This window comes from Hesperophylax consimilis, chromosome 26, assembly GCF_061612785.1.
Source record: "Hesperophylax consimilis isolate HC1 chromosome 26, BYU_Hcon_1.0, whole genome shotgun sequence".
Lineage (NCBI taxonomy): Eukaryota > Metazoa > Arthropoda > Insecta > Trichoptera > Limnephilidae > Hesperophylax > Hesperophylax consimilis.
In genome coordinates, this window is record NC_142861.1 from 6,766,134 (window position 1) to 6,827,081 (window position 60,948).

The 60,948-nt window shown below is 33.8% G+C and overlaps 1 protein-coding gene across 4 annotated transcripts; it reads right to left on the reverse strand.

Annotated features, from left to right (window-relative positions):
- Positions 1–29,293: 29,293 nt before the first annotated feature.
- Positions 29,294–57,673, reverse strand: LOC149411023 (uncharacterized). 4 transcript variants are annotated; one of them, XM_089647225.1, is made up of 13 exons: positions 57,539–57,673; positions 55,923–56,037; positions 55,167–55,420; positions 53,633–53,749; positions 52,680–52,936; positions 50,143–50,361; positions 49,099–49,184; positions 48,437–48,511; positions 44,719–44,895; positions 44,147–44,334; positions 38,645–38,737; positions 31,307–31,445; positions 29,294–29,718 (listed from the first exon to the last, which is right to left on the reverse strand). In XM_089647225.1, exons 2-11 carry the CDS (start codon positions 56,009–56,011, stop codon positions 38,673–38,675), a joined length of 1,527 nt encoding a protein of 508 aa, XP_089503351.1. In that variant the 5' UTR covers positions 56,012–56,037; positions 57,539–57,673; the 3' UTR covers positions 29,294–29,718; positions 31,307–31,445; positions 38,645–38,672. The 4 variants fall into 4 exon arrangements, with proteins under 4 accessions (XP_089503351.1, XP_089503350.1, XP_089503348.1 ...); XM_089647224.1 differs by having other exon boundaries at positions 44,147–44,331; positions 53,633–53,761; XM_089647222.1 differs by having other exon boundaries at positions 53,633–53,761.
- Between the last annotated feature and the right edge of the window lie 3,275 nt (positions 57,674–60,948).

The following is a 60,948-nucleotide window of genomic DNA, read 5'->3' on the forward strand; positions in this document are numbered from 1 at the left end:
GTGGAGAAGTGTTCTCATCCTTCAAGTTTTTTAGAGTTTTTAGGAAACCGTGGTGATAATTTTATCGCTTAAAATATCATTGAATTTGGCCAGCCAACGCCCTTGACAAGGTTTTGTTCATATTCATCGATTATGTTACATTACTATAAGTAATAACTTACAACTGATGATATCGGAGTACTGATCTTCGACGTCCCATATAAATAATAATTCGAAGTAGTGGTACTTACTACTGAAAGAGTCTCGTACGAAATTCTCCTGTCAGATAAGTGAAGTGATTACCGTTAATGATTTACCTAATTACCTAGAATAAAGTGTAATGAACTGATCCTTGTTATGGCACCTCCGTTGTCTGAAGTTAAGGTAATAAATAGACTGTAAAGGCTTAAACCTTGTCCTAAAAATAGGTTTGAATATTAACAATGTCTTTATTCCGGAATGTGTAAGGTGAGAGCAATCCCACACATCATCTCATAAAAACACCTTTACCAAAAAACATTACAAAATATCCTGTACCTGCTCCTAAAGTTGGCCAAATCTATGGAGTGAGTTTTTTCGAGTTGGTTCATGAAAGAATGTATTTTAATGTAAAATGTATGTAATTTTGTACTTTGTATTTGAGAATGTATTACATTTATGAAGATTTTATATTGTTTTCCCTAATCACACAAAAAAATTTCAACAAAGACAATTTTTTTTAAATATTTGAAAAAACTGTGAATTCCCCACTATTGCTAACACAGACCACTAGACAGACACTAATTATATAAAAGTATTAAGCCATTGTATATTTATTTTGTATTAGTTTTCGATTTTCTCTTACAAGCCGTCTATTTTTTTTTTCTTAAACTTAAATGACAATTTTTAACAAATCTTTATCACTTTCTGGACATCAAGTAATTTGTTCCAAAAACATATATTTTTCATCAATATTTCCAATATGAACATTTTTTTTAAAGCTCGTAAATGAACTTTCAAGATAACCTTACCATCTCCAATCATCCATTAAATCTAACAAAAAAATAATAATAGGTATAGAAAATTAAAAATAAAATAAAAATTTTGGCACCTAAAAGTTAAAAATAATGGTAAACAAAATGGCGCTAAAATTGTACAGTGGTTTTTTGCAAATCTTATCAGGAATAACCAAATGTAATAAAAGGTTGCAACCTTACAAAAATTAACGTTATGTTTTGTTTTTCTTCTGTATGTTTTTCCTCTACACATTTTTCTCGTATAATGTTATGTTTTTCATCATAAATTTCGCTTTATAATTTATCTCTTGTATATTTTGAACGTTTGTGAAAATTACTTTAAAAATTAAATTATTAAAAAAATTTGGCCAAATTTTAAATTCACACAAATTAACGTGTACAATTTGACCTTAGAATGGGTTATCCCAGTCAGTGGCGTAGCTAGGTAACCAAGGGCCCTGGGGCAAATTAAAAAATGGGGACCCACTGCTATGTAAACTGATTAGGTTTTATCAAATAAAAATATGAAATATACAAACACTTTAAAAATGCTAAGCTACTTAAGCTTTTTTCTATGCACTGCAGACTGCAGGGCAGGTAATAAAAATATTAAACAGTAACAACATAAATTACAATTAATACTTGGTGTAGGTTTGGCTAATAAAACGAAATAGAGAAGATTCAAGGGTTTATTATATAAAGGTCGGGCCTACCAACTGACTTAATAACAATTATATTTTCATTTTTTTCCTAGCTTTAGTTTTCGCAAAAGTATCAATGACTTCGTTTAAATCCAGGCTTGATGCGGTTTTGTTTTCAATTGCTATTAGCGATAAATGTCGGAGTCGAGTTTGGCCCATCTTATTTCTTAAATAATTTTTTATTATTTTTAATTTGCTAAATGACCTTTCAGCTGCTGCAGAAGTGTCAGGAATTGTAAAGAATAATAACATTGCTATAAATACTTCCGTTAGGTCGTATTCTAGCACTCTATATTTGCTCATTATTTCCTTACATAATTGGTGAACAGTCCATGCTTGAGTTAGTTGAGGTAAAACTAGATGGTAAATATTAATAAATTGAAGTGAAAAACTAGGGCCTATTATATCTGTATATTTGCCTATATATTATTTTTGGAATTCGTCACACTTTTGTAATAAAGTTGCTTCATCAACATGTAATAAAAATGTTGGTGTTAGAAAATCGAATATATGACAGACTGCACTCATACCATTAAAACGTGTATCTAATTGAGATATTACTGTGTCTAGTACATTATTGAAAATCTCAATTTTAAATGTTTTTTCTCGGTTTGGAAATCGGTGATCAGCAGCTAATTCATCAAAATGTTTTAAAACTTTTCTTTGCCTTTTTTTTAAAAAATGGTTATCGATACCATATTTTCTTGCAGTTTCACTGGCTTTGCACTTGAATAATTCGAAATCATTTCTATAAATTTGCAACTTTGCTTTGGTCTCTGCTAAAACTTTACTCGTCTCACCCAAATTGATGTCGCATTTTTGTAAAGTTTTGGATGCATAATTGATGTCGTTCAATACACTGTGCATGAATTCGCAAAGCAACACGAACTCACTACGCTCATCTTTATTAGGACTCTTTAGAACTATTTCTGATAATGCTTTGATAATATCAAAATAACGAAGTTTTATTGCAGATATCGTATTGACCCTACTGAGCAGGGGGGTATAACTCCGAGAAAAAAGTGGGTCAAAAAAAAAGACACGGTAATCTCTATGGCTGACTTGTGACGTATATTTTCCACAAACCAGTGCGCACTTCATGCATGTTTATAGGCCGCTGTCATTAGCCGATTTAAGGCTAGCCAATGGGGTTGGCTCCGAATGAGAATTATATTGTCTATGGTTACGCCTTTTTATAGTTTCTATCCTAGTCGATGGTGAGTATGTCGTGTAGTGACGTATATTTTTCAGTTACAGACTTTTATCTATGACAAACTTTAGGACCCATGGGCTCAGTACGAAAAACCCGAAGATATTGATCTAGTGAGTGGTTCATTTATGCTACTGAGTACTGGACCATCTAGTCGGATTTAGTTTTTTGTGGTGTCCGATTCGCCAGTGAATTTTGACAGTAGATCCCAACGCATTCCCAACGTTTGATGCTGTTTCCTGAATTTAGGGGAATTCCCTGGGCATAACTTTTGAATTTCTCTCAACTGAGTTGTCATGATTAAAGTGGGGTTGCAAGTTGCAACCTGTCATATTTATTTTGAAAATGGGAGAAATTTCCAAAAGTTCAGTTCGATCGAGATTTCTGGTAAGGATTCGAGGGCCCCCTGAGCTTGAGGGCCCCGGGGCACTGCCCCACGTAGCCCCTAGGTAGCTACGCCGCTGATCCCAGTATGGTCACATTCTTTTCAAAAAATACATTAAAATAAAAAAGAGTAAAAAAACAGTACCATCATAATTATAAGTGAACTCAACTCAACTCAACCTACTTACTTAAATACTTTTAATGATACTTTATAGTTATGCAGAAAAATATATATTTTTAACGCTTGCATTTGATGAACAAAATATCTAAAACAAGATTAAAACCAAATATTGTTAAATATTTCTCATACCTTCTACTTACAAATTCAAAAAAACTGTTCTCTAACTCTATTGAAAATGTAATAAACGTTAATTTAAAAAAAATGCAATAGAGAAGAATAAACAAGAACTAGATACTAGATTGTTTTTTTTTTTACTTGAAAGTAGGAACCGGCTTATTAGCTTCCTTTGAAAATTTCTTTCCTGAACGGCGCTAGAAAATTATTCTATGGTAATAATAAAGGTCTTCAAGCACCCGTGTTCAGGTGTTCGATTCTGCGCTTGCAGAAAATATTTATTTTGGAAAATCGTTGGACCACAGGTTACGTTAACGTCTTCATTCTTCTACGAGGGGGCGAAAGGATAGTAAAATAGAGTGATACAATGGCTAAAAGTAGGATTTGTAAGTAGGGCTTACGGATTTTCTGCCAAAGGTAGGAAAAAAGAGACATTAGTTTTAATTAGCTACACAATTGGGATGTTTATATAGATTTACCTCCTACATTATCTAAGCAGTAAATGTGTGTTGTAAAAACGCATCATTACTGTGAGAAAATCCAATTTAGATGATAAGTAGAAATTACTTTGTTTTAACCACCACGTTTATTTAAACTGTAGAAGAAAATAATTTTATTTGAAAACTTTGAGAGAATGATTCATGATTTTTCCAAGATTTTTTTAAAATTATTTTAATCCACTATAATTTCAAATATGATTTAAGATACTATTACAAGATTTTACTATTATTTCGTCTATTTTAATCTCATGTCAAATGTTTGTATTTTATTAGCCCCATCGACATTATTTTCCACGCAAAGCACTGCCATCTATACGATCTTTGTGAAAACTTTACTCGGAATTGGGAAAAATTGTGAGAATGGAAAGGTGTAAATCTCGGCTAATTTTCACTTCAGAAGTAAATAAATTTATGTTTACTTTCAAATACGATGTAAAAGCTTCTAACTAAAATAAATGTGCATGAACTATAAGAAATAATAACTTATTATTATACATAATAAGGACACACATGATAAAGTAGATTTATGTTGTACTTAATAGTATTTTTTTCCTCACTACTTCAACGTGTTCGCTCCTCTCTCTCCTCAAAAAAGGCCCTCCGCACAGTATCCCCAAAGATGGCACGGGCCCTGAGGGGAATTATTTTCTTTGGGACCTCTATGTATATAAAAAGTTCGTATTATCTACTAAATATTTTTTAATTTTTTTTGTTAAATATTAGATTCGTTTCCTCTTCAAAGCGCCCTTGAGGTGGTTTTGCACAAAAACGGCGCCATACAAATCACCCAAATATTAATATTAAATGTTTCGACTCTTGGGCCCGGACAGGCCAATCAAATTGATTGACTTCTCTTTAGTTTCAATAAATATAATATCCATGTATTACTGTATATAAACCTTCCACGAGAAATTCTCTGATTGATAGTGAAAACCCTATCAAACTCAGTTTCATAGTTTAGAAGAACTAAGCGCACAAACAGACAGACGCGGATGGTGACTTTGTTTTATACTATTTAGAGATGAAAATGTTTTATTAATTTCACCATAAGTTGCCTCCGGTAGACGGATACGCCCATATCGCAATTATATAGGTTTATATCTTCAGTGCCTGTACTAAACATACTAACCCATAACTATTTCAAACCTTTTAGAAAGTAGAAATCCCCCGGTTCGGCCGATTGGCCGATTGGCCGATTCGCCGATTCGTCTGCTCGCTTCGTTACGCCACGTTAACATTTCAATGGTTACGTTCTCGTACGGCTCATTCCGATCACGTACAACCAGTTGCATAGCGCTGGCCACACATTCGGCTTACTACGTTTGTATTCCGCATCGGCAAATATCTAATAACTATGGTGTAAGCTTTTCGGGATTCTTGCAACAGAATGTTACGGGGAAGATTGTTCCATTTGCTGGTCAAGACTATTCATACACTGGACGAGTCTATTAAAAACAAAATCATCTAAGGCCCTTTTTCGACGGGGATTTATGTTGGGTACTCACGTCGCAAACAACTTACTGAAATAATGAGATGTTATGGCAAGTTTCTCTTTAACTCTTTAAGTTTTTAAGTTCCGAAAATAATTAATTTTTGAAGATAGTAGGTAATAGATAATATCAATACATTTGTTATGCCAAAACGTTATTTATATGAAATTCTCTCGATAGAGAAAAATCGCAGTCACCTCCGAAAATGATTAAAAACACGTTTTTTACTGTTATTTCATATGTTATAGGCACTCACGGTGTATCTTTAAAAGCAATTAAAGCATTTGTCGTGGAATTTTCGCTCTATTTCAGAGGAGTCGTGTTTTATTAAATATTTTCACCATTTTCGCTCAATTATTATCATATTTTAATATTAGCGCGTTCCCTCTAACATTCGTATTTACATATCTCCCTTTCAAACCATATTTTAACGCTTACTACTGGGCCTTAATAATACTTTCACAACCTTATTCATAAGCATAAGTTGTTAGACTAAGTTGATCCACCTCATCAAATAACTTGGCTATTATGGAATACATCTGTATGAATTGGCAACAGTGGCACAATAATTATCAATGTTGCCAGTTTGCCAGAAAAACCATTTGATATACTGTTCATAAAATTTTGCAAACTTTGTATGGAAATCGGGTGCATAATTTATGTTGATCTACCCAAATTGGCATACTTATGTTGATCTCATATATATATAGATCTATTCCCGTAGTATGTTGATCCAGGTAAGAAGTTGTTAGACAAAGTTGATCTATGTCCCTATATCTGGTTTTGTGATATTGAACTCAAAGTATTAGTCTCTAGAGTCGAATATCGTATGAAATTACTGTGAGATGGTACCGTTTCAAATAAAAATGACGTGTTCATTCGACTGTTTGTTGCTTGAATTGTTTATAAGAAATGTATGCGTATTTAGATTGAAACGAAACTTTCGCAAAAATCAAATCCATAAAAAAATCATAACTTAGCAGGGGTACACGGGTTCATAGGGTGAGGTTAGTCTAGGTCCTGGCGGCGGATGCGTTTGCTCACCTACTACGTGGCGGGCCGGATCGAAAGAGACTGGTTGAGGGATACCTTTTGGCCATAAAAATCTAAAATGGCGGCAAAGGGAATAATGTTATATGGTATATTTTGAACTTCTTACCACCTCTCCTGATTACGTTACGTGACTTAGTAGGGGTGGCCGGGTTCTTGGTTATAATGGGTAATTATTTAAAATGGGTAATCAATGGATGATTGAACGCGGTTGAAGCTACCAAAAAACTGTCCAAAGAAGCGAAACTCCACAATGGAGTGCTGGTACCTACCCTAATATATGGATGTGAGGCATGGAACTGGCAGAAGAAGGCTGAAAGTAGACTGAATACTGTAGAAATGAGATCCCTGAGGCATATGTGCGTAAAACATTGTATTACGCAATGTGCGTATGATGTGTCTATTCTACAGGTATTTTATTGGAGCCTGTTATAAGGAGCTAGCAGCATTGATCCCCGGTGCACCGTGCACGTGCGTGATACTCGACGGAGACGAGCGGAACACACGTTCACAGTAAAGTTGATGTTGTCTTTATGAGAACGGGCCGTTTTTCCAACTCGTTTTTGCGTAAGTCGGCTCGTGTGTGGAACGAGCTATCGGCATCTGTTTTTTCCTCCATATAATCCGGGCCTCTTTCAGACCCGCATTAATAAATTCATTCCTTCAGCCCCTACCTTAACTCGCCTTATAACGCTGCCCAACTGGGTGCCGACATAGTTTATCTGTATTTAAAGTGTAAAGACAGGGGCGCTCTTGTGATAGGTGTCACATAAAAAAATCATCCTTGCGAATTTGAATATAAAGACATACAAAATGAGCTTTGCCGGCAACATGGTGGTCCGCTTGACAACAGTTCTCCAATCCTAAATATTTAATTAACTTTGATAAACCAATTCTCCACTGTACACAAGCAGGCAAATCACGCTGGCTGACCTTTACAAGATGGCGGATCGACTCTTCAAATCACTACGGGCGCTGCTATACGGGAGGTAGGGTGATTGGCGATCTAGTGCACTATGGGTGTTATATATCATTGACTCCAACACTCTGAGGCGCACGTAACTGTATTCGTGTGCAGGTCCCCAAGCACTTACAGCGTTATTCTCTAGTAACGGCCACAGCTTAAGCCGGAAAGGTCGTGTGACTCCCGGCCGGTATGTCCAGTAATTTCTATTACGTATTTTTTTTATTTAATCAAACGATTACTTTTAAAGTTATTGGTGAAATTTTCTGTGTTTTATAATTTGACCTCTTCCACAAGTGAGTAAAGGTTTTTTGTATGTTTCACCAATAAAAAAGAAAACATTATATTTAAGAAATAATTTGAACTTAAAAAGTGCACGGTGGTTAAGTTTCAGAAAAAAATTGGACATAGTAAAAAAATATGAAAACAATTTATTTTGTAGATTTTTTAAAATTCTTAAGTTTCTTTATTTTAATACAATCGTGTAGATTGTTAAATTATTTATTGTAGATAGAATTGTAGAATTATCTCCCCAAGTTACTGCACTTACTTTCGCTAAAATGATATTCAAAATTAAGGGAAAATTTAACCAATTTATAATAAATCTGTTTGCTAATATATACGTACGTTTCAGTCAAATATGGGAAAAAAGAAGACAAAATGAGTTTAACCCCGAACAAAATGACGGCGCCAAGGAAAATGCTTAACGGAATGGAGACGGTACTACATAAATAAACACTTAAAAGTAAATTTTCTACATAACATAATTGTAAAATGTCAGCTTAATTAATTTTATTTATCTATAAATATGTAGGTACATACATATATACGCACTCGATAAACTTCCAGCGATTCCTGAGCTTATTCAATTTAGAGTATAAGAAGTAAATTCATTTTGGTATCCGATGTCATATTTTTTCCACTTCAAAAGAAAAACGAAGCATTGGACGGTGAAGGTTTTTTGATATCAAAATACTGATATAAAATTTTACCCATTAAATCCCACCTATGTATTGTAAATTCCTCTCGTCCTACAATGAGTTATGTAACTCATCGGGATTGCTCTAGCAAGAAATAAAAAATAATTAAATCTAAAATCTGAGATGTAAACAAACTGTAATGTACTAACTATTTTCTATTTAAAAGTTTTATTAGTAAAAATATTATATTTTTCTATTTTTGTACTTTTTCGTATGTGAAACTTATAATTTTGATATTAAACTACCTACCAATGTAAAATTTTACCTATTAACTCCCACCTATGTATTGTAAGTTCCTCCCGTCCTACAGTGAGTTTTCAAACTCATCGGGATTTTTCTATCAAGAAAAAAAATAATAACCAAAAAAGGATTTGTGATTTATGATTATTTGGGATGCCTTACATATACTGCAGATGATTATATACTGAATGTAGATACCACGATTTTCAAAACACCATGCAAATTATGCAATTCGTTAACTAATGCCAACAATAATGAAAATTATTATTATCATTTTAAATTTATATTTATAAAACTTGTCCGTGTGAAATCAAACCATGTCACACTGTGCGAAATTTAGACCGGCGCGGGGCCTAAACGAAATGTTTTGGGCTATAGCCGCACCCACTAGAAACGCCCATAACTGATATTATTTTGACGTCTTATTTCGCCTTAAAAAGGTGTATGCACTTTCTCATGGCATACAGGTTTAACTCGCATATCGAAAAATTCCATCTAGGGCGAAATTCCAATGCCAGCAGAGCATGAACCGTTTGTCGGCAATAAAAAATTCGTGTCACAGATGCACGAGCGGTTTTCCAGGGGTTAAAATGATTTACCTTTACATATATTGTTGTATTTTTTATTTATATGGTGAATTATGTCAAAAGCCTTAAGTTGGTACATTTTATTACACTGCATAAATAAATGACTAAAATAACTATTTTATTCATCCCATGTTAGATCTATCAAATCATCCAGATAATAAAATATCCTCTGTAGAGGAAGGTAGAGGCTGTTTGGATTGGGGAGATATAGGCAATGGTTGGTTTGTTTACCAAAATATTTAGTTATTTAGTTTCAGGTTCCTATTGGATTATTTGGGGTGGTGATGATTCGGTGTGGAATATTTCACGAAGTTGTTAAATGCTTTATGTCAAAGGTAGTGGTGGTCGATGTTAAACGGCAGATATAACAGACATAAAACAGCAGACAAAATATCGAATACTGGGTATACGGTATAAATTTGAGATGAAAGTGACGTTTACGATGTTCATAAAATTTACCTGTTTTTTACAACTTTTAAAGACAATAATAGTTGGTAAATAAAGGGCACTGTTATAACAAGTCAATCACTTTTATCATTTAATCATTTTTTTATAAAATTATTTATTTTTTATCATGTTTTCTTATTAAAAGTAAAGTCACAAGAATATAATCCAAAATTGGTTTTATTTTAGCTGTACCACACATATACAAACTGATAAAGTGTAATTTGTCGATTTCTAGAAAATCAATAAATAAATAAGTAACACTGAAGAAAAAGGATATAATAATAAATCTGAACGAAACATGAAACAGCACAAAACACATAAAAATAAAAAGCTAACTGTCTGAACTGCTCCCAGGATCTCTATCTTACCGGGACAACGTCCTTAACCAATCGACAATTGGGACTTAAATATTATGCATATTTTATTTTTATTTTTCTGTGTCTTGTGTGTTACATTGATGGGTATTACCTTCAAAAGTTTTTAAAGAAAAGTTGTTCCAATAAAAAAAAAATAACAAATTTAATTCAAAATGAAAGCAAAAATTTTCAACCATTAACAGTTGAATCATATTCAACCAAGACTGATTCCGGGAATCACCCTCACTAACTTATATCTAATCATTGGTCACAGTTTAAATTCAATTCCGAACAAAAGCCTTCCTTAACGTAACAACGTTAACGTGCTAAGCGCCGGCATCCTGGCGTTAATTCTATATTCGTTTAACGTATTATAAAAGTTATGTAAAAAATTCGCGTGCATTTCTTTTTCGAGGATATGTTTTTGGGGTATTATGCCGTTTTGCGATACCTCCTTTTTTAGCCAACGTTTCGGACAGAATTACATGTGGCACATTTAACATTTGTTAACCTAACCGAATCAGAGGGCTTTTGTTAGGTTAGGTTAGAGTAGGTAAGGATATGTTAGGTTAGGTCACATGTGTTATATTAGGTCAGGTTATGTTAGGCTAAGTTCGATTAGGTACCAAATGAATAATTTTAACAAATTATTGCCAACAACTTGATTTTGAAATAATCTAGGATAATTTAAAAATACGTGTTGTCTTTATATAAAAGCAATTCAAATAACTTTGGTTGGGTTAGTATAGCTTAGGTTAGAGTAAATAAGGGTAGGTAAGGTTAGGACACATTAGTTTAGGTAAGTTAAGGTTATTTTAAGTTAGGTTAGGTTCAATTTTATATTATATAGCACATTGTTTACTGTTGTTTCATAAAATTTGAACAATTCATCAAAATAATAAATAATTAATTTAATTTTTAAAAAGAAAGACAAAAATTCTCGGGTATTTTAAAATCTCCTACTACCAACACAGTTAGCGGAAAATGTTGCTTGTTTTGTGATGAAGGACTTAGCCAGCCGAAGAATTACTAGGAAGAACATACTAGGCCTGGGTGGGACTCAAACGCGATATCAACTCAGCCACCGACCGGTCGAATTTCAACGTTCATTTGCGAATTCTGTGAATGTACTATTCATGTTCTGTTATTATATCACTATAGGCATATTAACAGAACTGAAATAATAACAGAACTTGAAAATTAACTTTCTGAACAATTCTTACCTGATTCAGAATCAAATTGATTTACCATAAATTACTCAACTTCGTTGTTCTGTGGAAATGGGAGTTAGGAATTATAATTGATTTTCATAATAATTATTACATTAAGTAGTGTTTAAGAGCGATGATATTGTTAAAATAGCAATTTACGGGTGGTTGGGTGGGTTGCTACAAGGGTAGAAGGGTGTAGGAGGTTGTAGGGTAAAAGCGTAAATGCAATTCAGTCCACCCGTGCTTGGTTTGATTTATGATCAGCCAGGGATAACTCAGCGTTAACTCAATACCAATTCATCCCCACATCAATCTACAAGCGCCACGTGTGGATATGCAAGAATGTAACACGTGAACTACCTTTCGCATCATTACTGGCCAACCAAAATATATTTTATATTACAAAATCAAGAGCACGTGCATAGCGCAATGTAGGAGTGTAGGTATTTATGCATATGTACAATGTACATGATTGATGTCACTGATTAATAGAATTTTCTTGAACTTACGCACATTTTTTAATGTATTTTTTGTTCTCCGATAGTGGTTCAAATTGGTTTGAAATAGTTTGGAACACCCACCCTCAGTCCCCTCTTACCCCGCAACAGTTTTACGATACAGTACACTACTACAGAATCAAGAATATACATTTATTTTAAATTATTCTACTTTATATGGCTTCTTAAAGAACGAAGTTAGAATTTGAAAAATGTAAAATATTGAATTGAAATCCCCAATGTTGAATTTTTAGAAATTAGATATAAGATCTAATCTTTATCATTATGTGTATATATGTACCTACCTAGTACTTTTAAATTAGAATGCTACCCAAGCAGCAGTTAATCTTATGTTTAATTGGATATTTTATTTTATTCTCTTTCTTCTCTTTGTTATTCATATTTATACAAAATATGTTAGTAGGCTTAGACACCAGTTAAAAGTACATATACCTATTATTTCATTATTATTTTTATTCTATACTTATCAAACAACTTATCAAAATGTTAATACTCATCCTAATTTGACTGTCCTAAAACAGGAATCCTCCTAGTTGGGCAGTCAAAACATTTCTTAAATAATTTATATAAATTTATTTATTTATTTATTTTCACATATACGGCACAACATGTGCCATTCACATACTAAATTACAGAGAATAGTACAGCAACATAAGGAATGCAACAATATAAATGTAAGTATAACGGTATAATCAGTAAATAGTAGTAAGGTTAAAAGTATGAAAAAAAGAGACATAAATAAAATATAAGTAGCAATCTGTAGTATAGTATTAAGTCAAAGTAAGATATTATGTAATAATCTACAATATATAATCTTTTACTAAATAAAAAAAGGATAATGTACAATGACAGTGATGTTCCTCTTATTTTGAACAAGTGCGTTGAAGTGTGCAAAATTTCATCAATAAGTACGAATTCTGCTTTAAGGGATGGGAAAAGTAGATTGGGGTCGTTTTCATAAATCTCATGTACATAGTTAACTTTTTTGGTTTTGAAGGTGAAGTGTGCAAAATTTCATCAATCTCGGAAAAAAACAAAGCCAAGCCGCCCGCCACGGACACTCTTTTATATTACAAATAATAAAGATACGAGTAAAAATTTGCTGTATGCACGCAATGCATCTATGATATCAAGAATTTTTTTCGTGTCAACTCAGGCTGCAGTACTTAAAATAAGGAATACGAATCACTCAGTAGAAAGAACAATAAGTTTGTATTATTTTACGTGATAATTTATCGCAGTGTTTCTCAGCAAGGGTAGGCAGAAATAATGAGCCGCCACACAACCTGTTTCGACACAATCTTTGCTCCATTCTCATTTATAGACCTCACCATACATACTCGTATCTTATTCAAACTATTGGCATGATTCGAATAAAGAATTTGATTCACTTATTCATATATACTCGTACCTTATTCAAACTGTTGGCATAATTTGAATAAAGAATTTGACTAAATTCTTATCATAATATATTATACTCTTTTCTTATTCAAACTCTTGGCACGATTCGAATAAAGATTTGATTCACTTCTTGTCATATATAGGTACTCGTAGCCTATTCAAACTGTTATGTTGGCTTGATTCGAATGAAGAATTTCACTCACTTGATGGTTCCATGTGTTTCTCTGGTATCTCCGTCATTTTCCACAATAATGTTTAAAATTAGCGCCAAAAAAGTGTGTTTCCTAAATATAATTTCTTCGCCTGATAGAACAAATACCAACGAGTATCTAGGCATCCTAACATACTGTACCTTTGGCACGTTCCGGCAAAATAATGAAAACACGGTGACTGGCGATTCCAGCGCCAAATCTCACACGGTGTTAGCAAATGATTGAAAATACACAAGGGGATAAAAATATTAATGTTTTTTATGTCCGTTTTGCGCTGAAATTTGCAAGGGAACACGGCTTGCCCCAAATACAGTTGCTGTTATTTCAAAAAATCAATAAAAATAAATCATTAGCTCCACATAGGATCTTTGGGGGTGCTGTGTGGGAGGTATCTGCAGGTAAAGGAAAGCGAGGAAGTTCTGGAAAAGAAAAAGTATCCGCAATAGGTGAGCAAACGCTTGTGTGAAGGACCGTTTGCGAATATTAAGAAGAGCACACAAGCCAAAAATCTGTATTTTCTTAATATACGTACCTTATATTTCCACGAATTTATGTAAAAGGCATAAAAATTGCTTACCAAACAGAGTCTAGAAACGCTCGATTTCAAAGTTGAAAGTGGTTTTTATTTATTTTGTGAATAATTTCATAAGAAAGAAAAAAAGTTAATCGTGGGAAACTAAGATTGTTTTATTTAGTCATCGAGGGAAACTATCACAGATAAACTTAGCCATAATATTGAATTTTTTAAGTTTCTTATATGCATTTTTTAGTAGTTTACGCTTATATATTTTTATTAAGTATTTTGACGATCTCCGCGGTTGAGGTATAATACTCTTGACTGGGATGCTGAAGGTCGCGGGTTCAAATAAAGTTTTTTTTTTTTTTTTATTAATTTTTGTTATTTCACAAAGTTCTCATTTAAAATAATGTATAGTATTTTTTGTTGTTTGTTTTTGGGGTGTTATGCCGTGTTGCGCTAACTCCTTCTTTAGCCGACGTTTCGGACAGCGTTGCAATGTCCATCATCAGGGCAGATCCGGTAGATCCGAAGATGTATGAAGATCCGAAGATCCTACCGGATCTGCCCGGATGATGGACACTGCAACGCTGTCCGAAACGTCGGCTAAAGAAGGAGTTAGCGCAACACGGCATAACACCCCAAAAACAAACAACAAAAATGCTTTTGGCCGTGAAAATCTAAAAACTAACCAATGTATAGTATATTCAGAATTGAATAGTTGCTTGGAATGGCTTTGGCCTTGTTTGGTGATCTGAATAGCCAGGTACTTCCCCACCATCCTCCACCCCATCTCATTCACCTACCCACTACCTTCAGCCTCACAACATACCCCAATTGGGGATTCCATAATCTCACTGGCTCCAGATGGTTGGGAGCAGTTAGGACTCTTGTGTGGTCACACATAAAACTATTTTATTTTAATTGTACTCTAGGGAAACGATAGGAAAATTTTCAATTTATCCGAGCCATATTTTTGGTATTCATAATTTAAACCGATTCGTAATAAAGATTAATCAAAAATGGTGACTTAACATTAAACATCGCCTAAATAATATTTGATTGCGTTTTAAAATTATTTAAATCAGGCATATAGTTGGACAAATCCACTATACTGCTTGATGAGAGAAACATAAAATTGCATAAAAAAATCTATTTGTTATTTACTTTTTAGTGACCCTGTAGAAGCCGGACTCTGGAATATTTGAGATAACGCAGCATCCAGTATCCCGTGGCATTTTCCTGGGTGACATGGCGTTTTCCTCTACTATTATTTATTGCCTGTTATTTATTTAATAATATCGACTTAAATTGAAGAAACAAGTGTGAGAAGCGTATTTATAACCAACCATAGTCTATTTAAGTACCTAAATTGAAGACGCTACTACTAATATAAAATTATCATGGACCAAGCATTACCTTGACAGGGCATATTAACCTTAAAATTAATACCGAGACAAAAAATATTGGTAAGAAAACTTTTTGATTAAAAGGAAATGGCATTATCTCGTAATCGAAAGATCGGAAGAAGTATTGCTTTTTACCTTTTGTTGATGTACACGGAGAAAATTTATCTTCCAGCAAGTTCATCCCAACGCTTAAAAGATTAGCTTTGTGAAGATCATTTTTCAAACACGAATTTGAGGCAGTTAGCAATTTTTTCGTGGACTTTAACCAGGTATTTGAATATTAAAAAAATATACATATACCTTACAGATTTTTTTTTTTTTTTTTTTTTATTTTTTTTTATTTATCAATTTTTTTATATAAGATAATGTGTCCTTACTGGGGTACCCCGTTCTAAGGTCACATTGTACATGGTTATATGTTTGAAATAGTATAAGTACATATGTTAAAATACTACATAGAAAATTAAAAAACAATATTTAGAGAAAAAATAAAACATAATACGAGCTTTAGTCTTTGTTGGGTTGCAAAATTATATCTATATTCTTCCTCCCTTTATCCATAATCCATTTCTTAATGTTTCTTTTGAAGTCAGTTATTTTTTTAATGTTTTTTATTTCAAAAGGGAGGACATTAAATAATTTTATAGAATAATACTGGATATTTCTTTGTCCAAAAGTTAGTTAGTTAGCTTCAAGGTATCGATTAAAGTAACAATTAATAAAAATGTTGTATTATTTCCAGCAAAACAACTACGAGTATGTCAAATTACGACAACACTTTTGCCACAACATGAAAAATCTTTGCTAGTTAGAAGCTTGTGCAACAAGTATTTAACAAGTTCAATAGCCGATAACCAAGATTCTATGTTAGCATTGTTCGATGGCATACTGAGAAACAAGCTGTATGCGAGTATGCGAGCGATGTTTGGGCACAGTACCAGCAGAAGTACATTGATATGATAGAGCAAATCCAGAAGAAATTCCTCAGGTATGTCTATATGCGGACGCATGGAACCTATCCTAGGTTCATGCACCATATCGACTTACTTGAGGAAACTAATTTTGTGAGTCTGGAAACTAGGCGGAAACCAACCCTAGCTATTATGTCTTTAAAAATTTGGAACAATTATATCGATAGCCCATTCCTCTTGAGATGATATGATTTATATGTACCAGACCACTACAGCCAAAGTCGATACCATGACCTATTCACAGTAACAAAAGGCAAAACCGACGTCCTGGCAAAGCATAGCATGACGAGGGGAGTGGTGCTGTTAAACTAACTTGCGAAGAATTTGGATGTAAGTGACTGTTCTCTAAAAGACTTAAAACAATTTTTGAACTATTTTTTAATTGCTGATATGACTATGTAAAATTGTACTGATTGGAATAAATATGATTTATGATTTTCACGGACAAAAGTATTTTTGTTATTTGTTTTTGGGGTGTTATGCCGTGTTGCGCTAACTCCTTATTTAGCCAACGTTTCGGACAGCATTGCAGTGTCCATCATCAAGGCAGATGTGTCACATCCATGGAGCGCAACACGGCATAACACCCCAAAAACAAATAACAAAAATGGTTGGAATAAATGTTCTGTTGTACAATAGTAAAAAAAATTATAATAAATAGATAAATAAATAAAAACTTTTGTTGTAAAGTTTACCTTTATATCATGCGGCGCCTTTCGGGCTTGCTATTGGCCGATAAAATTAACAAATTACACCATGGGATTTTAGCTTTAACTTTGTGTTCTGTTTTATATTGTGAGGATCTTTAACTTTTGTATCTAGGCTTTCGAAGCGAGGCAACGGAATTCGGTAGGGAGTTGTTTTATGTAATTACTTTTAGGTTGTGCTGATTTAGGTTAAAATTAGGTATGTGAGGGCTAATCTTTTGTTATACAATACATTCCGATATACACTTATATATGTACCTAAGGAGGGTAGTTAGTATATTTTTTCATCCCCGTATATTAATACCGATTATAATAATTTTGTTTCTGCCATAAATTAGGCTAGTTATTTCGTCATTACAGCATTGTAGTATTGCCTTTTGACTGGCTGCACCGAGAGATAAACCAGTAGAAGTGACTTCAATTCTTCTTTACTTTCGTATTCCATATGGACTTTAAAAGTTATTCACTGGAAACTATAGACATTTTCTTAACTACCCGTACAGAATTTACAGATAAATCATTATTTTTATTTACATCTATTGTTTGTTTTATAATTTGTATAAATGTATATTTTACTGTTGTTTTTTAGTGTAGTTTATAATCTTATTGTAAAAGCCTAACAGAGGGTTAGTCAATAAATAAAAAATAAAATTTCAGTGCGAAGGTTGTCACTTGTTTTTCAAATATTCGTAGAATACATGTCTACCATGTTACTTATAAACGCGGTGTAAATATTCCGCAACGCGTAAGGTCGGAATAGTGAAAAATCTATCAAAATAAAAGTCAATGTGTGCTCTATAGACTGAAAAACTACTGAAGGGATTTCGCTCAAATTCTATATGTTTGTTCTTATTAGTGCCCGGACTGTTTAGAAAGTAGTTACCCATTCGTTTAAATTCTATGCGTTTGTTCTTATTAGTGCCCGGATTGTTTAGAAAGTAGTCACCTGCCGTTCCAACTTAGAGATGTGATCCCGGGAAGGGATGTCACAGCTGTTATGACCGATAAAAGGTCATGATTTTCTCTAGAATAGTTAAGTTACCTAACTTCGGTTACCTCTGACAGGACTGAATCAAGCGACGCTTTGTAAATCGTCCGCTTCAAGATCAGCTAATCCAGAGAGAGAGAGAGAAAATACTCACTGAAACCCTTTTGGTAGAACAAAGGGTTAAGGGACCTATATTATATTCCTTTGTGAGGAATTATACAAGCGTAACCTGTTCCTCAGTGAACTCATAAAGGGGTTGTTAAAGTCTGTTACACAGTCTTACTATTGTTGAACTGCTATAAATACTGTCTTACTATTGTTGAACTGCTATAAATACTGTCTTACTATTGTTGAACTGCTATAAATACTGTCTTACTATTGTTGAATTGCTATAAATACTGTCCTACTATTGTTGAACTGCTATAAATACTGTCTTACTATTGTTAAACTGCTATAAATACTGTCCTTCTATTGTTAAACTACTATAAATACTGTATTTCTATTGTTGAACTGCTATAAATACTGTCTTTCTGTTGTTGAACTGCTATAAATACTGTCTTACTATTATTGAACTGCTATAAATACTGTATTTCTATTGTTGAACTGCTATAAATACTGTCTTTCTATTGTTGAACTGCTATAAATACTGTTTTCCTATTGTTGAACTGCTAAAAATACGTGTCATACTTGCAAATTGACTGTACCCAAAATAAAGACTAATTGTGTTCACCGTTAAAATTCTGTATTTATTTAATAATCCCGTAACTGTTTCGTATTGTAAATTAGGCTTAAGATAGCTAGGGGTTTAGTGTTCAGTGGAGACTGGCATGCTGTCGGATGGTTTTCGCTGGTGTTTAAGTTGTCCCTGGAACCGTGCCCAGGGGACTGGGCTGTCTCAAGTTACTGAATTATAGCCGCTAATATCGTGTCGTGTAATGTTTACTGTTCGGTGTGTAACTTGAACCCAATTCCGCTGGATGATACAGCGGAGAACGACGCCTCTATTGTACCCACTAGTCTACTGCGCCGCTCAAATGACGCGATTACGCTTTGTGAGGAATTTTGTATACGCTTTGATGTTGTGTCTAAGGGTTAGGCTGAATATCAAGGATTATTATAGATGCGTACAGAATGTTATAAAATTTTTATGATTTTCATAAACAAAACCATGTTTTTTTTAATAATCAAATTGTAATATTTAATTATTGAGGATAATAACGAAAATTTGAAACGTAAAATCAGAAAAAGATTTGGACGCATCTAGGACTTGAACCCAAGACCTTCGCCTTATTGCTGCTCTACCAACTGAGCTAATCCGACCTTATTTCTTTCGGTAATATTTTAACTGTACCACACTTCGAATAAGAACTACCAACATTATCACATTCTGAACGCATATTTTTACTGACTGCTTTATATATGGTCGCAAGATTCATCTCGAACTAAATGCAATCTAGATAGTGTATTAGACAAATATATCCTATTTTTATTTTAATGTGCGACATCTATTGACTTTTCTCTAAGTCTAGGATGGATATTCTTTTTTTAACAACTTAAAGAGTAAAACCTCAAATTGCAATATATAATTATTGAAGATAATATTCGATTCTTCTAGCTTCAGAGTTGTGGAAAGTGTAATCAAATGTAATCACTGTAGTAACTCCACTGTACAATAAAACTGGCGCCAAAATATCTACGGGTCGATTGAAGTTCCATCAATCCCAATTCAATTTCAAATTTCAATCTCGTTAATATATTGAGAATTTACATTGATGGTTTCCGGGACGCTTAAGATTCAGGAAGGAGCTAATGAAATCATTGTCTGAATGAAAAAACAAACTTAAACCAGTCGCCGTTAAGCTCGAGGAATATATGAACGTTTACGTTTTGCACCATCCCAATTCTTTACATCCGTCAATACTTTCCTCGTCAATAATGATGAGAGGATGAATCCCCCTTACAACCAATAACACAAGAGAAAAGATCTCATCTAATACATGAGCTAATGGATGTTGCTGATATTTTCAATTTAAATTTTAACACATTTAAAGCCAAATTAGTTCAGCACTTTAAATCATGTGTGTGATTATTTGAACTTATTAATTAAGGTGAATGTGATTATTTGAACTTATTAATTAACGTGAATGTGATTATTTGAACTTTTTAACTAATGGGAATGTGATTATTTGAACTTATTAATTAATGTGATTGTGATTATTTGAACTTTTTAATTAATGGGAATGTGATTATTTGACCTTTTTTAAGTAATGTGAATGTGATTATTTGAACTTTTTAACTAATGTGATTGTGATTATTTGAACTTGTTAATTAATGTGAATGTGATTATTTGAACTTTTTCATTAATGTGAATGTGATTATTTGAATTTATTAATTAATGTGAATGTGATTATTTTTAATTAATGTGAATGTGATTATTTGAACTTTTTAATTAATGTGAACGAGTAATCATAATTTATGCATGATAATAACTTTACAAGCACGTTTATTGTATTTTATGCTTTATTTTTAAAAATATTTTTATTTATGTTATACTGTTGCTTTCAATATAGTTTATAATCGTAATGTGAAAGTGCAATAGGGCGTTAATAAAAAAATAAATTAAATCTTCAAGGATACCCATGCATAAAGAGGCAGGACCGTATTTAGAATCCGAAGACCTCGAGGCTGAATCTGTGATGTGGGCCCTACCGGGGGGTCAAATGAAATAAAATCTTATACAGCCAAACCATATTTTCGTATCCGGGGGGCGGGGCTGGCTAGAGAACTTCAGAATTTATTCAGAAGTAAGTTTTTTATCGTCTAGTTACTATTATTGTTATCAAATCGCAAACTTGGCAGCTCATAACTAGGCACCCAAATCCGTCACAAATTAACAACTGGACAGCTTATTCAATGCAGATGTAGATTTTTTCTCAACCTGCTAATTTTCATATGTTTATTTTAGACGAGACAATACCCTAAAATACAGCCAGAATCTTAACGACGTAAGTGAAGCAGCTTTACACAAAAATATGCGATGCGCAGCCCTGGTGTATTGGACAGACCTGCGGTTAAATTTGCCCTATAAAATCTCGCAAAATAAAGTGCGAATCTTAAAAAAAAAATTTAAGGCGATGCCATACGTAGTAATGCAAAATCATGTGTTTTTGATTTGAAAATTTGGTCGCCTAGAAATGTTTCAGATGCTTTAATTAAATACTGCGAGTAGAATACATTTTGGCCTTTGAAATAATGGAGTATTTTTTAGAAGAGTCTTTGTATAAGCCCAGAAAAAAATAATGTATAAGGCCCGTGAAAACTGCTTTAAAGTTCAAAATCTCCTACTTACGAACTAATTTTCGGTTATAATTTTACTGTATAATGTGGCAAATTAAGTAATTTATAAAATGATCGAAAAAAAATTAAATATCTATCCACAAAATAAAATAAAAGGCACTTTTTGGCCATGTTTTTTTCTTTTTATCAAAACAGGCGGATGGTGTTACGCGGGAATTTAAACCTTATCGCCATCTACGTAAGGGTTGTTATTGATAGCGGCTTAATTTAAAATATTACACGACGTAGTGCATCGCCATAATAAATATTTTTATATTTATTTGACAAATATTTTTACAAGTCGTGTAAAAACAATTTTCCGACTTTTCGTGTTGTTTATTTTAATTATTTCTGATGAACGAACCCCCAGATTCCTACCCATCCCTTGTACCGTTTTCCTTCCCAGAATTTTCCATCCTTCCTTTTCTAAAAAAACCTCCACACAGCATCCTCAAAGATGACACAGACCCTGAGGGGAATGATTTTTTTCGGTGCCTCCTGTGTGGATCAAATGTTAAAAAAAATGTAGTATACTTGCGGCACATTCCAAAAAGAAAGATGCTCTCAGTATCGCCCTTGTGTATGATCACCGTTCAGAATTAAAACATTGCTTGAAATGGCTTTGGCTGTGTTTGATGACCAGATCTGAATGGACTCCACCAACCTTTATCCTCCCCATCTTCTTTCAATCCCCACTACCTTCAGCCTCACAATATACCCCAATTGGGGATGCCTTAGTCTCCCTGGCTTGGGACGATTGGGAGTATTTAGAACTCTTGTGCAATTTCACATTTAAAAAAAAATCGTGTCATAGAATTGAAATTGCCTTTAGACCGCCATAAAATATTAACCATGATTGATTATTCACTTAAAACTGTTTCAACGAAAAAAAAAAGTGTTTTGTATCCTCTATTTCAAATATCAATTTAGAACTACAATTCTAACATTCTTTATAAATTGCGTAGGCGTCACAAAATTGCAAAAGAAAAAAGTGGTCAGGTTTTCCTTGTCAGACGAAAGGGGCCTTTGCGGCGTGTTAAGAAATGGGGCGAAAGCTATTCGGTTGGGTAGGCTGTCTTGATTGTCCCTAGGGGTCTATTTCCTTTCCATCTGGCCAATAAATTAAACGGCCGAGGGTAGCTACATCACTTTTAGGTAGACTTTTTATAAAGTCCCCACACACGCCGGACATAAAACTATTCACTCGTAAAGACTTCGACTGCGACCCTTAATAAAGTGTACACTTTACATTTATAAAATGATTTAGATTTAAATTTTTAAGAAATTGGAATGTTCATAGCTAGTAAACAACATCATTTTGACTTTTAAAGTGTTCTCACTAGCGTAGACCCTTGAAAAATCACGGAACATGATAAATGTACGATTTTTGAAGCTGAAAGAATTTATAAAATATCTGTCTTTTGCGTTTCAAAACCAAATATTGCCATTTTTATCTACGATATAAATATTTATTTTTTGTTGGAAATTTATGTTTCGAATTATCACTCGTCTGAAGCCAGTGAGACTATGACATCCTCAATTGAGGTATGGTGTGAAGCTGAAGGTACAGGTGAGGGAAAGGAGATGGAGAAGAGGAATCATTACAAGCAACGTTTCAATTCTGAATGTTTGTCTTACGACAGGGCGACACTGAGAGTATCTTCATGAATGACACTAATTAATCACATAAAATTTACTTGCGCACGCCGGGATTAGAACCCGCGACCTTCGGATTGCTATTCGAGACCCTTATCCTCCCGACCTAGGATACCATTACATCGAATTATAATTAATGTAATCAAAAATGAATAAAAATCTGACGTTAGGTAGGTAGGTACTGCTAGGTATCGACTTTATTGGTTGTCATCACATAATCATCAGTTCCAATTTTGAAAATTTCGAAGCAAATTTGAGTTCATTACATATTCACATCACAAAAAATCTAAATTAGTGTGTTTAGTTGCTGAAATTGATAATAGAAACAATGGGAGACCGGTTAGTGGCCGAGTGGACATATTCGTCTGGTTTTCACACAGGCCTTGTACATCATTGCACAAGCAACATCTTCATAGTAGTCATATGCTAGTAGATATTTTTCAGAGATATTTTCAGGTTCTTCGTAACACGTGAATGCTTGTCCCTCTTTTATTTAGAGAAAAAAAATTATCATATCACCCCTTTTACATACCTATATCATACCTTTTTCCTTCCCAGAACTTCCTTTCCTACCTTTCCCTAAAAATACCCTTCACACAGCATCCCCAAAGACGACATAGGGCTTGAGCAGTCTATGTCATCTTTGATTGACCTGCAATCAATACTGGTCTACACAACCATCTTAGATCATACGACGTACATCTTGAATACTTCAAAACTAATACACTTAGGACGGGTTATTTCACAGAACAATTCGTTTATTTCAATGTTGATTTACAAGTTTAGTGAAAGTTCTATTCAAGTTCAGTTATTATTTCAGTTTTAAGAAACAACTGGCCAGTAATAATATAATAACAAAACTTGAATAGAATCCTCATAGAACTTGAAAATCAACTTTGATGTATAGTTCAAATTTTGCGAAACAACCCGTCCATAAAAGGGTATTGACTGATCTGATACTACATGTCCAGTACATATATTATGTCTTAGCAATACTGAAATAACTGTTCCCAATTCCCATTGTAAGATGTCATAGCATATTTCACCTGAATATATTTAAAAATAATATCACCTATTTTAGCCCTCTGACCCAAATGTGTCGACTATATAATAAGATAGAGTGTGCTGAAGTAGACATTTTCAGAATTTAAGCTAATAGTCCGTGCAGTTTGGTCGTAGCTTATTCATTTACACTTGTATTATCTATTCAATTAACTCTTTTAACGCCTCAAATAAAAAAATAACAAAACCAAAGGTTCTTTTTAATCAACTGCTATTTCATTCAAAGAATTCTGCAAAGCAAAACGAACTTTTTTTTATTTTTGAGACAAAACTTTGGCAAAGCAACTTTTCTTCCCAAAGGGTTACTAATGGGCAATAGAAGGACAACGTCACGTACAACAGATTGTCCTCCAAAAATAAACTAAAGGATTCAAAGCGTGTTTTTTTCTTTACACAATGAATTCCCCAATATCCCTCGCAGTAGGGATTGCAAATCCGGCACCATTTTGGAAAATCCGGAATTTTGGATTTATGAAACGCAAAATCCGGATATAAGGGTTATGATTTTTTTATGATAACAAATACATATAGATTCCATTTATTTGATTAAAAAACGGAAGAGAAACATTTAGATAAAATAAATCAAATTATTAATGAATTCCAGCGTCATATAACATTAAGATCAAAAAACAATAATTTCGACTTTGTCGATTTGAACGTTTGTTAGTAAACTAGCTGAAGTTCCCGGCGTTGCCCGGGATTTACAGAGAGTTTTTCGAAATCTACACAGGGATCTTCCTCTTGTTTCAAAAATAAATTCTGCATTATTTCATAAATCTCGGAATAAAACTATAGATTTGTATAATAATCATATAAATAGATGTTATGTAACAAAAATTAAACTTGTATGTTTTGTATGCAAATACACTCCGCCGAAAGTGAAATATTTTTATTTTATTTAAATATTGATTATATTTCCGACTTTATGTCCGGGTTAAATCTTTCCAATAGGAAAAACTACACCCTTCCACACACTTTTCCACAAATGATCATCTAGTCAATCCACTTTATGCAACACTTTATACTTCTTATTTTTTCATTAACAGATTTTTTAATATTATAGGAATTTGGAATAGCGACATCAATGATATAAGTTATTTTTTTAATTTTGAAACTCAGCAGATAGACTCGATGTCGATGACAATGCGTTATTTCAACTGTTGGTGGCATTCACGCACACACACAATGACACAAGCATTTTTCTGAAATTGGATGAAAAGATGGCGCAATTAGGTCGTGCCGTTCGATGCGTAGGACCGTAGCGGAAAGTCGAGACTGTTTCATTACATAATAAAAACAGATCCATTATTTCTTTGATGATTTTTTCTTTCTTATCTTTGATATTTCTTTTGCTATAACATCAGTACACTTCTTTGTACCTACTAAAAAAAATATTGGGTTGAGTTGGCAACCTAATTTTTCCATATCATAGAAATGACTAAATATTAAAAATGTTGTATTCAATACAAATTTTTCAAATCCGGACTGTACGGATTTCGTGTTTGAAAATCCGGATTCGGATTCCACTGCGAAAAATCCTAAAATCCGGATTATCCGGATCAGTCTCCACCTCCTTAGGACCTAGGCAGTGGGAATTTTATTTCACAAGAAATCGAATCCTTTGAAATGGGATTTGGGCTTTAAGTGAAAACGAAGGAATAAGAGAAGAGAATATATTATTATTATTACGAGTATTTCTTCGACAAAGACGATTTGATTTCGTTAAGTTGAATAATGGCTTCCATAAACAGAAAAAATAACTTTAGAATAATTGTGTTTTTGTTTTATTCAGACATGGACAAATTTTACGTTGCACGATTGGACACGGAAATGATTGAAGTGTTTACTTTTATGTTTTCTTTTTTTTACTGCCTTTGTTTTTACCTACACACATCAAACGCATCATTATCACTGGCTCCACCACTTGATTGTACTTTTCCATGCCATCTCTCCCTATTTTTCTATTATTTTTTAGACCGGACCCGTGAAAAATCACGGGATATTATAATTAGCTGAAAGTAAAATATTTGCCTATATTTTGTTATATACCTATATATAAAACTTTTGTAAGTAACATAATAATTCAGTTTTTACAATAAGTTATTTTGTATTTATGATTTATACTGCTCTTCCTGCTTGTGGAAGAGAAAATGTTTTAAAATATATACATAAAATTTATTTTCTACATCAACCCCCACACAGGGGACACTGAAGAAAATAATTTCTCTCCTGGCCTATGTCATCTTTGGGGATGCTGTGTGGGGGGAATTTTTAAGGAAAGGAATGAGAGGGTGTAGGGATAAAGGTATGTGGCGTGGGTAGGAATCTAGGAGTCAATGTCCAGGAGTCCAGGAGTGATGGACGAAACGATTCATGGATGAATCCATCCATTCATCGAGGAGAGAGACCAGGTGCAGAGATCAAAGGGTCTCTGTCGTCAAGAACGACTGTACTTTACGTTTATCTATGAAATAATTTTATGAGCTTTGGGCCAGATACAGACGTAACGCATCTTCACTGTCGGGACTATGGTCGGGAGTCGGGACCGGACGAGGGGTGGTGTCCTGGAACCGATTTTTTTTTACATTCCCTCCACACAGAAGGCTCCGATAGGAAATAAGTCCCCCAAGTCATAATATGTCAGCTTTGAGGATGCTGTGATAATGGTACAAATTGAGGATTCAACACTCGGAAATTAATATGTATGTCGACTATATGCCAAAACGATGCACATTGACGACATAAGACTTTTTCACATTTTTGTTACTTGTGCAATAATGCAGGACTTAGCTAGCATTAGATTAAACTCGCGACGCCTGGGAAAAATCAGACACATTTGTCAACTCGTTCAATAGCCGGTTAAGCTGATATGTCAAGGCTTCGTGTAAATATTGTTCGGATGACTTTCCGAAAACAAAAAATCGAAAGCATTTAGTGGTTTGTCCACTCTCTTCTCTTGGGGATACCATGTAAAAAATTTCGCCTGTGGCGCTTTTTTCGTGTTTTTGAGAAGGTTATAACTACAACAAATTTTACACTCTCAATTTCTTTTTTTATCTCTCGGTAAATAGCTACCTACACCAAATATACAATGCATTATTTTTACTATACGTTTCCAAATATAAAATATATTTTCATACCACAATTCAAAATAATAATAACACTATTTTGAATTGAAAAAAATATTTTTAGGTTAAGTAGACTAGGTTTATACATTAGTTATTTTCATCGCTTTTATTTTACTTTATGTCACTTTTTGAAGTGTAGTCATCGCGTTGAATTGTCATGGAACCATAAATGTATAGCATTCCTTTTATCACTTACCTATGTTTTATCAATTGCTGCGAATTAAGTTTATGTTAACCGGACAACTCAACACAATGACGATTCTAACATGATGATACCTTTAAAAAGTGATGAAACAAAAACATGGATAAATAGGTTAGGTTGGTTTTTTTTCCATTGCTTTTAGTGACTATCACTTTTAAAAGGTGTGTTAAATTGTCAATGTGTTTAGTTCTATGGAGCCAAGAAAAGGACCATCCAAGTGAGTGGGCAATCACCAGTTGCAGGCAATCATAATCTACTTTAACCTACACTCTACACCTTTCTTTGTCATGTAGAATCACAACCATAATCTAGTAAACTTTACTGGTGTCAACCAGCCAGTGATGAAATTCCTATCGAAGTGTCGGTAGATCTACCGGTTTCTGTCGAAGTTCACCGATCTAGAAATATTAATATCCCAAAAATTCACTGTTCTGCTGATATTCATAGATGTACAAAAAATTTTGAAATTTCGTTTCTAATTGCTCTAAATGGAGGAGTTCTTACTGATAAATTATTACAATAATCGACATAAGTACTTAAATGAGAGAGTTTGGAACAAAGAATGCAAGGCTGATAAGAGGAATGAGAAAGATTAAGAAAGGGACAATTTTGTCATGAAGATCGGGTGAACGAAGAAAAAAGGGTAAGAAAAATATATAAAGCAAATGCGAATGGTAGAAGAAATCGGGGACGCTTGAGGAAGACATAGCATGACCAAGTGAAAAAAATACTTCAGTCGGGCAATGTAGAGCTAGAATAATAGAGTATGTATAAGACGATGCACGTATGAAAGTGAATGAAGCAAGGAGTGTGTGCTAAGACCGAGTTGTTTGGTGGTTCATCCTCCCGCCATACTCCTGTGGAAACAGCGTGACGGTCAGTTAATAAAACAATACCTACTCCTGTCACCAATATTGTTTACAAAGATTAGTTTGAGCCTTTTATATCTGAAGTAAATAATATACCTGCCCCTAATATCCCAGTAGAATTATCGAACATCTGTTGACTGAAAGAGAAAACAATAACAATGATTGTAGTTTTTGTAGATAAAGCAGATTCCTGTATTGAGGCATTTATCAAATCCGCATGCAGAATTATCAAGAAACACGGCACAGAAACTACCGAAAAAAATTAATTTGACACTTGGATCTCCAATACAAAAATAATATTGCTTTTGAAATCATAGTTTTATAATGTCCTACCAAACTTATCTTACGTAATGGGTTTGAATCTGCTTGATCAACGTAAATGTTTTTATAATAATGTATGCTAACTGCAACATACTTATCTGTGCAGCAGGTTTAATTGAAGAAATTTATATCATAAATTTCATTTTTACGTTGGTTCCTTCTCACTCTTCTAGGTATGTATAAATATCTATACTTATTCCAAAAAGCCAATATAGGTTCTTTTTTACTTACCTTAGTCATTTTGTTTTCAGTATGTATTTGTTTTGACTTTTGATTTTTGTATGTATAGAGGAGAAAAAATAATAATTACAGAATACATTTAAATAATTTATTATTTATAAAAACTCAAAAATATCACAGCTTTATTCAATTTGGGAGAACAGTATTCAAAACAAAATCAGAATGTACACAAATATCAAAAATAAATCACAGAATTCAATAAAATATTGCTTATATCACATGAAATATATTTTTGTACATAGTTTTAAAAATATTGTGTATGTCCATCAAAAAGTATTTATTTGCCTTCAGGGGCTCAATTCGCCATCTACTAACGTCAAATTACCAACGAAATTTGTTGAATGTTCCATTTAAACGTATTAAAGTCGAAAGGTTGAAGAGATAATTATATTAGCAGCCCTGTGAATATTGTCTATGTTCCTGATGTTTTTGACATTTGTATGATGATATTGGTGATAGTTTGAAATGTCAACAACAAAACATCACCGTGTCATAACATAAATATTACTTTATAGAGGAAAGGAGTCAAATTTGGAATACTGTTAGACGCGCATATAAAACAAGACAAAATCAAAGAGTATAAACAATGAGAGGAGGGGAAAGATTCACAACAATACAGATTCTAATTTGTCTAAAATCTGAAATAATCCATTATGACAGTTCTTCTTTTGATTTTTTTTTCATTTAATGCTGAAAGTAAGAATCCAATGGATGAATATGTGGTGTTTTTTTTTTCTGTAATGGTCCTTTCATTCAGGACACAAGGAGAGAAGTTTGGTTGTTGTGCTTCGTCTGCAAATAAATGAAAGGTTCAAATAATAGGTAAATCCTTACAAATAAAATTACTTGGAATCACAGACCAAGAAAAGAATAGACATGCCCTAATGCAAAATTTGAGTAAATTTCGATGAGTTAGAGGAAAACCACATATCATTTTGGCCAAGGGAGGGTTCCAGCATTTCTTGAACTAACCACAATTTGAGTAGTTGTATTTTGACCACCGTCAAGTGCACATTGAATAACCAGGCCCTGTGCAGAAAAGTAAAGTTCGCTAAACTAAGGTAACGTTTTGCAGTGCAGTCCGTTGCGAGACTTTTCTGTTAATTATAGACATTTATAAAAGTATCTAATTAAATATTCGATTTTGTAAACAAATTATTATGGGATTCTCATGTACCTTTATTATAAAGCAAGCAATGCCAGATAACGTCAGATATTCAATTGATTTTATGTTTTAAGACTTTGTAACATGTTACTAAATCTATCAGTTGTATATATCCCACATCTTACTAAATCTATCAGTTGTTGTATTCCATTTTAATAACAAAACTAGAAAAACGTCAGTAAAAGCCTAAACAAACATAACCTTAAAGGTCAAATCAACTCGTTGGAAGGCCTTCCACCAACACCATCTTTCTTTCCAACCCAACGCCGATCTGGAAAGCGCAGATCGGCGTTGGGTTGGAAGTGTAGGATTGCATTAGACTATTCTCCCGGCCTGCAAAACTAACTTGCCAATGGTTATGCCTGTGGGGAGAGCAATCTTGCTGTTGAACAGAATCAATTCGGATATCGACATTTTTAGCATCAATGAAGCTGCCTTTAAAAGGCAAGCTCTATTATTACTGGTATAGTTGATATAAACACTGTTTATATTAATCTAAGAATTCTTATTACCAAATTTATTTTAAAAACTCATTTAAATTAACAATTTTGTAATGTTTTTAAAAATAATAAACTGAATTGAATTGAATTGCAATTGTGTTTCTGAAGAATCTATTTTCATAGAAAATGTAAGGATTGAAATTTGTCCAGATATCTTAATGAGTTGCGTATATTGTGTACGTGGCCCAGTTTGTACTTACCTTTAATTATTTGTTTTTACCAATTTTTTTATGATCAACTTTATTATTTAAATGTGAATTTTAGGTAAAACCCACACTATGGTTCCCAAGTAAGAAATTATTTAACCTGCGCATAAAAAATTTAAAATTATCTAATTTGTAACCTATATTACGAATACATATTGTAGTAGTAGACCCCAAAATGGAAAAAAATGTTACCGGACAGCAAAGTGCCAATAACATTTTTTACTCCAAATGTGCTAAGCAAAAGCTGGTTAAAGTTTGTCGGGTACGTGCCGATACACCCTGTATATAAACCTTCCGAAAGAAATTCTCTAGATGATTGTGAAAACTCTATCAAAATCCATTGCATAGTTTAGAAGAACGTAGAGCAACAACAGACAGTTGCGGTTAGCGATTTTGTTTTACTATTTTTAGAGATAATTTCGTTACATTCTTTAAAAACCCTTATAACAGAGATTCTTTTAACATCATAATATTATATATGTCTAACATCTGTGCTTATTTTAACTTACCTTTTCCATTCAAAAATACAAATAGTATTCTGTATATTTATATTTTCCATTCCTTTTTTTGTTTACGAAAATCTTCCGTAAAAATTAATAACAGTGCCATTCTGAATCCATTTTTTAAGAAGTATCACAGAGTTTTAGTCTGAAAGTCGAAAAACATACATTATTTTTAAACACTTACATGGTAAGGCCATATCATAAGACATTTTTAAAATTATTATAGTAATCCAAAGAGGATAAAGAATATTACATAATTTGCAGCCTGCGTAAATGATTTTGTTAAAATCGACTTGGAAACTTTTATTTGGGTTTTAGTTGGGCATAATTTAAAAATAATACTATCATTTAAACTTTATACGCCTAACAAAAATAATTTTAAATTCAACAGGAATATATTCATAGATAAAAAATGAGGATATTCTTACAATCAAAACTCGTTGGACTCTTCAACAAAGGCCAACAAAATATATAATTATTTTTAATGGTAAACTAATGTTTAAAAGACAAGTTTTTTTATGCATAGCACAAAGGATGGCATATTATTTTTAAGCAATAATTACTAGCCTGAAACACCTATATAAATTGAAAAACAATCTTCCGAAAAAATACATTGCGCCGACGGGAATTGAACCCGCAGTTTTCTGATAGCCAGTCAGGTGCTCTACCAAATATTGTATTTTTTCTCAGAAGATTTTTCAATTTATATAGCTGTTCCAGGATAATAATTATTACTTTTAAAAAAATATTATTAGTTTGACTATTTTCATTAATTCGCCTAAGACGGAATTTTATTTGACTTAATTAATGATTATCCCATGAAATGTAATGATAATTTTTAATCATATAAATAAAAATAAATAAGGATAAAACACGGTTGTGTTTAATTTAAGTTTTGATAATTTCTTCTTAACTTAAAAAAAAGTTAAAAAGAAGTCAACAAGGTAATGTAATTATTCTTCACATAAGAATATATTTCTATTTAAAATTCAAGATTCTCAAAATAAAAATTGAACTGAAAGTAAATGCACAAATTAAGATCATGTATTGATAAATCTTTTTTTGGAGACAATGATTAGAAGACATACTAATTATATAACTTTGAATCGATGAAATTATTAATTTGCTTGAATAGTATAGCGCAAATATAGTGAGCATGTTTTTTAATGCTTTTTGGTGAATATTATTTATCATTTAATCCTTCAGTCTAATTTCTTCCCTTTTGGGATTAGCTCATGTAGAGGTCATATAGGTCCCATATAGGTCATATAGATCTCATATAGGTCTCATAGAAATCGTTGTGTCTCCTTACTCTCATGTTGTGAAATATCATCTAAACGGTGTTAGAAAGAGAAAACACTACGCTTTATATTCAAATCTAGCAGTTAACCACAGAAGAATTAAAATGTACACCTATATGAAATCAAAGTTTCCGACCACAATTTTGAGAAAAATTTATGAAACTTTGCAAATTTTTTAAGAGTTATTTTTATATGAAACAACAAAAAAGTGAGGTTATGACAATGTTTATAGTACATTTGTCTAATAAAAGTGTATTTCTTTTTTTCCGTTGATGAGCCATTTTTAAAACATTTTTGTTTGTATTAAAAATTTACTATCTCAAAAATTACGTTTACTTCTAATAATAAAATTTGAAAGAGTATTTCTTCAACTTTCGTAAACAGTTTTTAGTTTTCGGGTACATTCAGAAACATTCCAATTATTTTTTGGATTTTTTTGCAAAGCGGAAAACTCCAACTTATACTCCGGTTTGATGTGAAAAGTAGCTAACTGAAAATTCATAAATCTGAGATACCAAACTAAACACATAAATAAAATAAAAGTTTTATACAAAGGTAAAGCAAACTGTAAGTGTGGAAAACAATTAATATCTCACGGATTGTATTTTTATAAAAAACAGTTTGTTTAATTTATTGATTTAATCTGGTATCGCGTAATTCTGGAATTTGCAATTAGGTAGCAACTTTTCACTAGCTTTGCGAAAAAATATCGTCTTCTAGGATTTTCCAAATTGAAAGCCAATCTGTTTTCATAATATGTAATCGTCTATGCAGCGTCATTTTTATTCAAAAACACCTGAAGGATGCTTTAAGAGTGCAAATTGAAACTAATACAGCATATATTAAAAAAATATCGTAGGCAGCACCAAATCTATCATCTGTAAAAGATTAAACTCAAATTGTACTAACCAGTTAATCTGTTTTATAAAGATTAAACTCAAACTGTTTTAACCAGTTAATCTGTTTTATAAAGATTAAACTCAAATTGTATTAACCAGTTAATCTGTTTTATAAAGATTAAACTCCAATTGTATTAACAGTTAATCCGTTTTATAAAGATTAAACTCAAATTGTATTAACCAGTTAATCTGTTTTATAAAGATTAAACTCCAATTGTATTAACAGTTAATCCGTTTTATAAAGATTAAACTCAAATTGTATTAACCAGTTAATCTGTTTTATAAAAATAAAACTCAAACTGTTTTAACCAGTTAATCTGTTTTATAAAGATTAAACTCAAATTGTACTAACCAGTTAATCTGTTTTATAAAGATTAAACTCAAATTGTACTAACCAGTTAATCTGTTTTATAAAGATGAAACTCAAACTGTTTTAACCAGTTAATCTGTTTTATGAAGAGTAAACTCAAATTGTATTAACAGTTAATCTGTTTTATAAAGATTAAACTCAAATTGAATTAACCAGTTAATCTGTTTTATAAAGATTAAACTCAAACTGTTTTACCCAGTTAATCTGTTTTATAAAGATTAAACTCAAATTGTATTAACAGTTAATCTGTTTTATAAAGAAAACTTAAAATTTAATGGAGTAACACATGTCTCAATTGTTACTAGGACATTTTTCCAAGTCAAATCTAAAAATGCTGCAGCTTATTGCAATAAATAATAATCATTATCATTAATTTATATTATTAACGCATTGAGGTTTGTTTTATTCAAATGCAAAACCAGTGGAGCGATTTTTGGCATATTATATAACATATTGAAAACATTCCCAATTTCTGAATTCTTGTGTTACTTTGAATGAAATATTAAAATACCAATTTACCTGTAATTAATATCTCATTGCTGTAGTCAAAAGATATTTTTCATAGAATAAAAAAATAATCTTAGGACAAAAGGGCAGGAAATTATTTTTATGTCTGATATGAGACATTGATATTATATACATAGAGTGTTTTACCATTTACCATATTCTGTAAGTCCTTTGTCGATCTTTCGTCATCAATTGTTTGTTATCTTGGAGAAACTTTTACAGCTCAACAAGGTTCTCCAAGCCACATTACGCCAGACGCTGCCAAGCCAAAAGTTGGAGATCGCAAGACCATTTCTTACTCAGAAAACCCAAACACATCAGTGTAATTCTTGATGAAGGCATTTTAATAGATTCTTTATTCACCAACTTTCAGTTTTGGGCTTCAACAGCAGTTTTCCAAGAAATAACACAAGTTTTGGATGTGAATCATGAAGTTAAATGACAAAATGGCTGCAGCCATCTTTGTGACAAACTTCATGTCTCAAGTGTTGGCATGGCATGAAAAATATGTGTAACTTGGTACCCATCAATAAACATGGACCTAATAAACCCTGGACGGAACTATTCCAGAAAAATTTGAAGCCGCGGGGTGAGCGTGAAGATTTATGAAAAATGGCAAAACCTACTTAAATTTTTTAATGACATATCCCATTCCCTGTCTCAACAAATACATCATAAACCATTATAATTGCATTATCAATACAAAAATAAAATTAAACTAGTTCATTATATTCCACTTGGCATACAAATCATTTCAAAAGTTCGTCATACAAGATGGGTGCCAGGCAAATTCCCCTCACCCTAGATTTGGCTTCAATGTCTCTCATACAAAATCGCACCAATGGGTCCAGGGCTTTTTAGGTCCATGTCAATAAATGATTATTGAGTGACCTTTTTCTATACATTTAAATGTATAGCAAATATGTAGATATTTTTTTATCATTTACAAATAAAATAATATTGAAATATTTCCCCATAATTTGTACAAATAGGATAAATTTCTATTATTATTTAGCATTATTTTGTGAAGATAAAATATAACAAAGTTTTCTCGATTATTATTTTTCATCTGAAAACTAAAAAAAGATTTTTTTAAATATAGCTCGTTTTTATATCAAATATTATAATATTATTAAATTCTTGCTAAGCAATTAGATTTGACAATATGTATAATTTTCACTAAAATAAAATCCTCTGAAGGAGTGTATTTTGTGACGAGGTATTTTCATGTTGAAAATAATTATTTTTTTATGTTATTAACTTGATGTAAGATCTATTAGATTTGTGATTTTCACTAAATATTGTCACCGTTTTGACAGAAAACAATAACTCTAATGTAAACACTAGTAACTTAACAATATATCTACATAGAATATATGTATTTCTGAATGTCATCACCAATAAGCCTTAAGATAGGTAAAAAAAACCTTCTAAAGTAGTCAGTCACGTAGACAGGTACATTTTATTAAATTTATGAACAAAAGGATTCTACCATTATGTGCATTAACATTTCATAAATTGAAACCGCGTTCCTTTTATATCTTCTAAGTTTAATTAAAATATTAAATTAATTCCTTATATAAATATTTAATTCCTTTTGGTAACATGATTTTTTAATTTATTAAAAATCACGAAACATTTAGGAAATATTTTTCTTTTGGAAGTTATGCTTATAAATAAGTAAGCATTAAAATATATTTATTTATGTTACTAATTACGAACATTATTTCGACTTTATTCAATTTAGAAAGAAAACAAAACTTTTCTATTTCTATAAAATCACACAAAAATTAACTTTCGGTTTCAATGTCGGTCAAATGTGTTTCTGTCAACTTTAAAAGTCAATATGAATAAATAGGGTCAAAGAATGGTTAACGTGGTACTTGATATGTCAGTTTAAATTTTGAAAGGCAGTTTTTATGATTAGAAAGTGTTAAAAATAATTTTAATTGTTATTAAATTAACATATGAAAGGATTTTCTTTAAACACGGAAAAACCTTTACAAAAATCTATGATTTATCTGGAATAAACATTCCTTCCGCCACATAGTAGCATTTTCCATATTTCTCTCTTCTTTGGGAATAAAATGAACCCATTACCAGTATAAATAAAATAAATGATATTACGGCTGACGTGGTTCTGATAAATTGATAAATATATCCGCAACTCAATACTCAAAGGAGAAAAAATTATGCAACAGTCAAATCAGAAAATTCTATAATATTAAAATCATAGTTATTGAAAAAACAATGAATCACTGCTGTATCCATTACATACAAGGAAGTGTGTTCTTTAAAAATAAAATTAAAGATAATGATCTACTAAATATAATAATTACAATGACAAAGGTCCAAAATGTTTAAAGAACATTAAAAAAGACTGGTAATGGGTTTGTATTTTCAGTTTCTGGTAGTTTCTCTCAGATAATTCTCAATCAATTCATGGCATGGGTTCTTTTATTTGAGATATTATTTGTACAATATACTGGTTGTCACACAGAGTTATATAAAAAACACATTTGGACACTGAAAGATGTTTCTTTATTCAAGACAATTACAATGCGTGTACTTCATTTTACTTCACAGTTGATGGGTTTACATGTATCTTAAAACAATAAACATATATGGAAATAACTAGCAACATCTTCTGAGCAAGTAACAAGTCTACAGCGGTGAAATAAACATCAATTTAACCTTATTTTTCATAACACTATTGTACATATTTTTTCTGAAGCATACAACAAATGGTTATTATCAGCTGGTCAAAACATTCTTATTTGAAATTTCAGAAACTCATTTTGTAAATTGGGCACTGAATTTGTTCCTCTCCATTTTACTTCATCTAAGGAGATGTTACAAAAGAACTGCACTCTATCTCAAATAAGAATAATTATTCAAAGTCTATACAAAGAGAATAGAAAATTTACATTAAAATGTAGTCAGCAAATAAGTCAAATATGTTGAAATGAAAAAGAAATATATTAATATACTAAATATATACTGATTTAGTACTTTTGATAGTATTTATTTAAACTCTAATGCTTATTTTAAAAGGAAATAGTTAATTGTGTCCATTGCTTTTATTCGAGGTTGTGTTTGCTAAAGTTAGTGAGGAATATAGGCTTATTTTATAATATTTTCGTCAGGTCCATCACAGGTGGGATATAGAGGCATTATTCTTAAAATGCCATAATAATTTACATATCTAATTGACAAAAAACATACATAAGAGAGATTATCCTATGTTAATGTAGTTTGGGGAATAAACAACAAGTATTGTACATATTTCTTAACGAATTTCGTAATGATTGAGAAGAAATAATACAGGGTAAGTGTAAAAGCACTTAATCATTTTTAACTAATAGATAAATGTTGGTCATGTTTAAAGTAAATCTTTGACATCTCACAAATAAAATAATGTCAGGAAAAATTAATTTTAATAAGGTCAACAAGCATCTAGAAAAAAAGTTACTTCGGTGGCTTGGCAACAAACTGAAGATATATTCTCAAATTGTATTAGTTTTATGATAAGTCCTGATTTAAAACTACATAATAGTATCTTTGATTTTAATCCACTATTCAAAATAACTAAACTTTGAAAGTTTTTTTTTTAAATTAACATAATATAAAATTACTAAGGAAATCTACAATTTTATCAAAATGTTTTGATAATTATGTACTAAACTTCACTTTATAACTAAAAACATACAGAAAACAAAAAAAGATCCTTGTGGATAAGAGTAGAATTAACTATGTATTTGGTTGATGTAAGCTTATAAAATTCAGATTAGTTTATTGTCCCCCACAAAAGTGGTACGAATGAACATTTAAAATCAAGATCTGCCAACCTACAATGCAATTTTATCAAATGACAGCAATGCTGCAGCAACAGTAAAAAAAATCAATTAATTTAAAATAAAGATTCGTAATCTTTTAAATTCTATGACAGTAGTAGATCATTCCAGCAGAATTACTTTTCTGTGACGCAGCTGTAATATAGTGAGACAGGTCACACCTTACACAAGTTAGATACAAACGTAGTCTTTCTGTAAAGAGCTAGATGTGGTACATAGTGAGACCTACAAATAAGATGTGGTTTTTTTTTAAATGTAGCCGGTTTCAATTGGAATGTATAGATGGCAAATTTCGAGATTAATTATTCATTTGATGGCACCACACAGCCTATGGGTTTGTTGTGTTTGGATGTAGACAGGCTGGCTAGATACACCGAACCTGATATCTGATAACTGACAGTAGAGAAACTCACCATAGTGTGCGAGGAGGGGGGGAGGTTTTCAGTAATACGAGGGGGCTTCGCCTGCGCCCGTATAGCCAACCGTGGCGGCATATCCCGTTGTGTCTGGAAGAAAAAAGGGAACATACTAATTTCTGAAATGCACTATATGATTAAAGTGGCTTGAAGGCTTATAAAAGCTGTCCATATCAAAATGGCAAACATGGGGCTCCGTTGTAACCAAGGTTAATGAGTCTCTTAAGCTGGGAATACTCCACGGAGTCCGCAGGCACTGAAATAATAAACAACTAACTGCCTACCTATACAAATAGCAAGAATGCTCTATAGCTAAGGACGGAAAAGAATCACACAGATTTGGAACAGGAATGCTGTTATTCAGTTTGTCCTACTGGCAATTCAATGGAGGTCGCGGGTTCAAATCCCGGCCTGTGCAAGTAATTTTTTTAAAATTAATTTTTGTTATTTAACTCTTTGCACGCGGCCGTATCAACTGTTGTTACGGCAAAAAGTCTATACTCACACGCGGCTGTATCAACAGTTGATACGGAAACTTTGACGGCCGATATTCCAGCGCTCTTTCGTCACAAATGTATTTCTTGCTCACTTGGACATTCGTAGAACTATCACGATGCTGACATCTACAAGAATTTCTCAAAAATAAAATTGTATTTCATAAAAAAAAGATCGATAATCAAGTGCGCCTCTTCGCGCCTTTTAGTCCTTTAGTTTACATTTTTGTCAACGGATGGCGTTAGTACTAGTATGTCATTCATAACTTTTCATAACTAAAAATGATAAGTGATCATGGTGTCCCACTTGTGTCTATCAACGCACTGGCCTAAGTACACACACGCCGAGTGAATGGCGGTACCACATTCAAAAGATACGATACGTCATTGTATGAAATTTTATGTTTTTGTTTTTATAAACATCTAAGAGTGTTGACACACGAGGATTTGTTTTCATATTGTGGAGAATAATCTGTTCTGTCTATATAGTCCAATAAATCATGCCAGAATGCTATAATTTGACATTTAATTGCGTGCATAGGTATTTGAAAATATGTACCGCGTACGGGTATAGATAAAACAGAGCAAATTAAAGCGTTCAAAAGGTTAACAAAATATTCATTTAAAATAATGCAGTAGAACCTCGTTAATTCGAAATCGACGGGACATCAAAAATCGTCAAGTAATTCGAAATTTTATGAAAAAAAAAAAAAAAAACGGCAAAAATCGATTTTCTCGGCCGCCTCTTCGAATCCGGGTGGTATTTTATGAGTAAATTCGTATTAATACCAATTATTCTTTTATTTTCGCAGGAGATTACCGTAGCGGCCGGCCCTTTAAATTCAGATATTCGAAATAAATTCGTAAAAATACGAAATATTTACGCATAAATCGAGATTTCGCGGCCGATTACTGTCGCGGCGGGCCATTTGAAATTCAAATATTCGAAATAAATTCGTAAATATATGATACATTTACGCATAAATCGAAATTTCGCGGCAGAGTTTCGCCACGGCCGACCCTTTAAATTCAGATATTTGGAGTAAACACGTAAAACTACGACATATTTCCGTGTAAAACGTATTTTCTCAGCCCTTCAAACTCGGATATTCGAAATAAATTTTAAAAAATACGACATTCCAGTGTAAATCGATTCAGATTTACAAAATAATAATACTAATTAGGACGATGTATAACCACGTAAAAATACATTTTTCGGCGTTTTACCGCCACAGCTTACTTTTAGATTCAGATTTACGAAATATTATGATTTATTTTCGCAAAAATCAATTTTTTTCGAATTACACCACCAAATTTTCGTGCGTGGACAAAAATAAATTTCGAATTACGAATTAACGAATTTTGAATTAAAAAACCATTTTGTATGAAAAAAATTTTCTGCGGAAATTTTTTTGGCGAAAATTTCGAATTACGCGTTTTTTCGAATTATCGGGGTTCGAATTAACGGGTTCTACTGTATATAGTATATTAGAAACATGTTCCAGAATGCAATATATTCTCAGTATCGCCCTGGTGTAAGACCGCCATTCAGAATTGAAATGTTGCCTGAAATGGCTTTGGCCATGTTTGGTGACCAAATCTGAAAAGGCAGGTACTTCCCCATCTCCTTCCCTTCCCCACTACCTTCAGTCTCACAACATACCCCAATTGGTGATGTTATAGTTTCACTGGTTCTAGAAGGTTGGAAGCAGTTGAGAGTCTGGTACGGTACATACAAAATAAAAAGGTTCCATGAAGAACTAGCCTTGATGATCCAATCGGCACCATTGTAAACTGGGAGGCACACCAAACGTATGTCTAACATCAACAATTGAAGCATTGTGTGGAAAAAAGACGTTATAAGCCTAATGCCGTTTATTCTGTTACTAGCTGACGCGTACCTGGCGTTGCTCAGCTTTTCTCTACTTTCAGTAAATATAATATCCATGTATTATATATATAAACCTTCCGGAAGAAATTCTCTGAATGATAGTGAAAATCATAGTTTAGAAGAAGTAAGCGCACAAACAGAGACGCGGATAGTGACTTTGTTTTATTCTATTTAGAGATACCAATGTATTGTCACGATCAATTAGGAAACGGCCTGTGATCCCATTTTTAGGTCATTATGATCTGGGATGTTCCGGGATGTTCCCGAAGATTCCAGACTATTTCAGAACATTCCAGAATGTTATGGGATGTTGTGCGATGCTCTCGAATACACTCAAATATTCTCAAATGTTCTAGACTGTTCTAGAAATCTTCAAAAGCACTCCCTTCAGGTAAAAACAGGAACCTTCTTCATGGAAGGGGGATAGAGAGCTACCACACCATATTACTCCCTTGATGTGTAGCGGGACTAGTAACCGAGTTTTAGCGGCACGCACATTGTACACTTACTTTTATAATACCTATACAGTAGAACCCCGTTAATTCGAACCCCGATAATTCGAAAAAACGCGTAATTCGAAATTTTCGCAAAAAAAATTTCCGCTGAAAAATTTTTTCATACAAAATTTTTTTTAATTCGAAATTCGTTAATTCGTAATTCGAAATTTATTTTTGTCCGCGCACGAAAATTTGTTCGTGTAATTCGAAAAAATTTGATTTTTGCGAAAATAAATCGTAATATTTCGTAAATCTGAATCTAAAAGTCAGCCGTGGCGGTAAAACGCCGAAAAATGTATTTTTACGTGGTTATACATCGTCCTGATTAGTATTATTATTTTGTAAATCTGAATCGATTTACACTGCAATGTCATATTTTTTCAAATTTATTTCGAATATCCGAGTTTAAAGGGCCGAGAAAATACATTTTACGCGGATATATGTCGTAGTTTTACGAGTTTACGCCAAATATCTGAATTTAAAGGGTCGGCCGCAACGAAACTCGGCCTCGTAATTTCGATTTACGCGTAAATATATCGTATTTCATCACCGCGACGGAAAGCGGGCGCGAAATTTCAATTTACGCGGAAATATATCATTTTTTTACGAATTCAAATTCAGATATTTGAAATAAAGGGCTGGCCGCGACAGAAAATTGCCGCGAAATCTCGATTTACGCGGAAATATATCGTATTTTTACGAATATCTCAATTTAAAGGGCAGGCCGCGACCGAAATCGGCAGCGAAATCTCGATTTACGCGTAAATATATAGCATTTTTGTGAATTTATTTCGAATATCTGAATTTGAAGAGCCGGCCGCGACGGAATACGGCCGCGAATCCTCGTTTTACGCGGAAATATGTCGTATTTTTACGAATTCAAATTCAGATATTTGAAATAAAGGGCCGGCCGCGACGGAAAATTACCGCGAAATCTCGATTTACGTGGAAATATATCGTATTTTTACGAATATCTCAATTTAAAGGGTAGGCCGCGACCGAAATCAGCAGCAAAATCTCGATTTACGCGTAAATATATAGCATTTTTACGAATTTATTGCGAATATCTGAATTTAAAGGGCCGCCCGCTACGGTAATCGACCGCGAAAATAAAGAAATAATTGGTATTAATACGAATTTACTACTAAAATACCACCCGGATTTGAAGAGGCGGCCGAGAAAATCGATTTTCGGCGTATTTTTTTTGTTTTTTTTTTTCATAAAATTTCGAATTACGTGGGAATTCGTTAATTCGAAATTTGATTTTTGATGTCCGCTGGATTTCGAATTAACGAGGTTCTACTACATTAGAACCCTGTTAATTCGAACCCCGTTAATTCGAAAAAACGCGTAATTCGAAATTTTTGCCTTTAAAATATCCACAGAAAAATTTTTTCATACAAAATGATTTTTAAATTCGAAATTAGTTAATTCGTATTTCATTTTTGTCCGCGCACATAATTATGTTCGTGTAATTTGAAAAAATTCGATTTTTGTGAAAATAAATCATAAAATTTCGTAAATCTGAATCTACAGGACAGCGGTGGCAGTAAAAAGCCGAAAAATGTAAAAATTGTTTTACATACATAGTATTACTATTTTGAAAATCTGAATCAATTTACAATGGAATGTCATATTTATCGAATATCCGAGTTTGAAGGGCCAAGAAAATTCGTTTTGTCAGGAAATATATCGTATTTTTTACGAATTTACACAAAATATCTGAACTTAAAGGATCGGTCGCGAGGGAAATAATAGGCTGCGAAATTTCGATTTATGCGGAAATATATAGAATTTTTACAAAATTTAATATCTGAGTTCGAAGGGTCGAGGAAATTAGTTTTACACGTAAATATGTTGTATTTCTACGAAATTTACACCAAACTTAAAAAATCGGCCGCGACAGAAATCGGCCGCAAAATTGCGATTTACGCGTAAATATATTGTGTTTTTACGAATTTATTTCAAATATACGAGTTTAAAAGGCCGGGTTCGATATAAATCGGCTGCGAAATCTCGATTTATGCAGAAAGACATCGTAGTTTTACGAATTGGATATATGAATTCAAAGGGCCGGCCGCTACGTTAATCGGCCACGAAAATTTGATTTATGCAGAAATGTGTGGTATTTTTACGAATTTACTTTGAATAACTGAAATTGAAGGGCCGACGGCAGTGGTTATTGGATGCGAAAATTCAATTAACACGGGAATAATTTGTATTATTACGAATTTACTCAAAAGATACTACCTAAATTTTAAGGGGCGGCCAATAAACTCAATTTTCGGCTTCGTTTTTATTTTTATATATAAATTTTCGAATTAGGAGGGAATTCTTTGATTCGAAATTTGATTTTTGATGTCCGTGTATTTGGAATTAATGAGGTTCTACTGTTTATTGATATTGATTATCTCAAACGATAGTAGTGTAAGAATTATAACAACCAATACAGGTAATAATAGGAGCTTGAAATATTTGGTGTTATATTGGATGACTGGAGAGTTGCGAGGGACCGCAGCCAGTGGAGAACATTAATTAATTTAATCCCATCGTGGGATTTAGCGTCATGATGAGGATTACGTATTTATATTCTTATTAAATGACTCAGTTCTCATACCATATGCGGGATAAGCGGCCTGCGGCGGTGGCTGGTGATAGATAGGCGGCTGTCCGTACTGCACGGTGGGCGGCGGGGCGTACTGGGGTGCTCCCGCCTGCTCGTAGCCGGTCACCTGTGCGGGGTTCACTGCCCCGTAGCCCTGGTGCTCCTGGTACACCTGGGGCTCGGCCACGGCGTACTGGCTACTGAAAGCATGATAATTCAATCAGTAAAATGCTACAATAAAAATTTATTAATAACTCAGGTTCGAAGTCTCGACAACGTGAGTGGTAACGACTTTGAACAGCTGGTCGCAGGAGACGTGCGTCACCAACGAGTTTACAAAATGTCAGCAATGTGTACCTGTGCACGAACCTCCGCGCAGATGTACGGCAGTAATCGCCAAGATACTTGAATAGTCGAGTATCAGACAACACTTGCGTATGTATCCCTGTGGAAGAAAGGCCTTGCAAATCTTAGATTGCATAGCAGATTTCATTAAATCTCCGATAACCAAATGATAACAGAGTCACTTCCACCATACAACTTCCACCATAAAACAGAATTGAGTGTAGAAGTATTGAAATCACCCGTAATGCTGTGCGGGTGCAACTTCCAGCGCGTATCCCTGATGGGCGTGGTGTGCGGGGGGTGCCTGTTGGGGGGGTGCGTACGTGGGTACGTGAGCCGCGTACGAGGCGGGGGCCGGGGTGGTGAACTGCACGGCTGCCGGGGCGGCCGCGTAGCTCGGGCCCGATGCGTACGCACTGAAACAAGAGGATAGCACAACATTAATAAAAAGCATACAACCGAGTCGACAGGAAAAAGCTATGGAAGGTGTTGTCCAAGTATGGAGTGAATACAAAACTGACTCAGGCAATTGCGTCTCTTTATGAGGGAAGCGTTGCATGTGTTAGGGTAAACGGTGGTTTTACGGGGTGGTTTGATATCACAAAAGGTGTTAAACAAGGCTGCGTAATGTCACCGTGGTTATTCAATCTATACATGGATAATTGTAAGTATGCAAGAATTGAAAGAGGTGGGATTGGGCGCGAATTTGAATAATTTGAAAGTATGTTGCCTGTTGTATGCTGATGATGCGGTGCTGATTGCTAATAGTATAGATGATCTACAGTCTCTCGTGTCTAGGATGAACGAAGTATGCATGAAGAATGAGTTAATGATGAATGTAAGTAAGTCTAAAGTAATGGTGTTTGAAAGAGAGAGTACGAAAACAGTGTGCAATATAATTGTGAATGGGGAATACTTGGAGCAGGTGGATGAGTTTGTGTATTTAGGAAGTATGTTTACGAGAGATGGGAAGGCTGACAGAGATATTGAAAGAAGGGTAAATGCAGGTAATTCCGTTAATGGAGGACTGAACGCCGTTGGCGCTAACAAAAAATTGTCCAAAGAAGCGAAGTTAGCAGTCCACAACGGAGTGCTGGTACCTACCTTGATGTATGGAAGTGAGGCATGGAACTGGCAAAGAAAGGATGAAAGTAGATTAAATGCTGTTGAAATGAGATCCCTGAGGCGTATGTGTGGTAAAACCATGTTTGATCGTGTGAGGAATATGGAGATCCGCGAAGAGTGCAAGGCTGATGAAAGAGTAATGAGTAAGATTAAGAAAGGGACGCTTAGATGGTTTGGGCATGTAGAGCGAATGAGCGAAGATAGGAGTGTAAGGAGGATATATGATGCAAATGCGAATGGTAGTAGAAGTCGGGGACGCCCGAGGAAGACATGCACGATCAAGTGAATCAGATACTCGAGTCGGGCCATGTCAAGAGTCAGAATAATAGAAGAGTATGTATGAGACGATGTATGAATGTGAATGAGGCAACAAGTGTGTGCCAAGACAGAGTTGTTTGGCGGTCCGTCCTCTCTGCCTACCCCTGCGGCGAAACGGCGTGATGGTTAGTTAGTTAGTTAGCACAACATTATAGAGATAACAAAAACCATTGTACATGTAGAACATTACAGTTCGTATCACCCTGAAGCATGAATATTAATGATGAGAGCAATTTTGAAATGCGCTGATTCTAGGCCTATTTCAGCTTTCCATCAACTCGTGAAAAGCTGATGTGCATAAAAACATGACTGATATACTTCACAGCTGATTATAATTTGATCAAAAGCAGAAACGGGATGAGAAAATGGCACTGTTCGTCGAGTTGAAGGTCTTCAAATGTGATGAAGTTTTTTCAAACCTCAATCATAGCATTGCGTGCGCACTAAATTATTACAAAATGTTTTCATGTCGCAATTGTCTTTCATGCTTTTTAAAATGATTACAGTAGAACCCCGTTAATTCGAACCCCGATAATTCGAAAAAACGCGTAATTCGAAATTTTCGCCAAAAAAAATTCCGCAGAAAAATTTTTTCATACAAAATTTATTTTAATTCGAAATTCGTTAATTCGTAATTCGAAATTTATTTTTGTCCGCGCACGAAAATTTGTTCGTGTAATTCGAAAAAAGTTGATTTTTGCGAAAATAAATCATAATATTTCGTAAATCTGAATCTAAAAGTCAGCCGTGGAGGTAAAACGCCGAAAAATGTATTTTTACGTGGTTATACATCGTCCTAATAAGTATTATTATTTTGTAAATCTGAATCGATTTACACTGGAATGTCGTAATGTCAAATTTATTTCGAATATCCGAGTTTGAAGGGCCGAGAAAATACGTTTTACGCGGATATATGTCGTAGTTTTACGAGTTTACACCAAATATCTGAATTTAAAGGGTCGGCCGCGACGAAACTCGGCCGCGAAATCTCGATTTACGCGTAAATATATCGTATTTTTACTAATTTATTTCGAATATCTGAATTTTAAAGGGCCCGCCGCGACGGAAATCGGCGAAATTTCAATTTACGCGGAAATATATCGTATTTTTATTAACTTTACTTCGAATCTCCGAGTTAAAAAATACGGCGCGACGGAAATCGGCCGAAAAATTTCGATTCACGCCGAAATATGACATATTTTTACGAATTTACTTCAAATATCTGAACTTAAAAGGCCGGCCGCGACGAAAAACTGCGGATAAAATTCGATTTACGCGGAAATATATAATATTTTTACGAATTTACATCAAATATCTGAATTTAAAGGGTCGGCAGCGAAGGAAATCGGCCGCGCATTCTCGATTTACACGGAAATATATCGTATTTTTGCGAATTTATTTCGAATATCTGAATTTAAAGAGCCGGCCGCGACGGAATACGTCTGCGAATTCTCGTTTTACGCGTAAATATATCGTATTTTTACTAATTTATTTCGAATATCTGAATTTTAAAGGGCCCGCCGCGACGGAAATCGGCGAAATTTCAATTTACGCGGAAATATATCGTATTTTTATTAACTTTACTTCGAATATCCGAGTTAAAAAATACGGCGCGACGGAAATCGGCCGAAAAATTTCGATTCACGCCGAAATATGACATATTTTTACGAATTTACTTCAAATATCTGAACTTAAAAGGCCGGCCGCGACGAAAAACTGCGGATAAAATTCGATTTACGCGGAAATATATAATATTTTTACGAATTTACATCAAATATCTGAATTTAAAGGGTCGGCCGCGAAGGAAATCGGCCGCGCATTCTCGATTTACACGGAAATATATCGTATTTTTGCGAATTTATTTCGAATATCTGAATTTAAAGAGCCGGCCGCGACGGAATACGTCTGCGAATTCTCGTTTTACGCGGAAATATATCGTATTTTTACGAATTTAAATTCAGATATTTGAAATAAAGGGTCGGCCGCGACGGAAAATTACGGAAATATATCGTATTTTTACGAATATCTCAATTTAAAGGGTAGGCAGCGACCGAAATCGGCAGCGAAATCTCGATTTACGCGTAAATATATAGAATTTTTACGAATTTATTGCGAATATTTGAATTTAAAGGGCCCGCCGCTACGGTATTCGGCCGCGAAAATAAAGAAATAATTGGTATTAATACGAATTTACACCTAAAATATCACCCGGATTTGAAGAGGCGGCCGAGAAAAACTTTTTTCGGCATATTTTTTTTTTTTTTTTTTTTTAAATTTCGAATTACGTGGGAATTCGTTAATTCGAAATTTGATTTTTGATGTCCCGTGGATTTCGAATTAACGAGGTTCTACTGTACTATTGTATTTCACTGCGTGAAAAGATTTGAGTTGGACTTGACAACTGGAAACGGGGTAAACCAGCTACAAACGGCAAATTGACTGACCAATGATAATAACAGTAATATACATGGCGAGACTTCGATACGGGAGTTATATTATGCAGGTTGTATTTACCTCTGTCCGTATTGCTGACTTTGGTAGGGATCCACTGGTGGGGGGGCCGTTTCATAGTTCTGATACGGAGTGTGGCTAGTAAAAACAAAAAAGTAAGTAAGAAAAGACCACATATATAATTAGTTTCACATTTTTTTAATTATTATTCAGTCAGAAAAAAGATTTTTTGAAAGGGGAGTTTTGAAACCTGACAAAACTGGGTAGTGTCGGCTAAGATTAAATAAAAAAATTGGGAAGGTAATATACAATTTGGGAGGCAGGTATAGTCATTAATTGGATAACCAACACTCTGCAATAGGTTACCCGAGTGGTTCGCTACGTGACTTAGCAGGGTGGCCGGATTTGGAGAGACTGGTTGAGGAAGATCTCTTCACCTCTCTCAACACATCGCCTTGCACCGAAGTGGGAGGGATGATTTCAAACATCCGTCACTCCTGAACACGCTGACCACCAGATTCATACCCCCCGTCATACATTTTTCCTTCCCAGGTCTTTCTCTCATTCCTCTCCTTAAAAAAAACCTTCCAAAGATGACAGAGGCCCTGAAGGAAATTATTTTCCTCAAGGCCTCCTGTGTGGAGCTAATGTTTAAAAAAAAGGTACCTTTGACTGCAAAACAATTTAAATTGGAATGAAAAAAATAATAATGTTTAGTGACTTACGATTGATGGGAGTAGCCATTAGGAGCTTGTTGCATCTGCTGATGTTGCTGCGGAGGGGGCTGGTGATGTTGGGGAGGGGGTTGTTGCTGCAAACAAGAAACAACAATGGTATACAAATGGCAACGTACAAAGTGGCAAGATGGTAAAAAGGAAAAGGAGGCAGATTTTAAAAACTCAATAGTAAAGAACTTACATAATAGAGATACACTAGTGCAGACCCATGAAAAGTCACGATCTATTATAATTGTAGTATTTATGAAGATAAAAGTGTTTATAAAAAAAATATAGCCTTTCAAAAGAAGAAATTTACCTTCGGAATGTTAGGACGGGTTTTTTTGGAGAATTTGAACAATTCATCAAATTTCAACGTTCATTTACAGGTTCTGTGAAAGTCCTATTCAAATTCTGTTATTATATCATTATAGGCTAGTTGCTTGACAGAACTGAAATAATAACATAACTTAAAAATATCTTTCACAGAACTTGAAAATTAACTTAGAAATTTGATGAATTGTTCAAATTCTCCGAAACAACCCGTCCTTAGTATACTCGGAATGTTAATAAATCTGGAATGTTAATAAATCCGGAATGTTAATAAACTCGGATGTTAGTAAACTCGGAATGTTAGTAAACTCGGAATGTTAGTAAACTCGGAATGTTGGTAAACTCAGAATGTTAGTAAACTCGGAATGTTAGTAAACTCGGAATGTTACTAAACTAGGAATGTTAGTAAACTCGGAATGTTAGTAAACCCGGAATGTTTGTAAACTCAGAATGCTAGTAAACTCGAAAAATTACAACATTTATCCAACGACATTACATAAATATAAGGCACGTTATATTCATACTAATTGAACAGAAAATTTAGCAATTCTTATGAAAAGGATAGGCATTCAAAGAATATGTAAATGAACAGGCCGTTAAAGTTTGTCCACTGGACCTAATTCGGTGAAACCATGTGCGTTGTTTCAGTTATGTATCTTCTATATATTTATTTATCTAACAACTAAACAAAAGAAATACACATTTCAAATAAAGAATTACCATCTGATGCGGTGGCCTGTAGGGCATCTGCTGATCTCTGCGAGGCCTCTTGTTCTGCAGCATGTTGCCCTGGCCCATGCCATTGTTGCCCCCGTGCTGGCTGTTGCCGCCCATCATGGGTCGCTTGTTGTTGGTGTTCATGATGGTGGGCCCGCCCGTTAGGGGCACATTGTTCTTGGAGGGGCTCTGCTGGGGCTTCGGGGGCTTCTTTTGAAGCATCTGGAAACAAAATTAATTTTAATACAAAACCCATGAAATTGGACGTGTATTTAAAATGTCTGAAAACTTGAAAGTCCCATCGAGAGGCGGAGCAAGGAAGACTGGACTACAATATCCTGAGGCCATTTTATTATTTATTTATTTTTATTATAGGTGACAGATGATGTAAGGTTCCCGTGAGCACTTGGGCCATAGGCCCATTGTACTATCTCCCATTTTACCTCATTCCTTTAACAGTACTCCGGTCCCTTTTATAAAGTTTACCAGGGTTTTCATTGGATATGTTGTCTATGTCTTCTGGTTCTACAGTGTGTCTTCCCAGGTATCTGAGCCTTGTTCTCAACAGTGCGGGATATTGGCACCAAAGCCGTTGTGCCGAGGCCGTTGATGTAGCGTAGCAAAGGGACACCTGGAGGCGCTGCGTCAAATTTATGGGTCCCCAACAAAAATAAAAAAAGGGGAAAGATGATGATGACCACTTCACAAAGACAATCTTCTTTTCCTTGCTTGCCTTGCTTTGGCTTTCTTTGACAATTTTTAATTAGTGGTGCTGGATAAAAATGCTCAGGATTCCATGGATAGCCAGATGCTTAAATGGTTGATTTCTGGAAGAGCTAGGCATCCACAATAGGTTATCAACTATCTGCCTACAACGTATATTAAAATACTTTGGTTGCCAAACTGAGGACTCCAGCTTGGAGAAACTCATAGTCACTGGCAAAGTGGAGGGCAGGAGAAGCAGAGGAAGGTCACCAATACGCTGGTGTGACCAATTTTCACTGGCGTCGTGTACGTCGGTGTCCGCAGCTTTCCACGCAGAATCGCGAGGAGTGTTGTTCACCATGGAAATTGAAGTAGGGGTCAAAATTCTCAGCAATGAGAAACTGACTTAAGAAGAACTAGCAACTACTGCATTCAGTCCTCCATCAGATAAATTCCATTTCTTGCGTACATACTTTCCAAACACACAATCTCATCCAAGGAAAATTTACTGTTCAAAACAAAATTACCATGTTTTCGTCATCTTCGAGACGGTTATAAAAACTATACCAAAATATAAACTTGGGAGTGAATGAAAGACTACCATTCAATATCGAAGCGTTGCTTGAAATAGCTTTAGCCGTGTTTGGTGACCAGATCTGAATAGCCAGGTAATTCCCAACCACCCTTTTCCTGATCCCGATCCCCTTCACTTCTCCACTTCCTTCAGCCTCACAATGTAGCAGTAGGAACCGTCCGCTTACATAGCAAGACTTCTAGACACGCGTTGGCATTGAATTACAGCTGCCACTCGGAGGATTCCAATAAGCTGCGCGTTGAATTCCAGAGAAGCCGTCAGTTGGTTTTCGAGGCTAGTGGGGAACACACCTGAGAGCGAGCTGCTTGATCGTCGGGAGATTATTCACACACGCGAGACATTTTAATAATCCTCATGAAATAGACACATAATTTTATAGATATCACCATGTTTATAAATTTGTTTAGACTAGGTAAGTTTTTAGATTTTCACGGCCAAAAGCATTTCTAAATATATCAAAAGCATATCTGTATATAGTACTGTTTCTAGACTGGCGCTCATTGGTGATGTCTTATTTTAAGATGTTTAGTTAATATAATTTTTCCAGTAAATGTCATGGCCAAATTCATATTACGTTGGTGCTTTCTAATAGCCAACCACCCCTGTTTTCTAAATGTGAGTCCTTGCTATTGTATTTAAAGTTTTAATCAAATATACATCATATTATTATATCTCAATTGATATCCGAGTGTTCATTTCAATTCCCATGATTGCTGCAAGCTATGGTGGATCTCAGTACCAGAATACGGTAAGATTAATATATGCGGTGACAATCACGTTACAAGATACCCCAATTTAGGAGCCTCTTTTCAAAACTCAACAAAAAGACTTTTACAGAGTTCCACATATTCAGTATATTTTCCTTTTTTGCAGTTAAACTAACTAACTATCACGTCATTTCTCGCAGGGGTGGGCAGAGAGGACGGACCACCAAACAACTCGGTCTTGGCTCACACTCCTTGCCTCATTCACATTCATACATACTCTTCTATTATACACTTCTTGTATCCACGTACAACTTACAATTTTTAACAATAATATCTGAGGTTTATTACCTTTACTACTTAAATACAATGGCAATTGAAAAAATCAAATGATCTGGGAAAAATTTGATCTCTGACATATGCTGCATTTTGAAGAAATGCTCCTCAATTGGGGATGCCATAGTCCCACTGGCTCCAAAGGGGAGAAATTGAGTCTCGTACAGTATTACCATTTTTTTTTTTAAAACTTAATTTACCTGTTGAGGTGGCTGCTGATGGACATGCTGATTACTGCCGTGATTATTGTGCTGTTGCTGGTGATGCTGATTTCCGCCACCACTGTTCTGATGGTTGTTGCTGTTATTGTTGTTGCCGCCGTGTTGTTGCTGTTGCTGCGGAGGCTGATGCTGCTGTTGCTGCTGCTGTTGAGGCGGCTGCTGCTGATTCTGCTGCGGGGGTGGCCCATCACCTCCCGGACCCATGGGACGGGAGCCGGGTGGGCCGTTGAAGCGACCTGGTAAAGCAATGATTACATTATTATACACAAGTTCAAAAGAAACAAAACCTTTTTTTGTCAGTTCATTAGTATCTCGGACTGTAGCAAATTGAAATCAGGCAGAACAAAAACAAGAAAAGTTGTTTTTTTATTTTTTATCATAATCTTCCTATTGCCAAGAGAAGTTAATCATAATCTAATGTATGTTGTATTTTGAAAGGCCAGCCTGAGCGCAATCGACTGCGAAATTTAGATTTATGCAGAAATACATCTATTTTTACGAATTTACTTCGAATGTCTGAATTTTAAGGGTCGGCCGCGACCAAAACATGCGGAAATCAGCCGTGAAATTTCGATTTATGCGGAAATATATGGTACTTTTACGAATTTACTTTGAATATCTGAAGTTAAAGGAATGACCATAGCAGTAATTGGCTGCAAAAATTCGATTTACACGGAAATAAGTAATATTTTTAAGAATTTATTACGATTAACCTATCCAAATTTGAAGGGGCGGCCAAGGGACATGATTTTCGGCCATTTTATTTTTTCTTAAAATTTAGAAGTACATACATGAGAATTTGTTTTAAATGTAATTTGTCAATTCGAAATTTGTTTTATAATGTCCCGAGGATTTCGAATTAACGGAGTTTTACTGTATTTAAGAGTACAAAATTTTTACCACAATGACAATATAATGTAACATGAACTTACCCCTAGGTCCTCCGCGATTCATCCCCCTCTGTCCAAAGTCACCGCCCCGTCCACGGTTGCCTCTGAAGTTGCCCATGTTTCCTCCGCGGCCTCCAAAGCCACCCCTTTGATCGCCACCTGATGAAAAATCTTAAACCATAATCAATATTTGAACATAAAAATATGATTCCCCGCTTTACACAATTAGGGGGTATTTCAACCATCCTCTCGATAACTTCCAATATGTAGAAAACTCTGCAAACTTATTCGATTTATATAGCCACTATTCGTTGGTTTGAGTACCGAATAGAAGTTTCTCTTAGGAGTGTTTCTCTTCTATAGAAGCTGGCGCTTGTGTAATTTTAAAGAGTGGTGAGGCATAAAGATGAAGAATATTTAATTTTTGTAGTTATGATTTAAGAAAATATGAATATTAAAAAATTATATGTAAATGAACAAATTAAAATTTATAATTAATTAAGAAGATAGTTTCATCATTTTGGTATTTTCACATTGAACTTATCTTTAATCGCTTTTAGTAGGTGTTTATCGTTATCAATTGTTCTGATATTTTCGGGTAGGCTGTTGAAGTATTTTTTCCCTAGATATATGTAATGATGTTGAGCAAAAGAGGTGTTACATTTTTGTGTTGGAAATATATGTTTTTGACGAGTACGACTTCAGTCGACTCAGTTAAAAAGCTGTGATTTTGTTTTTCTTTTATTATTTGAATCATTATGTTTTGTCAGACAAGATCATTAAATTTTAATACTTTAAATTCTTCAAAAATTAGGTGAGTTGGATAATCTCTTGGTTTTTTCAATATTATTTTTATAATTAGACGTTGTACAATTTCAACAGGGAGTAGATTTGTTTTGTATGCAGCTCCCCAGCTGACTACAGCGTATTGGAGATTTGATTGTACTATAGCGTGGTGGACCGATGTTAGATTTTCCAATGAGAGAAAATTTAGAATTTTCAAAAATATATAAATTAATTTTCTTAGGTTTTTGTCTATTATATTATTCCTAAGTATTTAATTTTATTTGAAATTTTCAATGTGGAACAGTTTATTGTATAGTATAATCATATATAATTATGTCAAAATTTTGTAATTTGTCATTTGTCATTTGATTTTAAAACGATAATAACGATACATAAGTTTTTTCGCTATTTAAAGATATGGATAGTGCTTATCGAGAGAACCACACATTTAAACCACTTCTACCATTTAAACCACTTCTACCAGTCAAATCACTCTTACACTCAATATGAACAAACGTTGAAATTTTCAGCTATATCAGTAGACTACTTTTTGAGTTAATTAAATAAAATTATGTAATTCAAATAACAAATATTATTCAAATAAAATAAAAAAAGTTTTACTGTACAAGTACGCAGAAAGTACAAAGGGTAGCTTATAGGTACATCCTATTTCTTACAGCTAACCCAATTCACAAGACGTAGAATACATATTAAAGTGTATTTAAATATACAAATAGACACAGAGCTATTTAATTTATAAGAGTAGGAAGATATTTAATTTAATACTTACGATTTTGAGGTGGCCCTCTTGTTTCTATAGTAGGCACGGGATGGGGGCCAGGTCCTTGAGGTCCTCCTCTGGGGCCTCCAAAGCCCCCACCTCTAGGGGGCCCGGGTGGCGGGAAGGGACCCCTGAAGCCCATACCGGGCATCGGGTGGGGGGGTCCAAAGCCACCCCGCATGCCTGGGGGTCCAAATCCTCGCATCGGGGGGCCCATGGGACGCATTCCTGGCGGACCACCGCGACCGCGCATTCCCATACCCCTAAAAGAAAATAAAAAAATAAAAAAATTTGACTAAGGAAATGAGATTTTTTGTGAGTTTAAAAATTGTACATCATTTCCTGATTCGGATTCGATTACAATTGAATAATAAAATATTAAAATCATTTTTTTATTGAAAACCAATGTTTTAATGTAGCAAAAGTGGCACAGTTTACATTGGGTACTGAAAATTATTCAAATCAACATGGCTACGTAGCTATAAAGCTTTAAAAAATAAAATTAATAAACCAAGTACCCCGGTAAACATCGGTTACAGGGGTACTTGGTGATGGGTAAATTCCCCGAAATTTATTTTGGGGAATATTCGCGTAACGGGGAATATTGCGGGAATTTTCATCTAATGGTGAAATCCCCAGAATAACCCATGAGGTTGTCTCCTACAGTGAAATTTCAAATTATTTACAAAAATATTAATTAGAGCATGCCGATACTTTAAAATCTTTTGGAACACACATAATGTAATAAATATTGAAGATCATTACCTTCCTCTATCGAAGCCTCCCCTGCCCCTCATGGGGCCCCCCATACCAGGCGGCCCGCGTGGTCTCATTCCTCTTGGTCCGTCCATCATGGTTTACGAAACAGGATCCCTAAAACCTTAAAAATAAACAAATACAAATAATCTTTAAAAACTTATTTCAGTAATGATAACCTCAATAGTTTAATATATTACGTAAATATACAGAAAAGTAGGACACAGTCAATAAGCACATTTTAAAAACACTTTGCATCAGTTAGATAAAAATGAGAAGCAACTATGTATTACAGTCACAGGAAATGGAAAAGAATGTAATTTAATAGTTATTTTGTTAAAATTAAATTCTATTGTTCACTTGGCTAGTTATTGATATGAAAGTTTGAAAGTTAGTTTTTTCTTCTTTTATTTAACCTAAACTATGATCCTCAGAATTGTAGTTCTTAGTTTGGGTTTGTTAAAAACAAATTTGAAAAACTTTAATTTAAATAATATATATTTTTTTAAATGATATTATTTTGTTAAAACGTAGCAAGAAAAGACATCAAATTATCCGTTTTTTTAACAAAATAGCTAGTAATGCAATATTTTCGGTAACTGAAATGGTTTTCTCATTATTTCTATCTGACACAAGGTAATAAAATAAATTGTCCCACTTTTCTGTATATTTACCTTAAATAGGACCAGACTTCGTAGCCTAGGAAAGGAATATCGGCATATATCTATCGTGCTGAGCCTAAAGAGTACAAGTCAACGATACAATGTGCAATAAGATATTGTCCCAGAGATAGAAAAAAATGAAATATCCATTTTTTGACAACACTTTATACCCTAGCATGATTGATATAATTGATGTTTCAACTCAATCTTCAATGCCTAAATCTAATTAAATATGTTTTTTTTTCAGCAGACAATGGGTTTAATTTGAACGGTCCATTATTGCAATCTTTTGAACTGTTCAGTGTACCTAATTGTTATATTTTACTTAATGTAGTATTTTCTAAGTCTATCCATCGCAACTTTATTATAAAACCTATTTACATTTACATTATGTTTTGCTATAACTTATTTGTATAAATATAATGTTAAGTACACTAAATAAATAAAGCTATCAAATGCAGTATGGAGTGCTTATGGTATATTTCTTGGCTGTTTATATTTGAAGGTTAGTGGTTGAATATTATTACAGTACCTAAATTAATTTTACAATACATCCAAATGAAAATCTAATAAAATAATTGACAAACACACGCAATATTAATTTCATTTAAATTTTTTCAAAGGGGTCATTTTCACACTAGCAAACAATGAAGCATGCGGTGAAGTGAGTGAATTAATTCATGTTTTCTCGCATGGGGGGAAAACGTAATGTATGTGGAGGTTATAAAATTGTGTGATGAAAAAAATACAGTTAACAGAAGAATTTATTGATTTTGTTCATTGTGAAAACTGTACATTTATAAATTGAGTGTACAGTATGAACTAACAGATTTAAACGAGCTGAAATTGCAAAAGAAACACGAAACCGTTTACAAGCGAATGGTTGAACATATTCGTACAGAAAACCGGGATACAAAATAATCTACGACGCAGTCATTAAACGATAAAATAATGCACCCTCACCTTAGAGAAACAGTTAATGAATTATCAAAATAATGTTTGATAATACACATCCGGTCACTAACAAAATTTGACTTTCCAATGTTGATATTTGACAGCGGCCGCAATCAATCCTCTAAATTTTAGTATATTTTAAAATGGCGGAGAAGCGTTCTGCCGGTGCTGCCAGTAAGCAATTCTAATGTATTTTGGAGTACTAACGAAAAATCTGTCAATCCTTTTAAATGATTATCTAGATAATCAAAATAAAACGTAAATTTAAAAATTTTCCTAGTCATCATAATTTTTTTAACAAGGGTGTGAAACAAAAAAAAAGAATTTTTGAAAATTAAATGGCAGCATTATAGAAGTAAAATAAGTTAAATGGCAACATTATACAAGTTAGAGTAGCTTTTATGGCTATTTAAACGTGAGATTTTTTGAAATTTTTCTTCGGTTCTACTAAAAATGTGATTCCTACGCAAAATATATTTTTTGAGGAAAATTTGGTGCAATTGAAGATAATATGTAATATAATACATAAATATGCAAATACGTAAATAAATTGTGGAAAAGTTTCTTACGACACGTCCGTCTCATTATTACTAAGGCGGGTGTGGGCGGGTGTGTAACTTGTATATATCTCCCCAAGAAAAATGCAGGGACCTCTAGATTCATTAATTGATTAATTATGTTTGGTGCTATTTCTACTTCTGAAATATTTTTTCGAAAACATACAAGTAGGTACCTACTTGTTTGTGATCAGGGCCGTCTTAAGGCCCCGTAGTAAGCGTTTAAAGGTGGTTTGGAAGGGAAATATGCAAATACGAATGTTAGAGATGATGATTTAGCGAAAATAGAGCCTTTTGACAAATGCTTTAGTTGCATTTAAAAATACACTGTGAATTTTTCATGCCTATTTATTTATTTATTTATTTACGACAGTGGGCTTTTCCAAAAGTAGTTAACAAGTAATACAGTTGTGTTACATAGTTTACAATAAATTATATTTTTGATTATATTAAGGTATATTCAAATTAATAGTGTGGATTACGGAAAGCTAAATATGTATTAAGAGAGCCGGCCCTGCACTGAGTTTGGGATCCCTTTTTGTAAGCCAAAACACACAGGAAAACAGCAAAAACACGAAAGAATGTTTCAAAAAGAGAGTTTCTATACTGTGAGTTCCGGGGCCCCCTCAGGCCGGGGGGGGGGGCTGGGCTCGTGTCCTACGGGTGCCTGAAAAAATGTTGAGTATTTCATAATAAAAAAATCTTTTTCGAAAACATTTCTAATAGTACTAAGCAAATCATTTAAAAAGGGCATATTGTATGCATTTGTAAACACCGATATTAGATACCTATCGAAACTTTCAAAAAAGTTTTTGTTAACCTAACCTAACATAACAAAAACAAAATTATTATTATATTATTTTTTATCCCTCCAGTAAACAACTGCATAAGGAAGGGCCTCTTAAAAATCACATCGATAGACACTATCGACTGTTTGACTAAACAAAAAAATAGATACACACTTTCGAAGTGACGCAATAAATAACAATCCCGCTTTTATTTCCTAAAATACATGTTATTAAAAATATTTGCTGTAAATACTAATAATTTATCGTTTTGTTTACACATATGGGAAAATGACGAAACGCAGATGATTTTTTTATTATTACCTATTTAGGTAGGTACTAGAAAAACCCGTAGATTTTATGAAGTCGGGTAATTTCCAATGCGTATATTGCGTATTCATTCGGTCTATTCATGAGGGTTATGAATAATACTGATTTACCAAAAGTTGCTATATTTTAATCACAAAATTCCTCCATTTTACATACACTCGGCGTCACAAAAATCGCACATCTTTTAAAATACGTTTCAAGCGCAAATAAGTTTCCCAAAGCCAATACATCTAACCTAAAATATATTGATTTCAATTGAAAGTACATTAAACGACCTCGTATCGGACAACAGTTTATTTACATAAACCATACAAATTTTCCGAGTAACGGGACGTTGAAAAAATGTTTTGCGTATACTTTTTACAGGAGCCACAACTTGATTGTGTCACCTTCCAGGGCTATAAAGAGAACAGTTTAAGTCAAATATAGGTTATTGATTATAAGAACGTTGAAGAGGTGACACGTGAATATTTAGCGCTAGAAAACTAGCTCTTAAAATGGACACCACTGCTGACGAAGCTGCTCAAGTGGTGGCACTACTGCAATAAGGGACTCGACAGTGTGATGTTGCTCGGCAACTAAACTTAAGCCGGTTTCAAAAGACTGATGGCTTCACCCGGAGGCGTTGATCAGGGCGACGACGATTTTGCAATAGATGCCATTTTTGTGATGCCGAGTGTAGTATAAACTTTTAATCTATTTTATGAACGACACCAGGCTTTGAAGCTGCTTTCACGCGAGGAGTTGGGTTACTGCTTTTGCATACAGGCTGCTATGTAATCCAACTGGAGCAGGAGTATTATTATTAGGGACCTCAAAAACTCCCTTATGACCATTCCGACGTCAGAGATCTCAAATACAGGGTGTATCGGCACGTACCCGACAAACTTTAACCAGCTATTCCTTAGCACATTTGGAGTAAAAAATGTTATGGGCACTTTGCTGTCTGGTAACATTTTTTTTTTAATAAAAAAATTATTATTCATATTTTCACCACATGTCACCAATGTTTTATCCTTTGTCAAAGTTTGAAAACCCGTCTGGCAATATTTTGTTCGAGTTTCGTTGAATAATGTACGTACGTACCTACGTTGGCGCGCTTTTACAATCACAACGAAATGGCACGGCACCATTCGTCTCATTTTTAACTATTATTATTTAGTGTGTACTAAAGAGCGAGGACACTTTTTGACACACTTGCTAATAACAGATGTTGAACACGAGAAACAATGCAAATGACGGAGTGTGGATTTTTTTTTGTTTTTAATGGAAAAAAATGTTACCGGACAGCAAAGCGCCCATAACATTTTTTACTCCAAATGTGCTGAGGAATAGCTAGTTAAAGTTTGTCGGGTACTTGCCGATACACCCTGTATAAAACAATATTTTTTAATTGTTTTGTATTTGATTCATATTTCATTTAGATTTATTTATATTATCTTCTTCAATGATACATTAATTGATGGGTATAACCTTTGAAGTTATTAAAAGAAAAGTTATTTCAATAAAATTGAATATTCGTTTAGACTTTTGGAAAAAGTCAATAGGTGTCTCAAATTAATTAAAAAACGGAAATGTTTATCCGAGACACTATCTAGGCTATAAACAAATTCTTAAGAACTTTTTAATCATTCAAAAAGATAGCAGCCAAATATGTGCGAAAAATTAGTTGAGACAATATTATTAATTATGAATTTAAAATATGAGATATAGAAAAATGACGTATAACGTTACCTTTTTATTTTTC

What these genes read in the sequence shown, in the direction of transcription:
- LOC149411023 (XM_089647222.1), bottom strand. Translation starts at nt 56,011, where the DNA reads ATGATGGACGGACCAAGAGGAATGAGACCACGCGGGCCGCCTGGTATG. An exon ending in GAATCGCGGAGGACCTAGGG is followed by an intron (nt 52,937 to 53,632) that starts GTAAGTTCATGT and finishes TTGCTTTACCAG; the next exon opens with GTCGCTTCAACGGCCCACCC. An exon ending in GCACCCGCACAGCATTACGG is followed by an intron (nt 44,335 to 44,718) that starts GTGATTTCAATA and finishes TCATGCTTTCAG; the next exon opens with TAGCCAGTACGCCGTGGCCG.